Below are 72,089 nucleotides of genomic sequence, written 5' to 3'. Positions count from 1 at the left end.
TGTGGTGTGCCACATGAAAATTGGAGTTGTATGAAAGAAACAGACGATCAACAAAGAGTCGGTAAGCTACATTGATAATAGACCTAGGCCGTCGGGTCCGCCAACGGGCACCTACAACCAAGGATGGCGAAGCTACCCAAACCTTGGTTGGAGAGAGCCCGGCAATAGTAGTAACCAACAAACCCAACGAACAAACTTTCAACAACCAAGAAATGAGTCACAAAATTTCACTCAACAACAAGGTGGACGAGAAAGGCTTGAAGATACTGTATCTTGCCTCATCTCCGACACTGAAAAGAAAAACTCGGAAAGGTTTCTACAATTAGAATCAAATTTTAGAAATCAACAAGCTAGTATTCAAAACATAGAAAAACAATTAAATCAACTAGCTCAAAATTTTTCCGAGAGACCACAAGGTGCATTACCAAGCAATACCGAAACAAACCCAAAAGCGCAAGTTCATCTCATCACGTTACGAAACCGCACCGTGGGGCCTGCGGAGGCTCCACCGCCGACAGAAGAAACTGTACCCCCGCCTCTGCAGGAGAAGAACTCCCCTCCGTCATCAGAACCTACCATGGCTCCTCGAGTTCCGTACCCCGGTAGGTTAATTCGTCAAAAGACCATTGAGCAATTCCCAAAATTCGAAAGTCTATTAAAACAATTGCATGTCAATATTCCTTTTATTGATGTCCTAACCCAAATGCCCAAATACTCTAAGTTCATGAGGGACTTCCTCACTCATAAAAGAAAATTGAAACTTTGCAATTAGTTAACTTAGGTGAAGAATGCTCTGCTCTCGTACTCAACAAACTTCCCCAAAAGAAAATCGATCCCGGAAGTTTCACGATTCCCTGCTCAATCAGGGATTCCCCCGTTCGTAATGCACTAGCCGATCTTGGGGCTAGCATTAACCTCATGCCCTCATCTATGTTTAAAAGAATCAGCCTAGGAACAACGAGTCCTACAAAAATGAGCATACAACTTGCTGATCGATCCGTCAAATTCCCGCAAGGTGTCATCGAAAATGTCCTGGTAAAGGTAAGCAAATTCGTCTATCCGGCCGACTTTGTCATACTCGATATGGAGGAAGACACCGAGGTCCCCCTCATATTAGGGAGACCATTTCTTGCCACCGCACAAGCAGTGGTAGATATGAATGATGGAACGCTCACCTTGAGGTACGGGGATGATGAAGTAAAATTCAGAGTTGGGAAGAGAATAGAAGACGATGACCCGGTCAACTACATGAAGGTTATTGATTCGAGTTTGGATGCATAAAGTCTTACAAACCTTCAACTAAAGACAATCATAACAAGTTTAGCCACTCATGGCTTTAACAAACATCATAACAAAGTCTTGATCTTCCAAATAAGTTAGAAACATAAGAACAATGATTAAAGATGTCTTCAAGCTCCCAAGCACAACCAAAAATCGTCCCAAATTGTTGTGTAACCGAATGGGAATGATTAGAGGTGAAAGGGCATCATAAATCCACATTAAAAGGTGGAAGTTACACATTTACGTAGGTCAGCGCCGTAAGCTACGGTGGCCACCGTAGCTTACGGTGGCTTGGAATGGCTTACGGTGGCTTTAAACTGTCATACGGTGACAAAAAGTGCCAGTCGGCGCCGTAAGCTACGGCCCTTGCCGTAGCTTACGGCAGGCTTCAGCATGAAAACTTGTTTTCAGTATAACTTTTTCGTTTCAACTCCGTTTTCTTCACCGTTTTCACCTACGTTCTTGTAATTCCCTCTATCATGCTATCCTCTTAATTCTTCAATTCCAAAAATTGATTTTTTTCATTGATGCTCCAAATCACTTCCCTTTTAAGCTCTATTTGCACCTGCACGTCCAAACAACTAGTAGTTACCAAGTTCAAACAATTAAACGTGTAAAGCATGGGATTTTAATCTTTTTAAGGCACTTAAGGGTTGTCCTACGGACCACGGCGTCAGTTATTGATTCGAGTTTGGATGCGGCTCTCCGACGGTGTAACATGGGATGCCAAACATCCCACTCAGAAAATATATAACCTCACATTGGGTCTAGCCAAGGACCCTTATAAACGTGGCGCACCACGGAGGCATTCCGCGGAACTATCCTTAGTTTAGTTTAATCTCTTAGTTTTAACTTTGCAGGAATAAAACACACTCATGGTGGTAAAGGATGAAAAGGGGAACGAGAAAAATGCCCCATGCACAAGAACAAGGCAACCCGACACAAATTTCTCCGTTACAGAAGGTTCAACACGGGCCGTGTCCAACCAACACGGCCCCGTGCTGAACCCCCTGCAGAAAAACGCCCAGTTCAGGTAACTGGACACGGGCCGTGTTCACCAGACACGCCCCCGTGTCCAGGCTTCTGTCTCATTTCTTTAATTTTTGTTACTGGCACCTGAACACGGGGCCGCGTCCGGTCCCCATGGGGCCGTGTTCAGACTGCCAGTAACATAAAACTTTGCTTTTTAACACCACATTACACATCCAATCAACCTAAAAATTTATTTTTGGGACACATTGAGGACAATGTGTAATTTAAGTGTGGGGGGGGGGGAAGCTAAAACCTTGAAATTTTGCAAGTCCTAATAACAAGCCTTACACAAAACTCTATTGGAACCGCTAAACGCCCCAAATTTTTTCAAAAATTTTCATTTTTTTACTTGTCTAAAGTTTAAGTTAGGAATCCTAAGATTAATAAGGTTATATTTTTACAATTTTACAACCGAGAGCGTCGTGATAACAAGAACCAACATAAGAAAATTATGAAACGGCATGACAAGCTTAGTTAAAATTTGATTATATATACTTGATCACATAAAAACCCATTCCCACAAAAGTGAGTTTTGAGCCTTTATTGAGCATACAAAATTTACATCTTTAGACTAAATGCTCATTTTTCGTTTCTTGTGTGAATAGCCGCTTGGTTCTTACGACTCTAGATGGAGGCATTAGGACTAACCATTTTTTCTTTCTACACCATTATTTTTCAATTTTTTTTATCACCTACCCAAAATCCTTTGAGCCTAAACCTTTCATTTCTTTACCCTAAAAACTTTTTTTTACCCACCAAAAACCCTTTTTATTTTCACCTTTGAGCCTAAACCTTTCATTTCTTTACCCTAAAAACTTTTTTTTTTACCCACCAAAAACCCTTTTTATTTTCTCCCTTTATTTTAGTAACAAGCTCGGTTTTTCGTGTGACTAAAAAAATGATGAAGTTAGAAATAAACAAACAAAGCTATTAAAACAAAAGCTTGTTTGGAGAAATACTTCGAAATAAAAAGTCACTAAAACAAAGTGTTTTACGAAAACCGACGCTTTTCGCCCTTTTACTAACCACTAACCCAACCACCCACCTTTAGCCCAAGCCTAACCCTTCACCCAAAAAGTCCTCTTGATATTTACAAAGGTATATAGTTAAAAAGGAGGAGGATTGATTGCTTGGCAAGCTTATGGTAGGAATAAGTTCCATGCCGCTCTCGAGTGATTCACTAAAAATACACCTTCGGCCGAGTGATCCCCCGTGAGGTATGTGAACTTGTATATAAATGAAATTTAAAAAAAAAAGGCATGCTATGCCCAAATAAGTAATTTCTCTTATGAAACGTTCTAAATAAATCATAACGAATAGGATTGTAAATAAATAAAAATAAAACCCAAAAAGATCTTGGATTCCCGACACTCTATGACAAGCCGAAAACCTTCTCTTCTACCCATTCCATTTGGGAGTGTAAGCCACATATTAAAGAGTTTTGCTTGAGGACAAGCAAAGTTCAAGTGTGGGGGTATTTGATGTGTGTAAAATGCAACATATAAATTACATCAATTGAGTCATAAAACTAACCCTTTTTAAGTACTAATGTTGGAAAAAGAGTGTTTTTGTCTTCCTTTTGTATTTTCAGGATGAAATGAGCTCAAATTCACAAAAGAAGCAAAAAGACAGCTAAATCTAACATAAATACAAGAAAAGGAACAAAAGTGGATTGCCCGACCCCTCAACGGCATCCTCCCAAGCAGAAAAGAGAAGTCAGAAGACTGAACACGCCCCGTGCTCAGCCAGCACGGGGCCGTGCCCAAGAAGCAGCAGAAAAGACAAACCTATAGAAGCTTCTATTGCCCACCATGGGGCCGTGTCCAGTGAGCATGGGGGCGTGGCGAAAGTACAGCAGGCGCATTAATTGTAATTGCGAATTACAATTAATGAATAGAGAGAGTGTCAGACGGGCACGGGGGCGTGTCCAGCGGACACGGGGCCGTGCCCAGCCTTCTGTTCAACCTATAAATAGGAGTGCTTGGTTTCATTTCAACTCATCCCTTGGCACACCACCTCTCTCACACTTCATCCACCACCCACCACCACCATAACACCATCATCCACCACCATCATCCATTGTCCATCATAGAGTGTGTGAGTCGTCTCGGGATCCAAGATTGATCGTAAGAGTTCTTGACAATCAAGGCCATGTTTGCCTAAGTCTCTTACATCACTTGGTGAAGACAAGTGTTTAGTATAATACTTTTTATTTTTAATCTTTTGCACTTTTTATTTGGTTTTGTATTAATGACTTTAATAACTAGTTGCTTATGTTGAAGGTGATCTTTCCTTATCGTTTGTCCGTGGTGTCTTGGCATTATTTTACTGTCTATATAAAATAAAAGATTTTCACCATTCATATCTCCACGGTCTATATGGAGGTATGTTGGCTACCTGGTCGGGGGTTAAGGGAACGGTTTGGTAAGGGTCTTGCCCTTGTTCAGCGTTTAGAGGTCCTGCAAGGGACCTGGGTCAAATTTAGTAGGATCTCCTTCAATGCCCATAGGTATTGGATGGCGGGGATCCAAACTCTTTGACCCCCTCATAAGTTAACTACTATTAATACTATAACCCGGCTATTTAGGACTGTATCCTTGCTGACTCAGACTACTTAGCCGAGGGTAACGTCACCGCCAAAAGCGGGGCCTACCATAATTTGCATTAATAACTTAATTCATTATCTTCCAATAATCCAACCCTTTAGGATTGTATCCTTGCTGACTCAAACTACTGGGTTGAGGGTAACGTCGCTTTCAAAAGAGGGGCCTACTACAATAACTAAGATAATCTCTTAAACAAGTGCAAAAGTGCGAAAATAATCAAAGGTTATACTAATACACGAGTCGGATCCAAGTGATTCATCTTGTCTATCTGTTTTTATTTTTATTTTATTTTTCAGCATTTAGTTAGTTTTTATTTTCTTAGTTTAAACACCTTTTCTAACTTTTTGATTTGATTAGACGTTGAGGATAAACCGGTACTAAAAGCTCTTGTGTCCTTGGACGACCACGGTATCTTACCAACACTATACTACGTCCGCGATGGGTGCACTTGCCCATATGTGTGTTTAGTGTTAGTAAATATCGTGTTTTATAAATTTAAAACTTGGCTAAAAGTGTAAAAAGGGCTTAAAATATACATCTAAATTATATTACATCTAACGCACATCAACCGTCATGTCCCTAACAATCAAATCACAAAAGCTCAATAATCTGTTTAATCACACATCCAAACACCCTAATTAACATCTCATTTCACATACATTCCTAAACATTTCACAATCAAATCAGAATAATGAATCATAATTGTTTGTACTAACTACTAACCAATATCACATTCAGTTCCAATAGCAAGCACAATAGCCAAATACTTAGTATCAGATCCTCTTTTCTTCAACCTTCACCTGTGCACAGGGCCCAAACTAGTATGGGGCCCAAAAAACGAAAATTCTATATATATATATATATTAAAAAAATTATGTATGTTTTTATAAAAAATCAATTATGTAAGTTGAAATAGGCCCAGACAGTTGCAATCAATTGAAATAAGGCCCAATTACAAAAAATTAGGGCCTACAGTGATCATATATGGCACACACAGGAGGGACGAGGTAAACAAAAAGTCGCTGATGATATCAATTGCACGCACAGAAGTCAGGAGGGAAACAAAAGGTCGGCTCTCAATTCTCATTCAGGATTTCAGTCGTTGATCATTAGAGTTTCAGTTTTTGTTCCTAATATCCCAGTGATTCGGAATCAGAGGTATATCAATCGCAATTATCATCAGACTTTCGAAATCGGAGGTATATCAGTCGCTGATTTCATATGTTTTTGTCTTTTTGATTTTGTTTTTGATTGAATGAATGTCTTTTTGATTTCATATGAATGTTTTTGATTGAATGAATGTCTTTTTTATTGAAAATTTGAAATATTGAATGAATGTTATTTGTTAATATTGAATGAATGTATGTTTTTTTGTTAACTGATGTCTTATTGTCTTGTTATTGAAATATTGAATGAATGTATGATTTTTGTTAACTAATGACTTGTGATTGAAATATTGAATGAATGTTTTTTGTTAATATTTAGAAATTATGCCTCCGTTCCTAAATACAAATACCCATCCGACCATCAAAAACATAAGAAGACGAAGCTAGAGGATGAGAAAAGAAAGGCGGACGAAGTAAAACAAAACCGAATACACAAGTTTTTTTCAAAAGAAACTCAAAATTCTAGTTCTAACTTGGGTGACGATAATGTGGGTGAAGAAGATGTGAACGTAGATGAAGAAGCTAATGTGGGCGAAGACAATGTGACCGTATGTGAAGACAACATGAACGTAGGTGAAGATAATGTTAATGCTACAGTAGATGAAGATGATGTTAATTCGTTTCCGGATATTGATTATTTTATCCGAGAAATTGGGGTGGGCTTAGTAATGACATGATTAAAGAGTTGGTTATGAAAGGTCCAAAAAGAGATATGGATGTTGTTAAGGGCCCCGTGGATAAATTTGGAAGACATTTTTCTAATACCATGTACGCTAGAATTCTATCAAATAGGGAGACGTGTGATAGAGAATGGCTAGTGTATTCGGAAAAACTTGACAAACTCTTTTGTTTTTTTGTTGTAAAGTTTTTAGAACGGGGCATCCGAAAGGTGGGTTGGATGATGAAGGTTATAAGGATTGAAGACATGCTAGTGGTAGACTTAAAGAACATGAAGTTGGTTTAGAACATTTCAAGAATATGAATGAATGGTTTGAATTACGCCAAAGGTTGAAATGCAAAGAAACAATTGACAAAGTGGCATATGAGCAATTTAAAAAAGAAAAAGATTATTGGAAACAAGTCATTATACGGATTGTTGCGCTTGTGAAATTTCTTGCAAAATATGGCTTAGCGTTTCGTGGGACAAATGAGAAGTTGTATCAAAAAGGCAATGGATACTTTTTCGGTTTAGTTGAGAAGTTGGAAGAGTTTGACCCGATTATGAAAGAACATGTGCGCCGTGTTTTGAATGAAGAGTGCCATGTACACTTTCTTGGCCAAAATATTCAAAACGTGATAGAATTATTAGGGGATAAAGTTAGAACCGAAATCATCAAGAAGGTTAAGCAAGCAAAGTATTACTCCATCATCCTCAATTGCACGCCTGATACAAGTCACCAAGAGCAAATGTCCATAATTGTGAGGTACGTGAATTTTAACTCTAGTTCTATGACCGTTGAGGAATCATTTTTAGGTTTTTTGGTTGTTGATGATACCACGGGTTTAGGACTTTTTGAAGTTACATGTAAGGAATTAGAGTCGCTTGGTCTTGATATTGGTGATATGCGTGGTCAAGGCTACGATAATGGGGCAAACATGAGAGGAAAAAACAAAGGAGTTCAAACTAGATTTTTAGAAAAAAAATTTCTAGAGCTTTCAATAGTGCTTGTGGTTGTCATAGTCTAAATCTAGCATTGTGTGACATGGCTAACACAACTACTAAGTCTAAAGAATTTTTTGGAACAATACAACGGTTATATACTATCTTTGCCTATTCTATTAATAGGTGGCAAATTTTGAAAGACAATGTTAAAGGATTAAGGGGTTGTTTGGTAGCCTCTGAATGGTCATTAAGAGGCTACCTCTTAATGGAACCATTAAGAATTTTACCAATGAGAATGTAGAAGAATGTGAGATGTGATGATTTACCATTCAGAGGTTACTTCTTAACCATTCAGACTTGAGGTTACCTCTTATTCATTCAGAGGTTTTAAACCATTAAGAGATAACATCTGAATGGTCATTAAGAGGGTACCAAACAGCCCCTAACTCTTAAATCATTGTCTACAACTCGTTGGGAAAGTCGTATAGATAGTATTAAGGCTATAAAAAATCAACTTGGAGATGTAAGAAAAGCTTTGCGAGAAGTTAGGGAGACGGATAGAGACGCTAAAATCATATGTGAAGCTAAATAATTAGAAGAGTATGAACTTGGTGATTTTGAATGTTTGGCACAAATTGTCATTTGGTTTGAATTATTATCAAAGGTGAATGTGGTGAGCAAACGGTTGCAATCAAAAGATGTTGTTCTTGATGTTGCTATTGATGAAGTGGGCAAATTAATTAAATTCCTTAAAAATTATAGAGAAGTGGGGTTCTCTAAGGCGCTCGATGAAGCTGGAGAAATTGCAAATGAAATAGGTGTTAATGCGGAATTCCGGAAAAAACGTGTGATATATAGGAAAAAACAATGATGAATCATCAAGTGTAGAAGAAGTAACATTTTCACCCGAGGAGGATTTTAGAGTAAATTATTTTTTATGTATTGTTGATCAAGCTATTTTTTCACTTGAAACAAGTTTTGAACAATACTAAAAATTCGAAAAAATAATTGGGTTTTTGTTTCCAAAAAAGTTGAAGACTCTAAATGAAGCCAAGCTTAAGGAGTGTTGTTATCGCCTTCAAGATGCATTGAAGTATGAAGGAGAGTCCGATATTGATGCTAAAGAATTGTATACGGAGTTGAACTTAACTAATACATTTTTACCGAGACACGTTGACAACTCTTTTGATGTTTTAGACTATATCTTCCAACGCAGTACTACTTATCCTAATGTTATAAATGCATATAAAGTGTTGTTGACAATTCCGGTAACCGTGGCATCAGCAGAAAGAAGTTTCTCAAAGTTGAAGTTGTTGAAGGCCTATTTACATTCTAAAATGTCACAAGAAAGGCTAAACGGGTTGGCGACAATTTCTATTAAAAGTGAAATATTAGATACTATGGATTACAAGGAGTTGATCGAAAGCTTTGCTTCAAAAAACGCTAGAAGAACCACACTTTTCGCTTAGCAAGTAGGTTCGATAACTTGATCATTTTTGCTACACTATTTTTGTTAATTTGTTTTATCTATTTGATAACAATTATCGTAGTATTATGGGTTATTTGATTGAATGATTGATGAGTTTATATTATATGAAGATTTGCGAATAGGGCCCAAATTTTTTATCTTGAACACGGCCAAATTTTTTTTTGGGATTTTCGGAGACGGCCCTGGTCAGCCGAGCAATGATAGGAGTCAGCCAAAATATGAGGAGTCCGCCAAGCAGTTGGGAAGAGTCAACCGAGCCAATGGGAGGAGTCTGCCAAGTATATGGGAGGAGTCCGCCGTCGACGCATCACCTTTGTCGGACACGTGTAGCCTCCTCATTCATGGACTCTTCAAGTTGATAGACGAATGCATCCCATATCGCAGGAGTCCGTCCATGGACGCAGGAGGGTGGCATTTTGGTAATTTTGGTTGGTCAAGTGACATTCGGGTAATTTTTCCCTTAAAGAAATTAGAGATATAATTATACAGCTAACATATCAACACAGCCTCGTACTTGACATAAAAGTTATTATGTTAACAGACAGACATAGAGAATTTATTACTACTGTGTGCCCAGGCTGCATGCTTAATATTGTAGAATGAGGATATACTAGTTTCCTTTCCCCTTTCTAGAGAACTATCATTAGGTCGTGTAACTGGTGAGTTGTACACTTGTACTGAATATACATAACAATTGTTATTCTGCTATTGTATAGATAATTTTTTTTTTCGAAAAAAAAAATCTATCAGATGAACACTTCTTACTATAATTCATCAGTGACATAACCTGAATGCAGGTTTCGTATACCAAATTCTTCTTGTATGTAATCTCACTTTCAAATTAAAGTATTTTGTAGGTGCATGAATTCAATAATCAGATAACGCAAAGATATAGACTATAGAAATTCTTTTAGTGAAAAAGAATTGATTAGGTCGTCTTTTAACAAACTAGATGATTCCTTTATATAGTTGGGGTCAATGGACCCAACGAATCATTGCAACTTTTCATGAAATCCTTTACCCAGCCATCCCGTCCATACCGATCTTTACTTAGTCTATCCCTTCCATGCAGGTATGTTATCTTATTTTTATTTCATTTATCTACGAGCAATTTAATGTTATTGTCACACCCCGATTTTCCACGTGTCACCGGTGGGCCCGGTGGGGAGTATCGTGACGTCATGGTTGGCAACATAATAGTCAAACAACACAATATTATTAAGCACAGCGGAAGCAATTAAAATATAATACAACCCAATTTATTATTGTAATATCAACTATCACAATATTCGGGAGCTTATCCACAGAAGGATCGAACATAAAATGGAAACAATAGTTCAACAGACTTCAGGCATCTTAAGCTTGCGAAACTCTTTATTGATGCTAAGGAGACAATCCAGCCAATTACGTTTAGTACCTGCATTTAGTCTTTTTGGGAAAATACGTCAGTTTACACTGGTAAATACAATCAACTGACTCATTTTGGAAAATGATTTAAAAATTGGTTTGGATGCACATGGCATAAATGTTTTTATAATTTGATTAAAGTGCACAGAGGCAAGATTAATCTTTTTATTAACTTGGGAGAATTATTTAATATTATAATCTTGTGAACGAATTACATGTTACTTATGCGTTCAGTAGCCCGGATCTAGTCCGGGTTAAAAATCAATAGACACACCACATAATTGAGTTATACACGGACGGTGTACGCCTACACGCCGTGCTCAGGTCGTGGCCAATCTCGTAAGATGATGCCAAGGATATCCGGGACATGGTCATTAACCCCCCAAAGGCTGTAAAGTAAACAAGACTGTTTAAACGAGCCGATCAAATTATTCAACTACCCACTAAGCGTGGAGATTTGATGCTCGATCAAGCGGTACGCTATGTACCGTAACCCAAGCCCGTATAGGGAAAATAAGTTAAAAGTATTTACCTGATGCAAAGTATAAATCACAATAAGCAAAATGCACGTAGCTTTTACTGGTTCTCCTAATCTGGAACGAAGGTTTAATATAACCTATTAGAATACTAACGGGTCTTTTATTAAGCTTAAGCTTAGACCGACTAGTTTCAAAGACACGGTTCGTACGCACGATTAAGCGAAGACCGGATAGAATGTGATTTAGACCCGACAAGTTCAGAGACTTGTTTAATGTGGGTTTATTATTCACATTCTGGATTTTGAGATGAAACCGATAAGGTTTGACCCGTGTCGGTTAATTTATGTAAACTTGTTACATAAACCGAACCGAACGCGTAAAATGCGTAACGGGTATCCGTAAGAGCCATATACAGGTTTCATAAGTTAATATGCTTCAAATATGTTGTGACATCAGTAGGATGTCTTTCATTATGCCCCGAACTAATTTAAACACAAATTATGCCCCGTAGGGGTAGTTTGGTCGTTTTAAAGTTTGTAAAAGCGCTTAGATGTTTAACTGAGTTACTGGTCTGATGTAAACAGCAAACATACTCAATTTGATGAGTTATAACAGTAGGCTAAAGCATATATGTGAAATTTATCATTTTTAACCAAACTATGCCCCATAGGGGTATTTTGGTAATTTCACATAAGCCGAAAAGCTCAAAAACGAAGTCTGAGTTAATCAACCTTTTCTTACTGTTAGAATATCATAATTTGCCTCATATATCAGTAGGTATCAACCCGAGTATGTTCAATATGATTTTAAAACATACTATGCGTTAAAAACGCTAAATAAGGCGATTAAAGGCCATTTCCGGGTTTGATACTTAAATCTGATATTTTTATATTTCCAGAAGGCTTAAAATAATTTATTTATTATATGTGGTCGGTAGCAAAAGGTTTGGAGTCGTTTCGATAAGTAAAACTCATTTTTATGGCCCGTAAGGGCAAACCGACAATTACCGGCTTAAGCCTACGACTACTAGTTATGCTCAGCCTAAAATTAATTAAAAATCTTTAAAAATGCCAAAATAATATATTACATCAGTGGGTATTAAGTTTGATACTAAAAAGTAGGCTTAACTAGGCTATACGCTAATTACGCCATTTTATTAACATAAAGCATTGATTTAGCGATATTGAGCATAACTCTTAATCTACAAGTCAAACTGATGTCAAACTTTGCATACAAGTTTATATATCGGTAACTAAGGTTTCTACACTTTTACATTTTCATAAATCACGTTTTTAAGATAATAAGGGCATAACGGTCAACATATGAGCAATTAACGGAAATATGCATATTAATTGGATAACTAGTGAACCAAGGTGCATAATCGTAGAGGGTTGTTCTAACATGTATCCTAATCCAATTAAAGCTCTGAGGCATTTCTAAAACATGCCTAAACGGGTCAGAACTGAAAGTCAAAGTGAAAGTCAAACTATGTGACTTTCGGTTCCGAACCGGGTCTAAACAGGAAATAGTCGGGTGGAACATGTTTAGACATGTTCTTACACTTATTACTAAGTTATAACAATGATCAAACAGGTTGTATATGTTCTAGATAGCTAATTATGCATAAATGACATTTTAAGCATCCTATTGACTTTTTAATTATATGTTTGACCCGACTTTTGACCTGGTTAGAGTGGTGATCAGGGGAAACCCTTTTGAGGTTTTATTACCCACATAAATACCAATCTATAACTACTTTTAATTCGAGGTATGACTGAGCCATTATTGACTAATCTCGAAGTCAAACCGTAATTGCGACGGTTTGACTTTTAGCTAATTAAACAAGCTAAACTCAAATAAAGAAGGACTAGTAGACTTACAAGAGTCCTATGCACGACTTTAGATCAGTTGGACCTGCTTGAGAGCTCCAGGAATGATCAAATCATGCAAATGAAGGTGTGAGAATGAATGTGACATTGGAGTGCCTTATATAGTGGTTTCACCCACCATAAGTGATTGACAAACAAGTCTACCATCAACCACAATCATCCAACACTTGTTACTAGTGTGTAGGGGGTGTTTTAGGGGCCAAGTGAGGTGGAAAGATCGATCAAAGGTGGAGTAACTTGGCTGTGGCAGACAAAGGATCATGCAAATCAAAGTTCTGTCCAGATATGGCAGTCGCGTAGCGCGACTGCCTGAGCCTATAAGCTCGCGCTACGCGAGCACCTCAGATCATCCAACAAACTTTGGTTAAATTGCAGTTTAGTCCCTGGCTCTTCAAACTTCGATTAGGCACTTGTTTATTGCATTTTGAGCCCTCGTAATTGATCTATAAGGGCCTCAAGACATATACCCACTTTGTTAAGTCCCCGGGTAACTTTATTGTTACCCGAAAAGGCCTAACTTTCAACGTTGACGCTTTAACCCCTCGCACACGAATTCGATCATAACTTTCTCATACGTTAACGAAACTTTACGAAATTTAAATCGTGCATTCTAGTGAGCATGATTAACATTTACAAAGCTTCGGGTTTGTCAAAAGGTCACTCAGAGGTATATCTTTAAACATGTTGACACATTTAACCCCTGTAGTTTGTAATCTCTCACTTTTAGCTTCGTATGATCCATGATTTATTCGTTTGAAGGTATGAGCATCATGTAGGGTTAATGTACATTATATTTATTCACAGTTGACACTTAGAATACGTATATTCACATACTTTCCATGTTTGTCAACTTTAGTCCTTCTATAATATTTCTTTCACACGTTCAAACTTTATGACACGTGTCAACACATTACAGGACGTGAATTTTCGAGGTGTTACATCCTCACCCCCTTAGAATAAATCTCGACCCGAGATTTACTGAACTAAGTAAGGGTACTTTTCTTTCATCGTGGATTCAACCTCCCACGTGAATTCGGAACCTCTACGGGCATCCCATTTGACCTTAACAATAGGTACATGCTTCCTTCGAAGCTTCTTTACCTGTCGACCTTCAATCGACAAAGGTTTTTCCACAAACTCTAAGCTCTCATATATATGCACATCTGTATGTGGTATAACCAGTGATTCGTCAGCGAAACACTTCTTCAGATTGCAGATGTGGGACACATTGTGAATTCCACTGAGCTCTTCTGGTAAGTTTAACTTATAGGCAACTGACCTAATATGTTCGATAACCTCGAAAGGTCCTATGTATCTCGGGCTTAGCTTGCCTTTCTTACCAAACCGCATCACACCTTTCCAGGGTGACACTTTAAGTAGGACTTTGTCACCTATTTCGAAGTGAAAATCCTTACGCTTAGGATCAGCGTAACTCTTCTGCCTATCCTGGGCAGCTTTGAGACGGTCTCGAATCTGGACAATCTTGTATGAGGTTTCGAACACTATCTCTGGTCCTGATAACTGGACGTCTCCAACTTCCGCCCAACAAACGGGCGATCTACACTTTCTACCGTATAATGCCCCAAAAGGCGCAGCCTTGATGCTGGTGTGGTAGCTATTGTTGTAGGAGAATTCGATTAATGGTAGGTTCTTATCCCAAATACCACCCAAATCGATTGCACATGCACGTAGCATGTCTTCCAACGTTCGAATAGTACGCTCACTCTGACCGTCTGTCTGAGGATGGTAAGCCGTACTAAAATTCAAACATGTGCCCAAAGATTGCTGGAAACTCTTCCAAAAATGCGACGTGTACCTAGTATCTCTATCAGAGATAATAGACACAGGTATGCCATGTAAGGCTACAATCTTATCAACGTAAAACTGGGCTAACATGTCGGAGCTATAAGTCTCCTTGATGGGTAAAAATGTGCTGACTTAGTCAGTCTATCAACTATAACCCATATTGTATCATTTCCTTTCCTGATCTTTGGTAACTTGGTAATAAAATCCATGGTTACCATTTCCCACTTCCACGTAGGAAGTTCAGGCTGTTGTAGCAAACCTGATGGTTTCTGACGCTCGGCTTTGACTTGCGCATGAGCCAAGCATTTAGCTACATAGGTGGCCACAGACTTCTTCAAGCCTATCCACCAATAGTTTGCCCTTAGATCCTGGATAGCTGATGGCAAATTTCTAATCATTGACTAATTAGGGTTGCGGCAATTAATGCATAAGCAAAATGAACCGTCTTTCTTATTTAATAATATCAACTCTCGGAATATCGAGTTAGGCTATATGAACCCTCTATTTAAAAGCTTAATTAATCAGGGTTTCGATTCTTCCAATGATGGTACTAGCCGTCATGGAGATTTCATAATAATGCAGTCTTAAATGGAGTATTAAAACTTAATTCTACCTGCCTTCCAGGAGGTGAGCAGGGAAAACTTATGAGAAGATAATCAAGGTATAAGGAGGCTACAGAGATTTTCCATATCTCAGGCTCCAGTTCATCCACCATTGCTCGTGTCAAATAAGTGACACCTTTATGTTACTAGTTCACGAATTCCTTAATCGGGAACATTTACTTGGAAAATTCCATTCTGGATATCTTCTTTGAATACTACTAGTCGACTTTAGTACAATATGATCATTGGGATATCTTAGGGGTTCCATGTATTAAACCTCCATGCTGATCAGACATGGAAATAATCTATGGGACACACTAGGATACGCCAATCCTCATATGACACTTTTATCAACATAGTTTGGCATTCGCAGGCGATAGAAAACAATGAAAAAAATAATTAAAATAACATATGTTGTCGCACTCTATGCAAAGAAAGAGTGCTTTTAGATTTTCGGAAGGACTCCTTGCCGATCCATAAGAATCGGTTACTATGGTTTCCTTGGTAAGTTATACCTTGTGGATGATAATAAAAATTTTGCTAAGTTTATGGTTCATGAAGATTTATTATTGCCTGTATTAAAAACAGGACACTTAGCAGATGTTATCATTGATAAATGATAAGGAAGTTTATTGTGCAAGTGCTTATATTAAATCAATAATGGAAGTTTCACAAACTAGGCACCTAGCTCAGTTGGCTAGGCGCGCGAAAGGTGCGGCCTAGACCCAGGTTCGACTCCGGGGACGGCCAATTCCACCATTTTTTTTATGTTTAATTTTAATTAATCGTACGGATACGTGTAATTATGAGAGTTGTCTCATAAGGAGTCTTGATAATTAATTGCTTCTTATCACCCACGATATGGGCTTGATTTTTCGAGGCAACCAATCGATTTTTATCACTTTATTGAGTCCTTATATTTAACGGAACTAGGACATCGGAAAAATGATTCTTTATGGATATAAAACATCCATCTAATAATGCTGAAGCAGTCTCAGAGGTGTACATGCTTAATAAAAAGCAAAACGAAAGTTCGGTAAGAAGCCTGTACACGCTCTCTTTCTCAGATTTCTGGGAGTCATCCTCCTTCTTTGGTTCATCCTTCATATTTGAAGTGTGAGCATAGCTCTCCTCATGAGTAATTTAACATGGTTTTGAATGAGATTTAGAGCGAGAAGTATTCAGCTCTTTGTATTGTCTCATGACCTTTTCCATGGTCCTTTGAATTGCTGCGTCAACCACAGCCCGATGATTAACTCCATTAATATTGAGGTTTACGTTTGTAGTTTTATAAACTTTCGTCGCCTTAATAGTGTTGTGACTTTCGTCTACCTCACCCGAGTTTTCCATACTCGAAACTTGGTACCAATCACCAAGATTTACCCATTATTAGTCATCATCCTGATGACCTGACTTACATTAGCCACGGCATTCATAAACCGTATGGGCTATTCTGTTCCGAACATTCATAGCGAATGTTATTTTGAACGAAATTCCATTATATTTAGCCTAGGTCACAACTGGACCATCAATGGCATTCAAAGTTTGGAGCGAGTCCAATACTTGCTTGACCGGGGACCATAATGTCACAACTGTCTTTGTCACAATTACGATTATAAATAGCTCAAGGGCTAGCCTTTCATGACTTCGGTTATATATTTTTATACATATATGGTATAGAAGCCTGTCGCGAGGGACGTAGAAAATATGGCATAAAGCCCAGTCATGAAGGACATAAATGATTATACGGCACGAAGGCCTTGTCACAAAGGACATTTAGATATGGCACAAACGGCCTTGTTATAAGGACATTCTTCAAATCTGGTACAAAGGCATGTCACCAGGAATGTTAACATTTAATAGGTCAACTTGTCACGAATGACCAATTATAGCACATAGGCTTGTCCTGAATGACTTTAAAACATAACTCGATGGTCTATTTTCAAGGACCTTAATTTATTAGCCGCAATCTTATTAGATTAGGGCTTCCAGGTTTGAACGTGGTTCTTCACCTTTGGACAGGGAGTCATGGACCACAACCGTCATCGTCTTGAAGGACGATTCATTTGGCAGAAAAGAAGCCAATCAACATCACTAATGGATGTTTATATATAACCATCGTATCTAATGATATTAGTCATGATCACATCGATCATATTGACTATTAGGTTTGGGTATAATCACACCATTTTGACTAGGGGATCATAAAGATCACTACTATCGTTGTCTTACCGACACCAGAATAGGGTATAGCCCGTAGGCATTTCATCGCGAGGGATGTTAATATTATGATCATCATACTGATGATACCAGTCAGGATCGCAACGAGTATAGATTATGGGGTTTGAGTATAGCTCACCCCTTTGGCAAAGAATCACAAAAGATTAAAATTGCCTCGTCTCGATTGGACAACATAATATAGCCCTTAGGCAAAACATCTCTAAGGATGTTGAAACTGTTTTAATCATCGTATTGATGATTTTTGTCATGCTCGCATTGATCGTATCGACTATTAGGCTTGAGCATAGCTCACTACCTTGGTCATGGAATCGTAACGATCACAATGTCTTTGTCACACATGGACAATATAATATGGCCCATAGGCGAAACATCACTAATGGATGTTTATAATAGGTTCATCCTATTAGAAGATATAAGTCATGATTGCATTAATCATATTGACTATTTTGGCTTGAGCATAGCTCACCACCTCAGACAAGGAATCATAAAGATAACAATGTCAATGTCTCAAATGGGCAATATATTATAGCTCGTAGGCAAAACATCACTAAAGGATGTTAAATAATATTATCATCATATTAAATGATATTAGTCATGATCGCATTGAATCATGTAGACTATTATGTTTGGACATAGTCCAATATTTTAGACAGGAGGTCAAAGACCATCACTGTCGTTGTCTTATCGGACAACAAGTTTAGCCCGTAGGCACATCATCACTAACGGATGTTCCTAATATGATCATCTTATAGGATGGTATAAGCCATGATTCCTAAATTTCTAGGTTTAGATAAGGGGATTGGAAGAATCCAATATAAGGATGACTGTTGTGATTTTCTCGAATCACATTAGTCAAGAGTGCTAACACGTTCCTAAGTGTTAACAAGGATCTGAATTCCTTGAGCAGGTTTCACCATCTTGGCCGCGTAGGCCAGGTTTCACCTTTAAGATTTCCTTTTAAACTGCTTACTGACAGGGAAGGAAGGATATTTATTTTATTCAGGATTTTTATCATAAATCCTAATTCATAAGTTAATAATAATAGCACAGATGGCCTAGTCGCGTAGACAAGTTAAATTTATAAGCCATGATTTCAGAGAATCGCGGCATTAAGGTTTGAATCAAAGTTCATTACCTTTTTCCTGACAGGGAGCTGTAGGCTGCCACTGTCTTCAGTCTCAGAGGACATTAACTATAGCCCATAGGCACTTCCCTTCTAAGGGATGTTTATTACAGAATTGCCCTTAGGGAAATTCATTAACCATGGTAAACAGAGACCATATTTGGTTAATTTATTATTCATATATTTATTTAGGATTTCTATTATAATTTATCCTAATTATAAAACATTAACAGTTTTATCAGTGGCACCCAACGGCCTGGTCACATGGACATTTATAAATTTTAAGCTATGATTTCAGAGAATCAAAGCATGAAAGTATATTGGCACAATAGGCCTAGTCACATGGACAATTATAAATTATATGCTAGGATTTCAGAGAATCAAAGCATTTGAGGTTTGAACCTAGTTCATTAGCTTCATCTGACAGGGAGTCTTTGCTACCACTGTCTTTTGGCTCATATGGAAATGAGCAGGGCCCGTAGGCATTATGTTACCACGTATGGTTAAAATATGATCATCTTAATTAATGATGTAAACCCAGGATTCAGAGATCATTAAACTGGGTTAGGAATCTTTTGAAGAATCCTTTATAAAATGACGTGTGTGATTTTAAATGAAATCACATCTGCCAGGAGTGTTAACATGTTTTAAGATGTTAACAGAGATCTGAATCTTTTACACATGTCTTACCATCTTGACCCGGTCTTATAATTGACATGAAGGCTAGGTTTCACTCTCAAGATTCTTAATTAATGATTTGAATCTTTTTAACAGGTCTTACCATCTTGGCCCGGTCTTATAATTGACCCGTAGGCTAGGTTTCACACTTAAGATTCTTAATTAATGATTTGAATCTTTTTAACAGGTCTTACCATCTTGGCCCGGTCTTATAATTGACCCGTAGGCTAGGTTTCACACTTAAGATTCTTAATTTATAATTAACGCATAACAATTTTAAATTGAGGTGTTAATATGGATCTAAATCTAATTATGGAATTACCATCTTGGCCCGGTCTTAAAATGACACGTGGCTAGGTCTTGTCCTTTTTAGACTTTGCCATTTTATTATAATGGTAGATCTTATAAAAGAAATGTTATTTTACATTTATTTAATATTTCTTGTTTAGAATGAAAGTTTAAACTTAATCATTCCATTATATAAAAATAAAAGTATAAAGTTGCCCTAAGCGGGACTTGAAAGGAATAATGTTGTCCTCGTAGGGACTGAAAGATAATTATGTCCTTATAAGGACTAATAAGGAAACGATCTTCAATAAAAGGAGTTTCTTCTTCATTTTATTTCTGAATGCTTTCTCCTTGGATGCTCGTTTCATTCTAGCCGCGGTACGAAGCTCAGCATCTCAGGGCTCCGGGTGTGGAGAACTCCTATTACGGCTTCTTCGCTTGGCGACGTATCCAACAAAAATTTGAAAGTAAAAATTTCAAGATTAGGATTGAGAATATTCCTAAGTTAAGTCTAGACTCAGAAGGTTTAGATATGTGCAATTTTGTGTAACTGAGATTAAACACTAAGGCTAGTGTTTAATTCACTCAGTGTTGGCTCTGATACCAACCTGTCACACCCCGATTTTCCACGTGTCACCAGTGGGCCCGGTGGGGAGTATCGTGACGTCATGGTTGGCAACATAATAGTCAAACAACACAATATTATTAAGCACAGCGGAAGCAATTAAAATATAATACAACCCAATTTATTATTGTAATATCAACTATCACAATATTCGGGAGCTTATCCACAGAAGGATCGAACATAAAATGGAAACAATAGTTCAACAGACTTCAGGCATCTTAAGCTTGCGAAACTCTTTATTGATGCTAAGGAGACAATCCAGCCAATTACGTTTAGTACCTGCATTTAGTCTTTTTGGGAAAATACGTCAGTTTACACTGGTAAATACAATCAACTGACTCATTTTGGAAAATGATTTAAAAATTGGTTTGGATGCACATGGCATAAATGTTTTTATAATTTGATTAAAGTGCACAGAGGCAAGATTAATCTTTTTATTAACTTGGGAGAATTATTTAATATTATAATCTTGTGAACGAATTACATGTTACTTATGCGTTCAGTAGCCCGGATCTAGTCCGGGTTAAAAATCAATAGACACACCACATAATTGAGTTATACACGGACGGTGTACGCCTACACGCCGTGCTCAGGTCGTGGCCAATCTCGTAAGATGATGCCAAGGATATACGGGACATGGTCATTAACCCCCCAAAGGCTGTAAAGTAAACAAGACTGTTTAAACGAGCCGATCAAATTATTCAACTACCCACTAAGCGTGGAGATTTGATGCTCGATCAAGCGGTACGCTATGTACCGTAACCCAAGCTCGTATAGGGAAAATAAGTTAAAAGTATTTACCTGATGCAAAGTATAAATCACAATAAGCAAAATGCACGTAGCTTTTACTGGTTCTCCTAATCTGGAACGAAGGTTTAATATAACCTATTAGAATACTAACGGGTCTTTTATTAAGCTTAAGCTTAGACCGACTAGTTTCAAAGACACGGTTCGTACGCACGATTAAGCGAAGACCGGATAGAATGTGATTTAGACCCGACAAGTTCAGAGACTTGTTTAATGTGGGTTTATTATTCACATTCTGGATTTTGAGATGAAACCGATAAGGTTTGACCCGTGTCGGTTAATTTATGTAAACTTGTTACATAAACCGAACCGAACGCGTAAAATGCGTAACGGGTATCCGTAAGAGCCATATACAGGTTTCCTAAGTTAATATGCTTCAAATATGTTGTGACATCAGTAGGATGTCTTTCATTATGCCCCGAACTAATTTAAACACAAACTATGCCCCGTAGGGGTAGTTTGGTCGTTTTAAAGTTTGTAAAAGCGCTTAGATGTTTAACTGAGTTACTGGTCTGATGTAAACAGCAAACATACTCAATTTGATGAGTTATAACAGTAGGCTAAAGCATATATGTGAAATTTATCATTTTTAACCAAACTATGCCCCGTAGGGGTATTTTGGTAATTTCACATAAGCCGAAAAGCTCAAAAACGAAGTCTGAGTTAATCAACCTTTTCTTACTGTTAGAATATCATAATTTGCCTCATATATCAGTAGGTATCAACCCGAGTATGTTCAATATGATTTTAAAACATACTATGCGTTAAAAACGCTAAATAAGGCGATTAAAGGCCATTTCCGGGTTTGATACTTAAATCTGATATTTTTATATTTCCAGAAGGCTTAAAATAATTTATTTATTATATGTGGTCGGTAGCAAAAGGTTTGGAGTCGTTTCGATAAGTAAAACTCATTTTTATGGCCCGTAAGGGCAAACCGACAATTACCGGCTTAAGCCTACGACTACTAGTTATGCTCAGCCTAAAATTAATTAAAAATCTTTAAAAATGCCAAAATAATATATTACATCAGTGGGTATTAAGTTTGATACTAAAAAGTAGGCTTAACTAGGCTATACGCTAATTACGCCATTTTATTAACATAAAGCATTGATTTAGCGATATTGAGCATAACTCTTAATCTACAAGTCAAACTGATGTCAAACTTTGCATACAAGTTTATATATCGGTAACTAAGGTTTCTACACTTTTACATTTTCATAAATCACGTTTTTAAGATAATAAGGGCATAACGGTCAACATATGAGCAATTAACGGAAATATGCATATTAATTGGATAACTAGTGAACCAAGGTGCATAATCGTAGAGGGTTGTTCTAACATGTATCCTAATCCAATTAAAGCTCTGAGGCATTTCTAAAACATGCCTAAACGGGTCAGAACTGAAAGTCAAAGTGAAAGTCAAACTATGTGACTTTCGGTTCCGAACCGGGTCTAAACAGGAAATAGTCGGGTGGAACATGTTTAGACATGTTCTTACACTTATTACTAAGTTATAACAATGATCAAACAGGTTGTATATGTTCTAGATAGCTAATTATGCATAAATGACATTTTAAGCATCCTGTTGACTTTTTAATTATATGTTTGACCCGACTTTTGACCTGGTTAGAGTGGTGATCAGGGGAAACCCTTTTGAGGTTTTATTACCCACATAAATACCAATCTATAACTACTTTTAATTCGAGGTATGACTGAGCCATTATTGACTAATCTCGAGGTCAAACCGTAATTGCGACGGTTTGACTTTTAGCTAATTAAACAAGCTAAACTCAAATAAAGAAGGACTAGTAGACTTACAAGAGTCCTATGCACGACTTTAGATCAGTTGGACCTGCTTGAGAGCTCCAGGAATGATCAAATCATGCAAATGAAGGTGTGAGAATGAATGTGACATTGGAGTGCCTTATATAGTGGTTTCACCCACCATAAGTGATTGACAAACAAGTCTACCATCAACCACAATCATCCAACACTTGTTACTAGTGTGTAGGGGGTGTTTTAGGGGCCAAGTGAGGTGGAAAGATCGATCAAAGGTGGAGTAACTTGGCTGTGGCAGACAAAGGATCATGCAAATCAAAGTTCTGTCCAGATATGGCAGTCGCGTAGCGCGACTGCCTGAGCCTATAAGCTCGCGCTACGCGAGCACCTCAGATCATCCAACAAACTTTGGTTAAATTGCAGTTTAGTCCCTGGCTCTTCAAACTTCGATTAGGCACTTGTTTATTGCATTTTGAGCCCTCGTAATTGATCTATAAGGGCCTCAAGACATATACCCACTTTGTTAAGTCCCCGGGTAACTTTATTGTTACCCGAAAAGGCCTAACTTTCAACGTTGACGCTTTAACCCCTCGCACACGAATTCGATCATAACTTTCTCATACGTTAACGAAACTTTACGAAATTTAAATCGTGCATTCTAGTGAGCATGATTAACATTTACAAAGCTTCGGGTTTGTCAAAAGGTCACTCAGAGGTATATCTTTAAACATGTTGACACATTTAACCCCTGTAGTTTGTAATCTCTCACTTTTAGCTTCGTATGATCCATGATTTATTCGTTTGAAGGTATGAGCATCATGTAGGGTTAATGTACATTATATTTATTCACAGTTGACACTTAGAATACGTATATTCACATACTTTCCATGTTTGTCAACTTTAGTCCTTCTATAATATTTCTTTCACACGTTCAAACTTTATGACACGTGTCAACACATTACAGGACGTGAATTTTCGAGGTGTTACAGTTATGTAATGGGTATTCTGTTAAAATTCTTATAGGCTTACGACCCATCCTATACTCAGCCCAACCTTTCCATGCCGCATTTTCCTCAGTCCGGCCAGACCCTGCCGATCTTTCCTCTGTTCGATCTTTCCATGCAGGTATGTTATTTTGTTTTTATTTTATTTTCTACGAACAATTTTAATGTTATGTAATGAGTATTATGTTTAATTTTTATATAGGCTCCAGGCACGTCCTATACGCTGCACAACCCGTCACCCTCTACTAGGCGTGGCCCGAACTTTGCGGAGGAGGAGCTCGCTGAGTCTGACGAGAATTGATGACAATAGTGGTTTATGTTATTTTTATATGATGTAGTACTGTATGAACAATTGAATTTTTATGTTTTGATGTATGAACAATTTACTTTTCAGTATTTGTAATATTTATTTGATTTGGATGTGTTTGTTGTTTGTATAGCTTAATTTCATTGCGTCTTTTATAAACTTTATAACAAAAAAACCAACATCATTTTATAACAAAAAACCAACTTAATTAATTAAAAAAATAAGGGTAAATTGCTTTTTGAGTCCATGTGTTTTATGGGTTTTAACCACTTGAGTCCAAAAGCAAAAATTTTAATGACCTGAGTCCCCATAAGCATTTTCTTTAACCATTTGAGTCCAAATTTCTAACTCCATCCATCAAGTCTGTTAACTATGAGGGTAATTTGGTCATTTACACACAAGGTAAACTCTTATATGCACAAGAGTATAAAGAACAAGTGTTTAATGCATAAACTTTTAATATATAATATATATAAAAGTAATTACATATATATAATAAAACACACACACACCAGCACACACCTACACACATTTTCTCTCTCATCTTTACACACTCTTCTCTCTCTAAACACCACCGCATAGCCACCATCCCCACCACCATCTCCACCACCACAGTCATGTCCCTAACAATCAAATCACAAAAGCTCAATAATCTGTTTAATCACACATCCAAACACCCTAATTAACATCTCATTTCACATACATTCCTAAACATTTCACAATCAAATCAGAATAATGAAGCATAAGAATAATGAAGCATAATTGTTTGTACTAACTACTAACCAATATCACATTCAGTTCCAATAGCAAGCACAGTAGCCAAATACTTAGTATCAGATCCTCTTTTCTTCAACCTTCACCTGCGTATCGACGACACAACCTTCCCTACACTCTCCGTTCCGGCAACGTGATGTTATACTCTTCGTTTTCAAACACCAAAAATGCATCTCTCAAATTCTCCAACACCTCATTCGAATCAACATCCTTCGTGTACAACTCAATAAACTCCTGCCGATCAATGAATCCGTCACCGTCAGCGTCCACAGAGTTGACATGCTCTCCAGTTCGTCTTCCGTTGTAGCTCGATCTCGATCTCGATCTGGATGCGAGAGTTGTTGATGGATGGTGAAACGACTCCGTTGTGGCTGTTGTCGGTGCAGGATTTCTTTTTCCGGTGGAATAAGTTCTTCAGTCCTATAGATGTGACGGTTGAAAGATGAATTTGTGAAAGATGAATTTGAACAATTGAAAGGATTTGGGGATCGGATCTGGGAATATATAAAAGAGAGAGAGAAATCTACAAATAATTTATTTTTTTTATTTTTTTTAACTATAAGGGTATTTTGGTCATTTAACAATATTTAACCAAAAAATCTTAACAGTGCTAGAAATTTGGACTTAAATGCTTAAAGAAAATGCTTATGGGGACTTAGGTCCTTAAACTTTTTGCTTTTGGACTCAAGTGGTTAAAACCCATAACACACAGGGACTCAAAAAGTAATTTACCAAAAAAATAAAGTTAAAAGAGATACTAAGAACTATATGTTGTTCTTGAAAAAAAAAATTCTTGAGGGAACGTATGACCCTATATGATTCCCCTGATCCCCTAATCATTGACTAATCACCGTCTGAAAAGTTTGTACTTCAAGTACACCTATAGGAAGCGTATAGCTCACTACGTTTGGACCCATAAGGCAAATTATTGATATGGGAGTAATCCAAATTATCATAATATATGATAAAAGAGTTGGAATATATTTTGATATATTTTTTTATTTTTTTATAGGGAAATGACCGTGTATGCTGGACGAGGTGGTGCCAACATGAGACTTAAACTCAACTTGGTCAACGCTAGGGTGAGCACTTAATCCCTTATTTAAATTATGATTGTAATGATACTGTAAATATAGAAACCCTTTAGTTTAAACTTAAATCGCAATGGTTTCACATTTCTTGATATTTTTAAGTCTGTAGTGTCCAAGTTTGCTAAGAGGTACTGAATGCGGCTACTATGTGATAAAGTTCATGAAGGAGATAGCTTATGACGGAGTTGAAATACTTGACAATGATAATGTAAGTTTAGGCATATTTTAGTACTTTGTATATTAGAGAAATATGTACTTATATATCCAAACAAATGCTTAAATTCATATATTAGGATTAAATTCTGATTTTTATGATTTATGTTATTTAATTGTTGTCTCAGGTTGGGAAATGAATAGAGGAATACTCGGATGCGGATATGGATGTCATTCGCGAAGATTGGTCGACTTATGCAGTTAACTCTATTTTTAAGTGACAAATCGTATTTTAGATGTTGACGATGTATTGATAAACAATTCTTTTTTTTTTGTTAACGTTAAAATATTTGTAGTATACTTGACAAATGATTATTGAAGGAGTATGGCCCCAAAAAGCTGCGCAATCCTTCATTAAGGGTGCGCAAAGGCCATACTCCTTATTCAACAATACTCTTGCTAGGGCAACCTCGCGCGCGTATTGGCACATCCCACGAAGAGGCGTGAGGTCCAGGCAGAATAGAACTACAATTACGACACTTAGCAATCTGATAAGAACCTTCACTGCCCGCAAACCCGCGCAACTCACACAAAGGTTGCAGCGCGGGCCCAGAGTATGAAGGTACAAAAGGTACAAGTGGCAGAGAAAAGGAGCCAATGAACATCCAGCAGGCTCTGTTCAATCGTGCGCCACGATCGTCTGACGAGAAGTACTTAAGGACGCCTACGTGACACCAATCAGAGGACGGAGACATATGTCCCACGATCTCCACTTGTCTACTGATGGCAGAAGGACGACAGGGCCGACAACAATGACACGTGGCTCCAATCAAGGCACGCCACCGCTGGAGAGCTTCTAGAAGCCACTAACGGTCGACACCAGTGAGACAAAGAGCATATCCATTATGTTGTCAATTACCGGCCCAAGGCCCATCAGCCCATATCCTCTTACACCTCTCCGGCTATAAATAGAGACCACACTCCACAGGTTAAACATTCTATTCCCTCTACTATCACTCTTAATACTTAATTATCCTCCCAAAGCAGTCGCTTATTCTCACGCCGGAGCCCGGTTAAGAGGGAAACCCCCCATATTCCTCTCTTAACGAGTAACGGTGTTCTGTTTTGCAGGATTAGACATCAAAGACGGAGCTCAGATAAACTGTTAGAAGATTAATCTCTATGGTAGAAACATAAACCAAACTGATTAGTCCCTTAATTAGTTCCGTGTTTCTTCAATTATGTAATGGATTGTTTTGGTTTATATATGTGTGTGTGTATTTGTTTTATGAAAAAGATTTATTGTTTTTGTTATTATACATGTATCCATGACAAATTAGTAATTCTATAAAAAAAATTAAACAATTAAAAGCATGACACGCATAAATGAATGTCATACGTATGTGTCATAAGTGCTTGTCATGAACGTGTCATTAAAAAGTGTCATAAAATGAGTGTCATGAATGCGAGTCATTAAATGTGTGTCATAAAAACATGACACACAAATGCATGTCATGTTAATTTTATGACTTCTCAATCAACGACACGCTTTTGCGTGTCATAATTACCGTTTATGACGCACAATATGCGTCGTGAAATGTGTATTTTTTAGTAGTGAAGATTCAGGAATGTACAAATAAATCAGGAGATGTATGATAACCAAAGCCATTGATTCCAATACTCTATTTGATATACAATTGATGAGGTACCCTCATAATTGCTCATAGTTGGACCAAATCCCAACGTTAGTCCAGGTGGGTACGATCTTAATACCTCCAAGTTAAAGCTAACATGTTAGGATCAAGTCCATAAGTGATATTACAGCTACTAAACCCTTTCTTTTTACACATTGTTGCTATTACATGCATAAACATATGATATTATGATTTCATAATGAGCCCTGACTGAATTGAGCGTTGGAGTGCCCTAAGATCTATGGCTCCTTGGCCCTCTAAGGTCAGTTTCCTGTCACAACGGCACAACCTGATGAGAAGAAAGCCCCTAACACTTCTCCGGATTATTCAATCAGTAGGGTTGGACATAATATCCTAACCAGAACCGATCTGAACCGGATCTTCCTTGTCTATAACTCCTAAGGTGTAGATTTTTCTAGCCAACATTTTTTACTTATCTAAACCATAAAGAAAAGTAGAAAACACCAAATAATTTACAATCACAGCAATAGAAAAGTAATTAACCGCCTTGTTGAAACTTTTGCAGATTATTAACAGTCTATACATCAATACATAAAATCCGAAAACTCCTTAAATCTCAAACCACTTACACAAGCTCAACACCTATTCTCTATCCTCATGGTTGATCTTCCTTCTTGAATCAAAGCTTCCCTGGCTGACATTATGCTACTCTTCTCTAAACACGAATCAAAAACCGTGCAATCTATATAATTCTTCAACAGATCCTCTTGTCCCCATATGTCTGGTATCCATACCCGACCCGACATCTCAACCCGGTGTCTCTTTAACCTCTCTCTTCCACTCTCCTCCACCATCATTGATGATGGTGTAGTACCATCTTCTTGTAGATTCTTGAAATCTTGTGGAGATGTTAATGATATAGGGTTTTTGTGGGTATCCATTGAAATGATGAGATCTTGATGCTCAATATGGTAAGAGTTTGTGTTTGATGTTTGAAGGTGCATTTGAGAAGGAGATGAAGATGAAGATTTATGTGGGAATAGAGGGTTGATTATGGGGTCGGGTACGGTGTGTATTAATGCACGTCGACATGGTGTGCGTGAATGTGTGTGGTGTTTCACAAGTGTACGTGTCTTTGTTTACCAATGAAACAAGGGTGCACACAGATTGGCCAAAACTGCCAAAATCAAACGAATCCAACTGGTTTTGAAAGTTTCTTTTTGTTAACCACTATTGATGTATGTAATAGCATCTCTAAAAACACTTTTTACGTATTTTTATAAAAATACTAAAAAATATATTTGATATTTTCTTATTTAATTTAAAAAGAAATGTATAAGAAATAAAAAATATAACAGTTGAAAATTTTAAAATTTATGAATCAGATTTTTTTAAAGTTATAAAATGAAAATTTGAAACAGTTTAAATTGTAAAAAAATTATAAAAAAAAAATTCTTAAACCTAAAAAACAATTTAAAAAAATATATATTAAAACCCGGCTCACCCTCGGTCCCACACTATCATGTTCGATGTCGATTACCCACAAGAACGATGGTGCCAAAGACAGGTATCACCAAAAGCCTCTAATGAGGTCGGACACCAAAAAGGGTCACCCGGCCTTTTAAAACCAACTAAAAATGTCTTGTTGGCATTGGTCTTGTATATATGTTATGATCGATGCGAGTTGACAGTTCCTAACAACTTATTTTTGTGTCTTTATTTTTCAAGTACAGATGGTTATAAGTTTTAACATTTTTATACATATATAATTTTTCATAGTTATGAATTTAATAATTAATACACATTTAAAAGTACGAATAAATTAATAAAATATTATTAGGCTTTGTAAAAGCATATAAGACTTAGTGTTGTCGGTTAACGACGTATCCGTTAACGAAACCATGTAAGCCGTTAATGGGCAGAACACTACGTTGCTCCGTTAACGGCGCACGTTAAGGGGGTGGATTGTGAATGCGCTAACCAGGAGAGGGGAAGAAAAGGGCCGTTGGAGGCGCATCATTCAAGGAGAAAAAGAGCCGTTGGGGTGGGGTAGTCGTTGAGGTTGGATATTTTTTAAAAGATTTTTTTATTTGTTTTGTATAAATAGCCACATAATAACCAAATAAAAAATCAACATCCTTTCTCGAAGAAATCATGAACCCATACTAAAATAAATATCTCATACTTCTTTACACACATTCAACATCCATACTCTCTCAAAGAAATCATGAACTCTTGGGATTCAAAAAAACCCGTATTTTGCAAACATGCGGCTGAGCACGTTTTTTGCAAACATGCAACCAAACCCACCCCATTTGAATAATGCAAACAATCCTTCAAATCTTTTTGATCCAAGGTATTATGACCAAACAAATGTGTATCATCCTACACTAGAAAGCCAGCCAACCGTCTCTAAACTTGGAGTATGATTTCGGACTTAGCTCCATTCCAGAAACACTGACACACAACCGTCACCGCCACTGCCGACTCAAATAACTGAACTCGAGTCAAACACAATTTCTTTCTTACTTATGTGTCATCAATTCGTCTTCCGAAAACGTCAATCGAGTATGAGCAGAAAGATGTTTGTTTGAATCATTAAAGAAAATGGATACATGGGCTATGTATACAAGGTTCTTGATTATCTAAGCAAAGTGAGAAATTGTAGAATCAATTTTTCTTGATTTCTAATTAATGCCTTTTGATTATGTGGTTGCAGCTACTACAACTATTATTATCGTCACCTTATAGTTGTTGATCCTAAAGCCATACCCCACAACTTTGTTTTGAAGAAGAGCTAAAGGATCAGGTGAGTTTACACAATCTTTTATGTTAAACCATCATTTTATCGTATATTTTTAAGAGATATGTTAGTTAAGTTTTATACGCCTTATCCCTCTAATTGATGATATGTGGGTTTTTGAGAAATTACTAGCATACATGCATGTGTGAAGGAGATTGGAGTTGAATATGTCAGGAGAATTGAGATGAATTGAGAAGTAACATTTGAAGTGAGTTTATGAAGATAATGATCTTCAACATGTAATTTATAAATCTTAATGTGAGTACCAAAAGTAAAATCCTTCAAATATAAGTCATTATGTTGTTCAAGATCAAGAAACAGAGGAGCGTTACTGTTCGTTGGATCATGTAATGACGAATCAATGTGAGGAAATGTTTATTGTAAGCAACAGGTTAATGCATTTCTTTATAAACATCTATACATGGTTTCTTACATTTTTTGTTAGATTTTTCTTGATGCTTATATTATGAAATTCGGTTCTCTTTCAGAGTTTGGTGTGTTGGTATATGAGTTAGACTATTCAATGGAAACCTAAGTCACTGGTATTATGGGAAGCTCATTTTGGTGATTTTTCCAATGGGGCCCAGGTTATATTTGATCAACTCTTGAGCAATGGTGAGGCTAAGTGGCTCCGCCAGGCTGGGTTAGTTGTGTTTCTACCTCCGAGTGCAAGACTTGAGTGTTTCCGCAAGGCTCCTTTTATAAATTTTCTCATTGCTGACTCAAGTCTACTTTGTAAAATGTGATAACAGATGAGTGATGATAGTCTGTTGTTATACCTATTGGCGGAGCCACACTTTGAACAACGTTGTCACCCGACACCATTGAATTTTGTGTAGCAAATACAACGTATAATAGGAAAAATTCGAGCGACACCATTGTTTTTTTACGAGCGACATCATTGTCTTTTTACAAACAACACCATTGTTTTGTTTTCTTCTAAAAGAATTAGATAATAAACAAATTTATAGTTCAAAAATTAAGCCCATTTACTTGAATTTAATTAGTATACTTTAAATCATTAGAGGTCCATGCTTAATTTTTTTTCTAATCTAGCATTATAGGCTCATGTCTAATTGGTTTTGTATCAATTGTTTAACCTAACCGGAACTAGATGTTTGATGATCATCTAAATGATTCGACCCGACTAGATCCGAACTGATCCAAAAAGTTCGACTCTGGGTTACTATAAACCGGGGTATCCATGAAAAATGACACCATTAGAAAAAGTTTCTGGCTCCGCCACTGGTTATACCTGAGATGGAACCAGCACTATGCAATCAAATTCAAACATGCAATATGCAGATTGTTAATGTTACAACGCCAGCAAATTATTTCCATGTGTTACGTCGACAGGTGAGTTCATTAAACTGATTTTTTTATGTTATTACATTTTATTGTTGTTTTTCAGTTGGATAAGGAGTTCAGTAAGCCGCTTATCGTAATGTCTCCTAAAAATTTGCTTTATGTAGGATCGTTGTGCGACCTGAATGAGTCGTTCAGAAGAGTTGTTTATCCGAATCAAAGGCGAAATCAATGAAACGGACGCTTGATGTAATTATAATGTCTCTTGTATTAATCTGATAGAATTACAACACCTGGAGACAATTCGGCAGCACTTCGTTACCGAATACAAGACCTAATTCCGCTTCAAATGAAACGGACATGCTCCCTATTTATAATGTTGTGATTTCGCTTGAACTGACCTAGGCACTTTCAAGTGGAATTAACTTGGTTAATTTCGCTTGAACATGTCTTTGGCTGTTTCAAGCGGAATCACCAACAAACACATGAAAATCAGTTTCTAGCAACTCGAGCACTGATTATCCTATCCTATTACATTTCATGACTCGATTCAAGACGAAGTCAATAGACATAGTGCACCAACAGACTCCCCCTTGGATATTGACGAAGTCTTCAGTGTCGAGTCTTTATCACGACACATCTTCAGTCTTGATCAGTCTTCAAATTCTGTCTCTTTCCAAACTGTGTAACACTGTAAGCATCTATCAATCTTTTTCTTTTCTTCACAGGTTCAGAATCTCATCCTGGCTCTATCTTTATCATTCTACCAGAATCTGACTCTGGCTTTTGCTTTATCAGCTTCTTCAGGCTCCCCCTTTCATCAAGCTTCCGTGCTTTAGGGATCGACACCTAGCTTTCCGGTTTACAAGCTCCCCTTGCTTTGAGCTCGTCTTCAGACTCCCCCTTAGACTCTGCTTTCGGGATCGTAGTCTGGAACAATATCTGCAACACTCATACGTTTATAAGTAACAGCATTTTAGACTTTCAGAAATCATAACCTGGCAATTCAATTTCCTCTATCAACAAATTTTATGATTTGGCAAATTAATCCAACTCCCTCACAGTTAATCATCCAAGTCCAAACTAATGACCTTGGAGATATCACAAACTGTTTTTGATTTTTAATTAAAAATCAAGTTTCAAATTAATGAACTTGTTTTATTTTCAGAAACACAATCAGCTTACTTAGATTTTGACACTCGGCCTCTCAGACATCGGTTGTCGAAAATAAAGCAGAAATCAAAATCTTTTTGTATTTTTCTGAAAATATAAAGCAATAAAGAAATATTTACAAACATATTTACAGATAATATTTTTGTTTGAGTATGTGTCAGAGAATCATATCAGTTTATGACAAATCACTAGTACCGTTGAGCTTTAAACACTTTAACTTTTAAACGATTCACTTAGATTGTCAGTATACTAATCCACTTAAATTTTCACACAAAGTTCAACTGTTTCGAGATACAGATTTAATGTCTTAAGAACTTAAACTCATTCATGTGTCCCACCTCTTGAATATACTCCCGTATCCAGATCCCAATATTCAGTCTTACAGGTGAGTATGCCTAGATGATATCTGTAAGGGGTTAAATTGCGAAACCGTGAGAGCTCAGGTCAGAACTTCCGTTCAGCAGAGAGATGACGGTTCGACTTTAGGTGTGTTCCCTTTAGAGAATCTTTTCTTCAACAACACATGATTAGCATTTTTCAATGTTTCATCATTTTTTGTACTGAGGGCGATGCTATATTTCAAACAAGAAGAAAGTATTATACGAGGACTAGGCCATTGCTTCCGCAAAATCAGAAGTCCCGGGATAAAACCCCAGATATCACTGAGTATAAAGACCTAGTATCTCAGAAAGAGGGACCTTTCAAACAAGATTTCGGGGGTTACCCATATATCCGAGAGATGTTCCCCACGATATAAGCAAGTTTGAAATTTAGGTTTATATCTCGAACATAATCTACTAAATGTGCAAAAACCTACTAGCACATCATCAGTGAGACTGTTTATCACATTAAAACATTCCCTTTCTTTAGCATATTGTGATTGTCTAGTGATGTACTATCATTTCCTCTTTTTACACAAAAACTCATTTTTTGAATTTTATCATGTTTTTTACTTTTTCAAATTTTCTAATGTTTTTGGATTTTCTGACAATTTTTCTCCCCCTAAAATGCAAAACCATTAAAAGAAAATTTGACAACCAATACTGATAGCATTGTCTCGCCATCCATCTTCTGCTTAATGTGTACTGAATTGCATAAAATAAAACATAAAGTACCCCCATGATTTACAACCCATTGATTTTCGACAGTTTGAAAACCGTTTTTCAATCTTGTGAAAGTAATCATGTTTGTTCCGCCGTGAGGGTTTCGGCATATTCAATCAACACATATTTTTGTAATTTTCTATTTTTGAGAAAAAAAATTTAAAAACAAACATATTTTTGGTTTTTACTTTTTCAAAATTTTAGGGTTTTTTGAAATATTGTTTATTTATTTACAGAAAACAAACAAACTCCCTGTTTAACCAACAAAGGGTCCAGCAGCCTCCTCCTCTCGTTGTGTCAAGCTGCTCCAACTTCCATTCTCACAATCTTTGGTTTTGTTGAGCACCTGCACATACACAGTATTCAATTACTTGAACAATTTAGCCCAGGTCTGTTTGACCTTAGGCATTTCAACACAATATGCATCATTTAACTTCGGAAAATCTTTGTCATTTTGAACAAAGACTTTTTCAGTTTTCACTTCAATTTTTTCATCATTTGCCGAAGTCATTTGTTTCTTAACACTCCATGTTTGACCTTTTGGAGTCTCTCTTTTGTAAAAATGTGATTCTTTTTGAACATTTTGACTTTGAACAACATTTGGTTTCCAAAACTGTTGAGGTTTTGTCATATCAACTGATGTTTTCCAACTTTTAGTTGTTCTAAATCTGGGTGTGTGAAAATTCCAGGTTTGTCTTGAATCGAACCTATTCGGGTTTGATTTCCAGTTTTGATTCGAAGCAAACTTGTTTGTGTTGTACCTCCAAGTTTGTTTTGAGTCAAATCTGGTTGACCTTTGTTTCACATTCTCAGATTTCTGTTTTTGAACATCATCAGACTTCTTTTTCATCTAAACATCAACAGGTTTCAGATTTGGACACTTTCGTGCAAGATGTCCAATTTGATCACATTTAAAACATGTTCTTTTGGACACATCTTTGACCTGTGGTTGTTGCTTTTTCTTTTGAGCTAAGAACTCGTCATTAGACTGTCGTCTAAATTTTAGTTCTTTCTCTTCTTCTAACATTGTTCCATGAACAAAATTCATCTTTGTTTGAGAACTTGGAACTTCATTTCTTTTCCAACTTTGTTTATTCTTATAACCCAACCCAGCCTTCATGTTTTTCTTCTTGAAACCCGGTTTGTTATAAAAAGTTTTGTGACCTTTTCCAGCAAACTTTTGAATTTCAGATTTTTCAATTTCAACCATTTTGAAAACTTTGTTAATCTTTTCTGAAATCACATTCTGAATTGGGAATACAACATCTAAGAATAATTTGTCTGATCCAATCATGGTATAAACCAATCCTTTTGAATCATCATTCAAATTTTTCTCGGATGTTATGTTTTTCAGATATCCATCATGAAAATTGTCACACCCTGGTTTTGCGGAAGCGTGGTTAATTTGGTGTGACTTCTTAATACCATAGCTTAACCATAACAAGCTATATGAATTTAAAAAAAAACATGCAAGATCATCCATTAAATTAAGTTAGAAAAGTGAAATACCATAACATTGTCTCAACGGAAACACATCCTAACAACATAAACAGTGTTCAACAGACACAAACGTCAACATAAACACAGTTTAAGAACTGAGACTTGTCCAGGAAAAAGTCACATCCCTTAAACTTGGATGACCTCGTAACTAGTGCAGCGGGAAAACGTGCCATACCATGCCAGATCCTTTAATTCCCTGAAATACATGTAAGTTGAAAAATCAACAATAATGTTGAGCGAGTTCATGCGTAAGTGAGTAAATAAACCTTTGTATGTAAAAAAATCCTGGTATGTAGCAAATAAGGAAAAAGAGATCACCAATGGTTTGCAAGGCCATTGATATGTGTGAAGTGCAAGTAGGAAGACTCAAACCTAGCAGATTTTGCGATGGGTACAAAGTCACCACCTGGTCCATTAGGCGGGCTCAGGGGTTGGGCTCGCTACACCCAGATAGATCTACCGCTACTGTCCCTCGGTCCTACCTTGAGGATTAATGGCCTCAAGTTTCCGCCTACCCAATTCACATGATCTAAATAATAACCCTCCTTACGCTAACCATACCATGTATAAAGTATTCGTAATCAAAGTAACATGTATTTCACCCCCGCAGTTTAGAAAACTGAAAACAGCTAAAAGAAAAGGGGGGACATGAACTCACTGTGGTGCGTCTCTACCAAGTATACCTCCAATCAAGCAGCTGTGCGACGACCTACATGTACTAACTCTATTAGACGGAGGGCCGTGCCTTAGCTTTATGGATTAGGTTTTAGGGAATAGTTAGGCAACTATTTCGTGTTTACATGCTGTGCATACTTGGTATTCATTTCCTTCCCAAGGATGGGGGATTTAATACATGTGCGTTCGAAATATATTATTAAGTCCCACTTAAAATATATTTTATTTCTAATTTCAAAATATAGATATTTTTCTCAAAAATATTATATTTTCTATTACATAAGATTTTCCCAAAATAATACTTTAACAAAAATACGCGTTCATAAATATTTCCTTAAAATGCGTAAGTTACGTTTTAACGGTCAAGTGGTAATAATAATTACCGGTGTAACTCATGTATTTATCGTAGAGGCGTTCGTATTATTTTGGATTCGTTAACATTCGATAATATTATTTTTACCCTAAAAATAATATATGTGTACTTCACAAAAATAATCATAAAACTCCACAAGTGTTGTTATGAAAATATATACTAAATATATATTTATCATGTTTAATTTTGTGAAAATCCCACCTCCGATATTTTGTAAATAAAGTCGTGGCGAAACTTATATTTGAAAACATGTCGAAAAGTATTTCTAACACTTATAGTGAAAATAATTCTAAGTGTTAGGTTTTTGGAAAAATTTCGCCAGAGTTTCCTCTGTAACTGGAGGTGGCCACGCTTTCAAGCGTATCATTTTCTTTTATAAATCAAATCAACCATTTTCTTATTTAACCAAAACAATATTCAGAACAACAAACTAGTCAATAAACATGTAAACCGCAAAAATTCCATGAACTTGTAGTTTTTCCAAAACTATGATGTAAATCCCATCACTTTTAGCGGATTTTTATATAAAACAATCCGATCTCGTAAAAACCTCGTTTTTAGAGAAATTCCGTCTTTACAACTTCTCGTCATCTTTTACAAAAATAGTTATTTTGTCGAATCTTTGTGCTACACAAGCGTTTACACACTTGTGTGTTCTAAAAATCATTCTTGTTAGTGTAAGATCCGTCTTTAGAAAACATGATTTCTTTGACACTCGGTCCTTTGAAAATACCCCTTGTAGATCCGTAGATCTACTAGTTTTAAACACTATTTCACAAACAAAATCGCTTTTACACAAGTTCATGGTCCGTGTGTGGTAGAGTTTCATCCTTTAACCCTTGTTACTTCCAAAACAACCTTATGTCATGATCCATGATCATGACCAACCCGGGTTAAATGACGATCCGAGCTACCACAACATAGATTGAGTCCAAATAACCACACAAATCAAATACTACATGATTTACACAACAAATAAGCTTTTAACCATCACTTTTAGTGTTTTTAGTAGACTTTATTGCATCAACTTGTAAGATTACGAGTTTTAACCGTTACAAATAATTTTAACCATCTTAAAATAGTTCGAGAAGGTGATTCACGCAACTTACTACTAGCTCGAGGCTAGGGAAGAATCTAGACGTAAAATGAGAGGATAAAAGCAAGAGAGTGAGGTCCTTCGCCTTCCGATTGCACCAAGCCTCCTTATACGTGATCCTTAACGTTTGAATGGTCTTGAAATGTGTTGAAAGAAATCGAAAAACGGATGGTTGGAGGTGTGGGTACTCGGCCGAGAGCTCTAGAGGGAGAGAGAGGAGAGTGTTGTGGTGATGAGTGTAGTGAATGATCATAATGTGCATATACTTGAACTTATAGACAAACTTTAGGGTTATGATCCAATGGATCTTATGTTACCAAGATATTAAACATAATTGATTAATTTAATCAACATGGTACAAGGTATGTCCCCAAGGGGACCGAATTCGGTTTAGGGGGGGGGGTAGTTTGGTTAATTTTCAACTATTAGTTAGATAATAGTTAGGTTAGTTAGGTGCTTAACCCGGTTAGTAGTGCGTTGTGCTTTATGGCGGGTGTTAGGGTATTCAGGGACCCTAACTGGCTCAGAAAAGGATAAATATTGTTAATGGCAATATTTTCATGTTCCGGGTAAAGTCCGGTTGTTCGGTTGGATAGTAATCCGTTAAAGCGTTAAACAAAGCTTTAAAGTGTCGTTAATATAAATTTTAGTGACACAACTTATTCCCGACACTTTGGAAAGTGTCTAGTAACATTTTTCTCATGTTTTGGCACTTTATTAGTTAGCTAAAAGCTGAATCGTTAATTAAAGTGCTGAGTTTTGTGCTTTAGTGTACGTTTTAGGCACATCCAGTCATTGTAACTTATTCCTAGAGACGCAGTTCTACAACCCTTGTATCCCTACACTCTCTACTAGTGTAGTAACTATCTCTGGCTCATACAGGCCTTAGAGGCAGTATCTGCCTGGTGCTGGCTATGACAGCACGTTCAATAGGTTATCCGTTCATAGTGCTACTGTGCTTTTGTGCATCATGTTTGTCACTAAGGTTCAGCTTGTAAATAATGTAGTGGCAGTAAATAGAGTATGACGCAAGTATGTACATGTATCAGCATTCAAGTAGCAGTCTATCCATAATTTCAAGTAAGCACAGTAATTAAGCAGAATTCAAATATTAATTCAGTCGTACGGAAACCTGGTTTAGTGAGGGTTGTCACATTCTCCCCCCGTTAAAGAAATTCCGTCCTCGAAATTCGTACTACCTTAACTCCTTTTGGTCACGGCACACAAGTATAACATCGAGGTAGATAGTCATCAAACCGCATCAAAGCTTACTCACACTTGGTGGTTCCAATAATATTTAACAATCCGCACCCTAGGGTTAAGAAGGTGGGTTCTCATAGCAGTTGATGTTAGAAGTACAAAATGTGTTTTACGTATAGCCTAATGTATTCCGGCTAGCAGGGGGTCCACAAGAGAGGAGTTTCAACTAGTAAGATCTTCAAATGTCCGATCGTAGTATCCAAGCGTGTTCTCAGGAAAAATAGCATCCTCTATATAAATTTAGAGATTTTCAACTCAAATGAAGTGGTAAAGTGATCTGTCAACTCCCCAGTAGACGAGTGGCAAGGTTCAGTGCGTTGAATATTTTGAATGGCGAGAATACACCGAATGAATACCAACGAACCTGGTGTATTCTTGCTTTGAATTGTAGTTGCATCAGGAATATTTAAACGACAAGTCAACAAAAGTTTATGTATTTTGCGTGAAATAGTTGACCATGATTAGCACAAGCTTGCAAGTTTGTAATGACACCACAAGGTATCGCAATGACAAGATTCGGAATAGCGGTGACTGGACAAAATCACCGATTTTGAAACCAGATGAAGGTGTACCGAAACAATATGAAGATTTGACTTATGCCATGTTACAGAGTTTCCCAATTAAATATGTAACATTAAAGAACCATTGTTTCCAATCGAAGATGAAAAGTAATAAGTATTGCAAGGCATTTGATTGACAACGAAAGAATCGTTAGGAGGTACCTGGTGCTTATGAAATGAATCTATGCACCATTGTTTTGACACCCAGTTGTGTTGAGACCGATTTAATCGTGATAAGCAAACGGATTTAGAGCGAGTCAATAAACAATTAAATCCGGGTATGAGGTGCGTAACCAAATTAGCGCAAGCTTCAGTTCTGTGAAAGTATCACCGCAAGGTATCAAAGTCAAGCAACGATTTGGGGGAGTCATAGACCAAACAAGTCTACCATGACTCGAAGCAAAAGGATCTATGCCAAAGTATTAGAATATGATGCCCTCAATACATCATATGGTGTCTTAAATCAAACATGGGAACTAGATAAGTTTAAGCAATCGAACTTAGTTTCAATGTAACCCAACAATAATCGTACATATCAACAAGGGAATCTTGGCACGATAGCAGACCTGTAACTTGAAAGAAAGCAGTTGCAAGAAAATGTATTGACTTGATAACAAAAGAGTCAACAATGACAAGAATGTAGATCATTCGAATCACAAACCAGTGTTTAGATTTAGCAACGTAATATCGGAGCTTTAATGAAACGTTTATTCGAAATGGAACCGCATGCGTAGCAAAGGTGCATGTGTGGCAAATAAGTTTCCAGGAAAATGGAGCAATGTGTGTTTGCTATATTGAAGAAACGACCAAGTATTCGAAACAAACATGTGTTCGCTCTCAGCGAAGGAAATCACGTGATGCAACTACCTTGAGGGGAGTAGAAACGCAATATCTACTCGTTAGGAGTAAGAGTGAAGACTTCAACGGAAGCAAATTTAAGTACGAAATGACAAGTTTGTCAAGTTGGTAACGTTTGATTGAGTTGACAGATATGGTTCCTAGATTGTAAGGCCTCTAGTTCCTCCGGATTCCGCACCATGTGTGGATCCGACTTATACATTGTGTAGGATGCAGCATTTTGTTTATGTCTAAGCACAATCATTGTCCCACAATTTCATCCTGGTATATTCCCTGAATTTCTCTGCTGACAATGTTTGATCGTCGATCAGTCGTATAGTAGTAGTTGGATCATCATAGTCAGTTGTGTAAGAAGTTCATTAGTCTTCAGCAAAAGCCACCGACTCTGGTATGTTAGCCCGTTCGGCTCCTGATCATTTGGAAGTTACTCGTCCTTTCTTTTGGCGAGCAGAACTGCGGTTATCCAAAACAAAAGTTTTGGTCTGTTATCTTCCTTCTCTATCAACCACTGAGGTTGCACTGTCAATCCTTGCATCTCCGAAGGTGTAAGTCGCTCGAGGTGCCTTGGGCTACAGGCACGTGGCCTGGAAATCAGATTGATGCAAAAATTCGACTTGTCGGGGAGATTACTCTGGCAAGTCTTCGAGGAAGACTTCAGGGTATACTCCGATCACGGGGGTATCGTTAAGTTTTAGTTCTTCGGCTCCCTTGTCCCCGACATGAGCCAGGAAGCAACACATCCTTCCCACAACAACTTTCGTGCCATATGTAATTCGTGATCGGTGGTGGCGTATCCTGCTTCGTGTGTCACAATCATTCCTTCATCCGTCCTCGAGGTGCGGATATCAACCTCCGCTCGATCGTTTGCCAACTAATACCTCCATTTACCACGTTGAAGCTTCCCAACTCAACTGGCATTAGATCTAGCGTAAACTTACGCCTTCCGGGTTCTATTGTGCCGATTCCAGTTGCTGCATTGGCTTCCACTAGCTTCCCCTAAGCTAGCTCTAATGGGTACTGGAATAACTACTCACTTGCTACTTAAACCAATTATACTCTCAAACTCTAGAAGTGTGAATCGTACAATTTGTTACAGTATCAAGTAGTACAGACGCATAACGTTGGGTACTATGGAACATACCGATTTCCATGCTTGAATCCCTGGCGTGTCTCCCTAGCTTCGGTGGGGAGTTTTCATCCGTGTGCCTGATTGTTTTTAGGGCAATATTTTCTAAAATGCTTTTTGCTTCCACAGTTAAAACAACTTTGAGTACGTTTCTGTTTATCGCTCATTCTACTTTGATAATTGCTATTGTCGTTGTCCTCTTCGTGATCCTCACTACCGTCTTGGTCCCCATTACTATGTTCAGCATTTTGCCAACAAGTCTCCTTGACATGTCCCACCTTGCCACAGTTACCACAATTTCCATATTTGCATCGCCCGACATGATAACGTAAACAATTGTCGCACTTAGGTAGGATACCCTTGTAATCCTTTCCCTTTTTGGCCTTCTTCTTGTTACTCACCTGAGTAACCATCTTAAAATTTACGAGCTTCCTCTTGTTATCCCCAGATGCCTTTATAGCAGTCTCCTTTTTCTCCTTCGCAGTGGAAAACTCTCCTTGTCTAACTGCTTCTTCTGTGAGTGCTATGCTTATGTTGATAGCCTCAGTGATCGTTGACAGTTTTAATGCTGTTACCAGGCTTAGAATCTGAGGCGCCAATCCCCTTATGAACTGTTCAATTCTCTTAAACTCTGGTGTCCCCAGGAGTAAGGCAACTTGTGATAATTCGTTAAATCTCTGCACATACTCCGCTATCTTTGGTCCTTCCATTTTCAAGTTCCACAGTTCTGTCTCCAATCTCTGGACTTCTGCCCTCGAGCAATATCTTTCACGCATCAGGTTCTTCAGTTCGTCCCACGTCATAGCATACGCAGCGGTCTCATCCAACAACAGTCCAACAACATAAGATTTTCCCAAAATAATACTTTATCAAAAATACGCGTTCATAAATATTTCCTTAAAATGCGTAAGTTACGTTTTAACGGTCAAGTGGTAATAATAATTATCGGTGTAACTCATGTATTTATCGTAGAGGCGTTCGTATTATTTTGGATTCGTTAACATTCGATAATATTATTTTTACCCTAAAAATAATATATGTGTACTTCACAAAAATAATCATAAAACTCCACAAGTGTTGTTATGAAAATATATACTAAATATATATTTATCATGTTTAATTTTGTGAAAATCCCACCTCCGATATTTTGTAAATAAAGTCGTGGCGAAACTTATATTTGAAAACATGTCGAAAAGTATTTCTAACACTTATAGTGAAAATAATTCTAAGTGTTAGGTTTTTGGAAAAATTTCGCCAGAGTTTCCTCTGTAACTGGAGTTGGCCACGCTTTCAAGCGTATCATTTTCTTTTATAAATCAAATCAACCATTTTCTTATTTAACCAAAACAATATTCAGAACAACAAACTAGTCAATAAACATGTAAACCGCAAAAATTCCATGAACTTGTAGTTTTTCCAAAACTATGATGTAAATCCATCACTTTTAGCGGATTTTTATATAAAACAATCCGATCTCGTAAAAACCTCGTTTTTAGAGAAATTCCGTCTTTACAACTTCTCGTCATCTTTTACAAAAATAGTTATTTTGTCGAATCTTTGTGCTACACAAGCGTTTACACACTTGTGTGTTCTAAAAATCATTCTTGTTAGTGTAAGATCCGTCTTTAGAAAACATGATTTCTTTGACACTTAGTCCTTTGAAAATACCCCTTGTAGATCCGTAGATCTACTAGTTTTAAACACTATTTCACAAACAAAATCGCTTTTACACAAGTTCATGGTCCGTGTGTGGTAGAGTTTCATCCTTTAACCCTTGTTACTTCCAAAACAACCTTATGTCATGATCCATGATCATGACCAACCCGGGTTAAATGACGATCCGAGCTACCACAACATAGATCGAGTCCAAATAACCACACAAATCAAATACTACATGATTTACACAACATATAAGCTTTTAACCATAACTTTTAGTGTTTTTAGTAGACTTTATTGCATCAACTTGTAAGATTACGAGTTTTAACCGTTACAAATCATTTTAACCATCTTAAAATAGTTCGAGAAGGTGATTCAAGCAACTTACTACTAGCTCGAGGCTAGGGAAGAATCTAGACGTAAAATGAGAGGATAAAAGCAAGAGAGTGAGGTCCTTCGCCTTCCGATTGCACCAAGCCTCCTTATACGTGATCCTTAACGTTTGAATGGTCTTGAAATGTGTTGAAAGAAATCGAAAGACGGATGGTTGGAGGTGTGGGTGCTCGGCCGAGAGCTCTAGAGGGAGAGTGAGGAGAGTGTTGTGGTGATGAGTGTAGTGAATGATCATAATGTGCATATACTTGAACTTATAGACAAACTTTAGGGTTATGATCCAATGGATCTTGTGTTACCAAGATATTAAACATAATTGATTAATTTAATCAACATGGTACAAGGTATGTCCCCAAGGGGACCGAATTCGGTTTGGGGGGCGGGGTAGTTTGGTTAATTTTCAACTATTAGTTAGATAATAGTTAGGTTAGTTAGGTTAGTTAAGTGCTTAACCCGGTTAGTAGTGCGTTGTGCTTTATGGCGGGTGTTAGGGTATTCAGGGACCCTAACTGGCTCAGAAAAGGATAAATATTGTTAATGGCAATATTTTCATGTTCCGGGTAAAGTCCGGTTGTTCGGTTGGATAGTAATCCGTTAAAGCGTTAAACAAAGCTTTAAAGTGTCGTTAATATAAATTTTAGTGACACAACTTATTCCCGACACTTTGGAAAGTGTCTAGTAACATTTTTCTCATGTTTTGGCACTTTATTAGTTAGCTAAAAGCTGAATTGTTAATTAAAGTGCTGAGTTTTGTGCTTTAGTGTACGTTTTAGGCACATCCAGTCATTGTAACTTATTCCTAGAGACGCAGTTCTACAACCCTTGTATCCCTACACTCTCTACTAGTGTAGTAACTATCTCTGGCTCATACAGGCCTTAGAGGCAGTATCTGCCTGGTGCTGGCTATGACAGCACGTTCAATAGGTTATCCGTTCATAGTGCTACTGTGCTTTTGTGCATCATGTTTATCACTAAGGTTCAGCTTGTAAATAATGTAGTGGCAGTAAATAGAGTATGACGCAAGTATGTACATGTATCAGCATTCAAGTAGCAGTCTATCCATAATTTCAAGTAAGCACAGTAATTAAGCAGAATTCAAATATTAATTCAGTCGTACGGAAACCTGGTTTAGTGAGGGTTGTCACAAAAATTACCTTCATTTTCATCCTGTGATTCAGATTTACCTGTATCTACTGACTCTTCTTTCAACACACTTTCAACGACTTTACCTACCACCGCTGAATCACTAGAATCATCAGATTTGGAATAGGTTATGTCAATGTTATCTGGCAATTGATCTACCATGTTGAAAGCTTTTTCGACCTTTTCAACATCATAAAATGCAAACTTTTCCGGTGGTGGAACTTGATGAAACTCTGAGCCAATGCCTTTCTTGTTTTGCTCAGACTCACCATCTCCCGGTTTTATATTGAAAATTCTTTCAAGCACATATGATGACACGTGATAACTTTTTAACTTGTTGTTGTCCTGTTCTAAATCAGTAATTTGTCGCTTTAGCTTAGCAACATCCTCAATATAGGAATTAACAACATCTTGTTTTATTTCATACATTCGCTTAAGCTCTTTAGTTGTTTCAGATAAATAATTCATCTTGATTGAGCAAATTTCATTTCATCCTTCACTTTTTCATATGATTCTTTTGTAATGTGATATGCCAGTTTTATTGAATCATATTCTTTCTTCATTCTTGACAAACAATTTCCTTTTGGTCACATTCTTCTGTCTTTTTCAAAACATTTTCTTTCAAAAGTTCATTTTCTTTTTCTAACTTTTTACATTTTTCCAGAAGTTTTTCATCATTATCTGTTAAAACTTTTTCGTTTTCTAACATTTCTTTGCATTTATTTTTGTAAACTTCTTCAATTTTATTGAATTCAAGATTTCTTATTTTGAATTGTTTGTCTTTTTCAGTACAAGCACTGCACGTTTCCATGCATTTCTTGCACTGTTCAACGATTTTGATTTGAGTTTCAGAATTAGAATTTACCTCAGTGATTGGCACCTCGGTGTTTGTTGCAGTCTCTGTCTGCTTCTGATCAGCATCATTCTGCTTTTCTTCAACACTAACTTCATCACCAGCATCACCAGATTCCAAATTCTCATTCTTTACTTCAGCCAAACTTTCAATTTTCTTCTCATCTTCTACAATCTGCTGTTCTTCAGTAACAGCTTTCTCAACTTCTACATTCACAACAACCTTTTCAGCAACTTTTTCTTCTACCTTCACATTCTCTACTTTCAAATCTTCCTATTTTACAACTTCAACTTTCTTCTCATCCTCAACTTGAACAGCTTCAGCTTTTACTTCGTCAGCAGCTTTCTTCAAGTTGATCAACATTTATTCAACACTCTTCTTCATTCTCTCTTTATCTCTCTTTCTCAAACACGATGTCATGGCATATTTGATTTCCTTTTCATGCCTTTTTGCATACGTGTCATCTTTTAGAACATTTCTATAATATTCAGCCGATGGAGGAATTATGAGAAGAACATCTTCAAAGATTATGTCTTTCTTCGGAACAACTGGTTCACCTTCCCTGTTGAAGTAGCACTCTCTCTTTTTATCCCATCTCTTATTCATAACAGCACTCTCATATTCTTCCTGCATCTCATTCATTCTGTTCAAAGCAATGTTTCTTTCTCTGTAAGTTTTCTCACTTAGAATTTCTTCTCTGGTTTTCTCTTTAATTTCAGTTGTGCCTTTTTCTTCAGACATGATGTGAATTTCTTGAATTATAACCTGGAGCAAACAGTCAAACAAACACAATCAGTTTAAACAATATCAAACAACTTGAAATAAACTGACACTCGGTTGACTTAAAATGATCTTGACACGAAAAAGTCCACTTTCAAACGAAATAAGAATCTCAAGCGGAATCACTCTTGAAGCGAAATCACTTGTTCAAGCGGAATAGCAACTTTCAAACGAAATCCCTAGATGACACTTCAAGCGAAATTAGACTTTCAAACTGAATCTTCAAGCGAAATAATACTTTGAAGCGGAATAGCTGAACTTTTCAAGCGAAATTACTGATTCAAGCGAGATCAGGTGCTAATTTCAAGCGGAATTACGATTTGAAGCGAAATCAGCTAGACTTTTCAAGCGAAATAGTTGTTTCAAGCGGAATAACTTGCTAATTTCAAACGAAATCAGAAGGTTCGTTCAAGCGGAATTACAATTTTTGTCCATTTTTGTCACTTTTAAGCCGAATTTAGGTCTGATATTCTCAAGGCTTTGTTAAAACACTGTTTCGCATGTACTGTGAAAAATTTAGTCCATTTTGTCCGTGAAATCTTGTCCAATTTGAAAAAGAAGGTGTAGAAGTCAGAAAACTGATGATATCAAGCTAAACTCTTCCTCCTGAGCTCTGATACCACTTGTAGGATCGTTGTGCGACCTGAATGAGTCGTTCAGAAGAGTTGTTTATCCGAATCAAAGGCGGAATCAATGAAACAGACGCTAGATGTAATTATAATGTCTCTTGTATTAATCTGATAGAATTACAACACCTGGAGACAATTCGGCAGCACTTCGTTACCGAATACAAGACCTAATTCCGCTTCAAATGAAACGGACATGCTCCCTATTTATAATGTTGTGATTTCGCTTGAACTAACCTAGGCACTTTCAAGCGGAATTAACCTGGTTAATTTCGCTTGAACATGTCTTTGGCTGTTTCAAGCGGAATCACCAACAAACACATGAAAATTAGTTTCTAGCAACTCGAGCACTGATTATCCTATCCTATTACATTTCATGACTCGATTCAAGACGAAGTCAATAGACATAGTGCACCAACACTTTGTCACAAAGATTGCAAGTCGAATTTATCTGAGTTCGATGATGTTCAAGGTCACCCTAGTTTTGTTAAACAAGGGACCAAATTTAGACGACTTAATAACAACCAAAATGACAACTCCGGTCTTGAAGAAGGGATTAGGCATCTGGTGCTTTGCTCCGGAAAGATTTGTAGTTATTTAGTGTTAGTACATTTATGTCTATAGCCTTTGTCAATCCGAGCCGTAGCGAGATATAGAAGAATACGAGTCGCTATATTGTAATATCTAGACAAATAGGCAAGGTGACAATATTGTAATTAATGAGAAATCTCATTAAAAGCCAAGGCCTATAAATAGGGAGGTTATGTTTAGTTTAGGGACTTTTGCAACTTTGGTCACTTTAGAGCTTTGGAGAAGATAGGAGCTAGAGAGAGAAACTAGAGAGAGAAAGTGACATCGTGATTCAGGTTCTTGTACATTTTCAGATTTGATCAATAGAATCACAGATTATATTACGTCTCGTGTGTTCGGTCGCGTTCGTGCACGGATTCCGCACGTTACACGTATGTTTCGCAATCGTTTCGGAGTCAAAACCGGTCCTACAAGTGGTATCAGAGCAGGAGCTCGATTGCACTGATCTATCACACATTTCCGAGCAGAAAATTATCAGATTCAGATCCGAATTTCATCTACTTCTTCATCTTTTTCATATTTTTCACATTTTTTACTGAAAATCGTCAAATTGAACAGGTTTTTACGGTCCAAATCGTCTGATTTTTTGATATGTTGTGCGAAAACACCTGATCTACAACCCTACCAAATTTCAGATTCAAACTCCTAGCCGATTAGGAGAAATTCGAGTTTTTTTGGTCCGATTCCGTTTGAATCAGCGACTGCCCGTTTGAAATTTGGGTTCCCGTTTGAACTGACCGTTTGAAGCTGTCCTATCGTTTGAAAACATGTATTCCGTTTGAAGTGTATCGTTTGAACATGACTTCCGTTTGAAAAATGGTGACCGTTTGAACGAAATTGACCTGACAGTTTAAACATGACTACCGTTTGAAAATTGCATGACCGTTTGAGGTTGTGACAGTTTGAAGGTGTGACCGTTTGAAAGATTCCAACCGTTTGAAACACGATTCCTGTTTGAAAGTGGCTCAGTTGTTCACGTGATTAAAGCTGAGCGGCCCAATGAGAATTGAAGAGTAATTAAAGTTGTCGGCCAAATGAGTTGAACAGTTAACATTGTTTAAACCGATACACTTTTATGGCGGCCCAATAGATCAGTTTGTCGGCTGTTAGTGGAAATTGGCGGCCCAAAAGATTTCAAGTTGTTGTTAGCTACCAAATCACTCATTCAGTTTGTCGGTTGTTAGTGATAATTCACAACCAAATAAGATTTTGATAAAAAAACAGTTAATGGCCAAATAATACTTGTTGGTCAAAGTCATCGGTCCAATGAGGTACTAATATACCATAGTGTGTGAACTCTTAACAAGCGGCCCATTTATTAATAAATAAACCGTTTTTGGCCCAAGTTCAAAGCATATCAGTTCAAAAGAGGTGGTCCAGTTCATTTGAACCTTGTCAGGTCATTGGAAAAGATCATTTGAATATTGATCCGGGTCATAGCACTTCGTACGGTTTGACAAATTAAATCTCGGTTCGCATCAAGTTCAGTCTGCACAGTCTGTTAACCTTCAGTCTCGCACAGAATATTCACCAGTTCGAGTATTATTTTGAGTTAGTTGTTTGATAAGTGTTTAAACTGATAAGTGTTTGTGTGTTTGTGATTCAGGTAATTCGAGACATTCAAGGTGATTAGAGATGTCAAACAACGGTGAAGAGTTCTACAACACATTTTACAACGCGTTCACTTCCGAATCGACAGATAGAAGATCTAAATTGAAAGAATATTCAAGAGAGATTTCAGAGAATTTGAAGTTTGAGAACATGTACGGAAGCCAACAGAAGCCACCAAAGTTAATGAAAGTTGAAGATTATAACTGGTGGAAAAACAGATTTGAGGGTTGGGTAAAAGCTTTCGTTCCTGAAAGCTGGTTAAAATTGACAAATGGATACATTGAACCAGTGAAAGAGGGAGGAGAGTTGATAGATCCAAAAGATTTCACTGACATTGACATAAAAAATGTTGTAGCTGAATATAAAATGATCACATTAATCAAACAGTCAGTGAGAGAGGATATTATCTCGTTACTTGAACAAGAGAAAACTTCAAAGAGTTTGTGGGAAGCGTTAGGGAAAAAGTGTATAGGGAGTAATGAAATTGTCAAAAACAAAAAGAAATTGTTGCGTAAAGAGTTTGATTTATTCAGTTGTATGAAAAATGAATCTGTTTGCAAAATGATTGAGAGATTTGGACATCTGAAAATGGAGCTGGCCAGACATGAAATCAAATATTTTGAAGAAGAGATGGTGGATAAATTGTTTGATTCATTGCCAAATGATCAAGATTGGCAATACTTTGCTCTAATGCTGAAAAATACAATCAAGCCTGATGATTTAAAAGTGGATTTGCTGATTGAAAGGCTTGAAAGCCATGAGTTAGAGATAAAAAGATCCAAAGTTAACAGTCCAGCTTATCAGCAGAATGTGGAACTTTACTACAGAGGAAATGCACCACAGGCTGGATCTCCAAGAACAGCGTTTTCTGCTGAAAGTTCAAGCTCAGTGAACAATGAAAGTCTTCACAGTGGTTTTCACAGTGGATCTTCTTCAAACACTTCAGACCAATCTGCTTCGAAGAATCTATTCCAGTGTAATATCGCAGTTGATTTGAAGAATGGGCAGAATTTCAGCGAAGAGTCGGCGAAACAACAGATGGTTTTCTTGGCATCTGTACTTGAATCGTGTGAAAGCCTCGTTGCAGGGAAGATTGGTAATACCAATTTGACGAAAGAAGATTATGATCAATTAGACCCCGAGGAGATGGAACTAATGGACATAAGATGGTGCATGGCCAGTGCGGTTCGTCGAGCACAGAGGTTCATGGAAATCATGGGGAGAAAGTCAATTGGTGGACCAACTACCAAACTGGGATTTGATAAATCCAAAGTGACATGCTTCAAATGCAAACAAAAAGGTCACTTCAAGCGCGAGTGTAGAAATGCGTATGCTGCTGATAATTCTGAGAACCCATTCAACGAAGATTACTACAAGAAAGCGATTTACCATCAGAACAAGTCTGAGCCACCAAGATTAAAACAGTCAGAAGAAAAATCAAGGGCTCTTGCAGTTATCTACGACGATGAAGGATACGATTAGAGCAAAGAAGTTTTACCTGAAGAAGATGCTGTTGGGTATGCTTTTGTTGCTGATGCTGATCCTGATAGATGGTGGAAAGTCGACTATGCAAGATGGGAAATTGGAAAATTAAATGAACCTTTCAAAGAAGCCCAGAGAGCCAAACGATGGAATGAAGAATTGGAATGTTACATGGATCCACGGGGTAATCCAGTTGTTGACCCATCAAAAGTGGATTTTGAAGCTGTAACAAATTTGCTTCCAAGGAAGGCTACTTTCAACACACGATGGTTATCTGATAAAGCTTATCTGCCTGATTTGGAAAAGAAAATAAGAGAGGTTTGTGAAGCAAGTCTACCGAAGGTGGTAGAAATGAAGAAGAGAAAAGAAGAAGAATTGAAGAAGATGATTGAAGAAGTAAAGACTGTTGTGAAGATTGCTGTTGAAAAGGATCAGAAAGCTGAAGAAGAATAGAAAGAAGGAAAAGAAGAGAACAGAGAGGAAAAGAAAGCTGAAACAGAAGAATTGGTGCTGAAAGAGATTGAGGTAAGAAAATCTTCTGATCTATCGAATGTTGAAATTGTTGATAAACATGAAAACAAGTGCAGGAATTGCATAGAAATATGCAAAGCCTGTATTGAAAAAGAAAAGATAATAAAAAAAAGAAATTGAAGCAACCAAATTTGAAAATGTTTTCAAAACGAAATGTAAAGAAATGGTTAAAACAGAAGAAATTTTGAAATTAAAAGTCGAAAAGCTAACACTAAAATGTCATGGTCTTGAAGAAGAAAATAAGGTGTTGAAAGAAAAGTGTATAGCAAAATGTGTTGCTTGTGTTGAAAAAGAATCTAAATTTCAAGATTTACAAAAACAGTATGATTCTTTAAAATGGTCGAGTCAGAGAGTACAAGAGGCTTATGATACTTTGAAAAGCCAAGTCAAAAGTTTTGATCAAAGATTGTCTGAAACTTTAGTCACTAAAGAAATGTATGAAAGAAAGTTTAAAGAAAAGCAAATTGAATTGAACAAGTGTGTTGATGAAATTGCTAACCTTAAACAAGTCTTGGCTGAAAAAGAAAAGATTGTTACAAAACTTCAAAGTTATCATAACTCTTCGTACATTCTCGAACGCATTTTCAACATCACACCAGATGACAAAGATACTAATAATTGCAAAAAGGGTATTGGTTAAGAATTTCATCAGGTACCACCACCATTGAGAAACAATTATACTTTTTATGATGAGGAAAAGGTGGCAAAGGGTTTGAACATAGCTGACCAATTACCTGAAAGTATCGATGTGACTTACACCAAATCTGATGATGCTGATGATTCAGAGGTGGTAAGTAAGGTGGTTGATAGTGTTTTGAAAGATGAGTCTGCAAAAGGTAAGTCTGAATCACAGGATGAAGATGAAGGAAATCTTTATGATGGTTATCTGAAAAACACAAAATCTGAGAAAAATTTGAATGATGATTCAAAGGGATTGGTTTATACCATGATTGGATCGGACAAATTATTCTTAGATGCTGTATTCCCGATTCAGAATGTGATTTCACAAAAGGTTGATAAAGTTTTCAAAATGGTTGAGATTGAAAAGTCTGAGATTCCGAAGTTTGCTGGTAAAGGTTATAAATCTTTTTATAACAAACCTGGTTTTAAGAAGAAAAACATGAAGGCTGGTTTGGGTTATAAAAGGAAACAGAACTGGAAACAAAATGAAAAATCAAATTTGCAACAAAAGATGAATTTTGTTCAAGGGAAAAGTTTGAAAGAAGAGGAAAAACTCAAAATTGGACAACAGTCTAATGAGGAGTTTGATGCTTTGAAAAAGAAACAACAACAGGCCAAGGATGTTTCAAAGAAAGTGTGTTTTAAGTGTGATCAAATTGGACATGTTGCACGAAAGTGTCCAAAATCAAAGCCTGTTGATGTTGAAAAACAGAAATCTGAGAGTGTGAAACCCAGGTCAACCAGATTTGATTCGAGACAAACTTGGAGGTATAATACAAACAAGTTTGCTTCAAATCAAAACTGGAAATCAAATCTGAAAAGGTTCGATTCAAGACAGACTTGGAATCCTCACACACCTAGATTCAGAACAACATAGAGTTGGAGAACATCTGTTGATATGACAAAACCTCAAGAGTTTTGGAAAGCTAAAAATGTTGTTCAAAACCAAAAGTTTCAAAAAGAGACGAACTTTTACAAAAGAGGTACTCCGAAAGATCAAGTATGGAGTGCTAAGAAACAAGTGTTGTTGGTAAAAGATGTGAAATTTGAAATCAAAGCTGAAAAAGTTTTAAATGACAAAGAATTTCCAAAATTGAATGAAAATTATTGTGTTGAAATGCCTAAGGTCCAACAGACCTGGGCTAAATTGTTCAAATAATCAAATTGTATAAATGTGCAGGTGCTCATCGGAACCAACGACTGTGAGAATCAAAACAGGAGCAGCCTGGTACTTGGAGAGGAGGAAGAGGCTGCTGGACCCTGTGTTGGTTGAAACAGGGAGTTTATGTGTTTCCTGTACATAAATAAACAATATTTCAAAACCCTAAAAATTTGAAAAATTAAAAACCAAAATATGTTTTTAGTTTGTTAAAATAGAAAATTTCAAAAATATGTGTTGATTGAATACGCCGAAACCCTCACGGCTGAACAAACATGATTACATTCATCAGATTGAAAAACGGTTTTCAAACTGTAAAAATCAATGTGTTTTAAATCATGGGGGTAATTACTGTTTTTAGTGTAATTCAGTGCATGATTAGCAGAACATGGATGGCGAGACAAAGCTATCAGTATCGTGTTGTCAAATTTCTTTTAATGATTTTGCATTTTAGGGGGAGAAAAATTGTCAGAAAATACAAAAACATTAGAAAATTTGAAAAAGCCAAAAACATGATAAAATTCAAAAATTTGAGTTGTTGCGTAAAAAAAAGAGGAAATGATAATACATCAGTAGACAGTTATAGTATGCTAAAGAATTGTAAAGAACTAAAAAGTGTTTAAACAGTATCACTGATGATATGTTGATAGGTTTTTATACACTTAGTAAGCTTTTTCGGGATATAAACCTAAATTCAAACACTTGCTTATTTCGTGGGGAACGCTACTTGGATATATAGGTAACCCCTGAAATCTCGTTTGAAAGGTCTCGTATTCTGATATACTAGGTTTTTATACTCAATGATGTCTGGGGTATTATTCCGGGACTTCTGCTGAACGGAAGTTCTGACCTAGTCCTTGGATAATACTTTCACCAAATGGTTGAAACATAGCATAAACCCTCAGCATGCAGATGAAACAATAAAATAGATAGTCGCTGCTGTTGTAACTAAAAGATCCTCTAAAGGGGACATATTGAAAAGTCGAAGCTGATATCTCTCTGCGCATACGGAAGTATCGATCTGAGATCCCTCGGCCCTCGCATACCTAATTTATGTACAGATATCATTGTAGTATAATCACCTGTAAGACTGAATATTGAGATTCTGGATACGGGAGTATATTCAAGAGGTGGGACACATGAATGAGTTTAAGTTCTTAAAACACCTAAATCGTATCCTGAATTAGTTGAAATTTGTATGAAAATTTAAGTGGATCAGTATATCGACAATCTAAGTGAATTGTTTAGTTCTTAATGTGTAATTAAGCTCAACGGTACTTGTAATTTGTCAAAAACTGATATGATCCTCTGACGCATACTCAAACAAAAATATTATTTGTAAATATGTTTGTACATATTTCTTATTGCTTTATATTTTTCAGAAAATACAAAAAGATTTTGATTTCTGCGTTATTTTGACAACCGATGTCTGACATGCTGAGTTTTAAAATCTGAGTAAGCTGATTGTGTTTCTGAAAATAAAACAAGTTCATTAATTTGAAATTTGATATTAAAAAAAAACAAAAATTTCAAAAACAGTTTGTGATATCTCCAAGGTCATTAATTTGGACTTGGATGATTAACTGTGAGGGAGTTGGATTCTTTAACACTGCCAAATCTGTAAAGATTGTTGATAGGGGGAGTGATTTAGAGAGTTGAAAAGTGCCAGATTACGATTTCTGGAAAACTGAATGTTCAAAACGTTGTTACTTATAAATGTCTGAGTGTTGCAGATGTTATACCAGACTACGATCCCGAAAGCCGAGTCTAAGGGGGAGTCTGAAGACGAGCTCAACGCAAAAGGAAGCGTGGATTCGAGAAGCCAGGAAACTATCCTGAAAGAGCTTGTATACGGAAAGCAAGGTGTGGATCCCAAAGCACGGAAGCTTGACGAAAGGGGGAGCCTTATGAAGAAAAGAGTTTACAGAAAGGAGAAGCTGAAGCTGAAGACAGATCCACGGGGATTCTGTTCAAACAAGAGAGAGTCTACGTTGATGAAAAAGTGTTAAAGCTTCAAGAAGACTCAAAGAGAGAAAGACAAGACGCTACGAGATTGACTGCGGCAATATCCAAGGGGGAGTCTGTTAGTACATTTATGTCTATAGCCTTTGTCAATCCGAGCCGTAGCGAGAGATAGAAGAATACGAGTCGTTATATTGTAATATCTAGACAAATAGGCAAGGTGGCAATATTGTAATTAATGAGAAATCTCATTAAAAGCCAAGGCCTATAAATAGGGAGGTTATGTTTAGTTTAGGGACTTTTGCAACTTTGGTCACTTTAGAGCTTTGGAGAAGATAGGAGCTAGAGAGAGAAACTAGAGAGAGAAAGTGACATCGTGATTCAGGTTCTTGTACATTTTCAGATTTGATCAATAGAATCACAGATTATATTACGTCTCGTGTGTTCGGTCGCGTTCGTGTACGGATTCCGCACGTTACACGTACGTTTCGCAATCGTTTTGGAGTCAAAACCGGTCCTACATTTAAAAGCTGATGTGACAATTACAACTTGTTTATTTCTTAATGGGTTGATTTGGGTTACATTTTTATCTCAAAAGGGGTCAAGAATTCTAAGAACGATACGGGTCAAATAGGTAGAAAGTCATCCGAATGTGTCATACATGCAAAAAATGTCTATTGAAACTGAGATATCCTTAAGCTACAGGTTTTAAAATTTATTTAAATAGAGTTATCCAAATATGAAAATATAGTATATGTGCCATTTTTGTCATGTATTCTTATAAATGAGTCAGTTTGAGTTATGTTTATGTGTAACAGATCAAAAGAGTCATATAGAAAAACTAAAAAAAGTGTGTTTTTTATGCTATATTAAAAAAAGCATTCATTAATCAAATATTTTAGTTATTATAGTCAAATGTTAGAAAACTGGCGAAAAATGTCATGCTATAACACAGCCCGGCCTGGGCTGCACTCCTATTTTGACCATAACCGTTTTGACCGGTTAATTATCCAACCAGCCAGGGTAGTCGTCCTACCACGTTAAACACTATGCTTACGACCTTACACCATCTTTCACTTGTGTGTGTATCTTTTGATATATTCATAAACAAACTTTATGGCAATAGGAAAGTCGCTTACAAAGGTTCAAGTAGCCTGAGCCTGTAGTCTGTATTGGTGGCTTTTTGCAAATTGAATTGTTAGGTCGGGTTTAGGTACAAGCAGCAGATGACAAATACTATATATGGTCAGTATATTATTCCTAATATTTTTAACTAATAATTTAAAGGCTATGTTCTTCGAATAGCCGATTAAAATTACTCTTTTTTTTCAATTTGGCTCACGTTCAAGCGATAGGGCGCCAATTATCACTTGCATTTAGTGTCGAGTTTTCTGAACCATCCAATGGTGTATCTCTAAAATATGATGCTGAGGAATTTGGACTATGAGAAATGTTTCGAGTGGATGCGATACTTTGCTTAACACACAAGTTTAGTACCAATACAACCTCCTAAACAACTAGCTTTGGGGAACTTACAAGACTTTTTGCACATGATGGTATTTTCCGTAATAAAGGTGTATGTTTATTTTCTATTAGCAAGTTGGTGTTTTTTTATTTTGATTTAAATGCCTTTTTTAATCCAGTCTTTAATAAACCATAATTTACAAAATGGTAAAATGTTTTAGTTTTACTTATAGGCATAATTTTGTAAAGAGAAAAAATGGACAAAATGGTAAATGTCACACCTCGATTCCTGGTGGGCCCGGATAGGTCGTGACGGCTGGATAACAGTACCACAATTTAATAATATGCAACGGAAGTATTAGAGTAAAAATATTCATTTAATGAGAGTCTGAATATATAATAAAAGTTGTACAAGCGTTTCAGTATAAGCCCACAGGCGGGATCTAATAAACAGAGCTTTAGACATCGTAGGCCTTAAGCTTGAGGAGTGGCAAATTCCTTAGCCTTCATCCTAGCCGACCCGGATTTCCAGCCTATTGAAAATAAGGTTCGTCACCTACGGTTCAATCTTTTAAAAATACGTCAGTTTTTGCTGGTAAATACAATTAACTGACTTGTTTTGAAAACAGTTTTTCAAAAAGAGTTTTATACATATAGAAAACCCGTAGGTAATCAATTAATATTTTTTGGGATTTATTCTTGTCACCAGATTTACACACTTGTCATACAAACGGGAACCAGAGATCAGAGCCGGTCATTTTCAGTGCTATAATGATTAAGGGTACACACCAAAGTTGAATAAAACATGTCTTACAGTCGATATGCCTACCCCAGCATGTTATTCCATATGACCATAACAGTTCATGAGTCGGGACGTCCGGACACGGTACCAATAACCCCCAATCGTTTCAGTTTTTAAGTAAAACGCATTAAACCGAGTTCTTACATTTATAAGCAATCATAGGCGGCTCATTTATCTAATACCCGCTCCAAGTTCTTATTCGCCATCCCAAGTTTAAAAACTAAAATCAGTTAAGAGTATTTACCTTTTTGCTAGCTTCCAATCAATATGATTATAATTTAGCAAAAAACCCCAAGTCTAAGTATTATTGACCCAAGTCTGATTATTTGGGGGTAGGGCTGCAACTGAACCAAACGTTCGGCGAACAGTTCGTGAACCGTTCAGCAGGAAGTTTGTTTGTGTTCGTTCATTTATTAAACAAACGAACACGAACAAGAAATTTCGTTCGTTTAGTTAAATGAACAAACATGAACAGAGGTCGTGTTCGTTCGTTTATGTTCGTGAACGTTCAGTAACGTATTCGTTTGTGTTCGATAGTTCATTAGTGTTTTTAGTTTTTATATTTATTTAAATACTTCAAAATTCTGACAAATTAAATATCTAATAAGTGTCGGTGTATTATATATTTTGTTCATGAACGATTGTTTGTGTTCGTTTGTGTAACACCCCAGTGTTCCAGAAGTCAAAGTCAAAGTCAAGATTGAAGTCAAAGGAAGAAAAGATGGTTAATTGCAATCTGTCTCTCCTTGCTCAATTCCTGTTTTGACTTCTTTGACTCGTAGTTAGTCCATTTTATGTATTACGTTAGTTGTATTATGTGGAGTAATCAATTAAAGTCGCAGTAATCGAAGTATATTTATCATTACGAATCGCTTTACGACTGTGAATAATAGGAAGTGACAATGCGATAAAGTTAACTAAACGCTAAACGAACTAATCAAATCGTCATCGTGCTCGCAAACTCGAATAATGCAACTGTGGTGTTTATTATACGTGTGTGTGTGCCTTATGTGTTACTTGTGCGTGTTTACTTATATTATGCGTGGTAATCAATCGAAAATGCAATCGAACTCAATCGAAATCGAATTATGATAATTAGTGGAGAAGAGATAGTGCGAGATATGAGTAGTTGGGATTAAAAGTAATTTGAATAGGAAACTCTATCGCATTCGCATCGATCTCAATTGAAATCGAAACAGCAAAAAATCGTCACGCCAAACATCCGAACCAAGTGCCATCCGACCGGGCTGTCACTTGATCTGGTGCCATATGTCATCCGACCAAGATGACATCCGACCGGACTGTCATCCGGGCGAGATGCCATCCGACCGGCCGACCCTTTCCTCTTTAGGTAACCCTATAAATACCCCATGTCACTCTCAAACTTTCTACTTTTGGCATCTGACGTCCGAACAGCTCGTGCTCCCCACCTCTTCTTCGATTTCTCTCGATTCCGGTAAGATCTCGTCCTAAATCTTGTACTTTCTTGATCTACACGCACTTCTACACCTTTCTATCTTTTGAATCTTAACTTTTAACCATAAAATCACTAAATTTGAGGTGTCCTAGGATGATGTCATCATGGTGTTCTTGAGAACTTCATGTTTTGGCTTCAATCCATCAAGAACAACTTAGATCCAATCGATTTCCACAGAAATACACAAAGATCTTGCATAGATCTAGACATAATCATGGTGAAAAAGGATTGAAAGATGGTTTTTAACTTTCTTTCAACTCTTTTACACTAAATGCACTCAAAACCGATAGAATCGGATCTTGTTCTAGTCTCCTGCTCATTCTTAGTGTTGTGCTAGTTCAAAATCTGGATTCTACTCACGAGACCACCGACTTCGCGTTAAACAAGAACAACCTTCTTGAACCGGTTAATTGGTCGAACTAGGGTGATTCCTGTTTGATCGGGCCACTCGGGTCAAGATGAGTTTCGGTTGGTTAACACATTGTCAAAACGTCTCGATAAAACGGCAAACAAACAAAACAGCTAAGTGAAAGACGAACGGAACGACCGAGACGGAGTGCTATCCGACCGGACTACTGTCCGAACGGATAAGCCATCCGAGCGGCCGGCTGTCCGAGCAACTTGTACCTTGGGTCCCACACTTAACCAATTGTATCAGAAGTCTGAGTGTTGAACGAATTACTATCCGATCGGACTACCATCCGACCGGATTACTCTTCGTATCATGAGATACTTGGACTTAAACAATTTTCAGCATGTTCAATGCACTAAGCATGTCACCCGACCAGACTGCTGTCCAACCGAGTGACAACCTGCTGCGGATTTGTTCTCACTAAGTAACCTCACCACTCGAGTCGCCGTCCGACCGGATAAATCATCTGAGCGGATTGTCGCCCGCACGACTGACCGTCCGATCGACCGACTTGAAAGGTAGAGATACTTCAATGTTTTCAAAATGTTACGACGAAAACCTCAAAAAGTCAATTCATCATACACAAACACATCCTTCTCAAAGGAAGAAACAATCCACTCGAACAGCCATCCGATCGGACTACCGTCCGACCGGACAACTGTCCGACCGGATTGTCACTACACGATCAGCTGTCCGACTGGATTTCCATCTGACCGAACAGCTATCCGACCTGCAGAACACTTGTATCGTTTTTACGTGACACTTATCGTTACGCTATCATTCTATTTAGGCTAACCCTACTCTCAACGCTCCCTTCAATCCATCAACCGCTGTGAGTATACTCGATCCCTTTTTGCCTTACGCATTTTTGGGTATTACATACGTACGAATATTCAAATCACAACGAACACACTACTCAATACTATTTGAACGCTAACCATTAATGCATGTTATACGCGGCTTATGAATGCTTGTTTGTTATGTTTACACATGGAATGATGTCTACCTGCCTTAGCAACGATAGTACTATAGTTTGGACTCAGCACCCGTTCACACGGGGGTTGTTAAGGACAATTATTTGCATGGATTACGAACTGCCTTGGGCAGTCAACCCGCAGTCATTGGTATCGATAGATCCATGTCGATAATTAACATGCTTCATTTTCCTCTGTGTACGTGCTGGTTATGCGTAAACTATTTCGAACTCTATATGCTATTATCAAACTTGTATGCTCCCCTTTACACTATGTGTATTGACTTTTATTTTAACGTATGTGACAGGTGTTTAGGACGCTTATCTGCTAGGAAAGAGAGGCTAGAATAAGTTTCTAGAGGCCAACAAATAGTTGTCTGTACTAATGAAATCAAGAGTCTCTAGAAGCAGATAAACAATTGGGCAATTTGTAAAATCTGAGTTGTCGGAATAGAAATATTTGCCTAGATTTTGTCTGTAATAATTTGTTTATCTTTTGAGACATGGTATGGGACATGTTACTTTAAATTAATTGGTAATGATAATTGTTATCGAAACTTCTGGACAATCTGTTTCGCTCAGTGTCATGCCCCGATGATTCCGCCATCAGTTGGGGTGTGACAGATTGGTATCAGATCCATAACTATAGGGAATTAGGCAAGACTCGACCTAGTCCAGGCCGATGTCTTAGAGACCTAGTCTATAGTTAGGACCCAACAGATCGACTCGTGCATGTCCAGTAGGGACTATGTATGGGCTTACTGCTATTCTTCGCCATTCTCGCCTACGTTACACTATCACTGCACTCGAATTTTCAATAATGAAGAAGCGATTTAGTCGAGATTAGGTGTGAAAACCGCAAACTCTCGACTAAAATCTACTTGATCAACCCGCATTTTAATTACCAACAGGGAGAATTATACCAAATCAGGAGTGAAATCCATATTTTGATGAATAATCTCCTCTACTTTATTAAAAACAGGAGTGAAGTTGTTAAGCCAGGGGTGAAACCCTAACCTTGACGACTCGTTCCGACCTTTATTTGGTTTTTACAAAACTCTCACCAAGGTCTCGACGGACTCCAATGACCTGAAGTCACGATATGACTAACGGGACGCGTGCTCAACGCCCAAGAATCGAGGCAAAGGTACTACCCTGTAGGTCAAGTGTGCACAACAAGTCCTTAAGAATAGTCGAACCACTTTGGTTAGTCAAATTCTAATAGCCGCAGACAACCTACTTCTCGATTTTTATGTGTTTCGATTCTGAGCCCGCAACTGCCGACTCTGATGATTCGTCGATTTTATGTGCCTATATGTTTTGGGGATTTACTCGATTTTTGCTTTCACTTCGATCGGCACGTACGACACGCACTGCATTCCTAACTCAAAACGTTAACAAATCACTGAATTGTGGACGACTATATGTTACGTTATACGCCTATACTCGATATACTAAAACACGATCGCTATATTCGAACACTCGCAAACTGTGAATGATAGGTTTCTGTATTCTGACTGCCTCTTGCAATTAAATGATTTTGTGCTTTGGTGGATTATGTGCTCTACGTGCTTATGTGCTTATATGCTTCTGTGCTTATGTGAATCTGTGATTATGTGCCAATGAATCTATGTGATACCTGTTACATTGCGTGTTCCTAAGCTTTAGTAAGTAGCAAATGTGTGAGGTGAGACTCGAATACATTGTGAAGAGTCCTGTGATGATGTCTATTGCAGACAATGTCGTCTGGATCCCGCCACCCATCACTTTCTCGTCAAGAAAAGAGAGACAAACGTCTTGCTGCTATCATCGCTAAACAAGTAGCAAAAGCCGTGAGTGATGTCTACGAGAACGTCAGCAAATCATCTGAGGAGTCGAGAACCGAAGCTCCTAAAGCTACTACCAAAGCTCCCTTCAGTTTCAAGCAATTCAAGTCTTGTGGGCCAAAGGAATTCACTGGCAAGGAAGGGCCTACAGCGCTGTTCCAATGGTTTGATTCCATTGAGGTCACTCTACGACAGAGTGGTTGCCCAGACGAGCTCCGCACTCTAAATGCTACCAGCGTCTTCCAGTCCCGCGCACTAGATTGGTGGACGGCTGAGAGAAACAAACGAGGGAACGATGCAGCCTACAGTCTGTCGTGGGACGAACTCAAGGAGGTCATGCTGGAAGAATTCTGCCCTCCTCTTGAGCGCTAAAAGTTAGAAGATGAATTCTGGCACATAAAGCAGAAGGAAGGTGAAAATGCTGCTCTCACTACTCGCTTCAAACAGCTCAACATTATTTGTCCCGATCAAGTCAAGACTCCAGACATGGCAATCAAGAAGTATATCCGAGCCCTGCCTGACTGTGTTGCAGATTTCGTGCAAGCGGCTAAGACTAAGACGATCGAAGAGACCTACTTGCTGGCCGCTGAAATCAACGACAAGCGGGTCAAGGCTGGTGTCTGGGATAAAACTTTGAAGCACCTGCATCAAGCTACCACCGCCGCTCCAACTGCCGAACCTGCTGCCGCTCAACCATCAAAGTCCTCACGCCGAAGAAAGAACAACAACAACAGCAGCTCCAACAACAAGAACTGTGTTGTCACCACCACTGCTGCTCCTCTCCAGGCCGTACCGGTCCAGCAGCAGCACCATCACCGTCCAGCACCAACTACTTATGCACCACCGGCAAAACGTGCATACACAGGCCCCCACCCGGTTTGCCCAACCTGCTCTTATCACCATCCGGTGGGTCTCGCCTATCGTTTCTGCGCTCACTGCAACATGTACGACCACTTTACTGCCAACTGCCGTACTGGTCCCCGCAACACCACAGCTCCTGCCACTGCTCATCAAGCTCTGCTCCCAGCCCCGCAAGGCCAACAAGCAGCTCAGGCACCCGCGGTCAACGCCCGAGTTTGCTTCACATGTGGTGATCCTAACCACTTTGCGAACATGTGCCCGAACAGGGTGGTGAAACAAGAGCCCCAGCAGCAGCAGCCTCAGCAGCAACAACAAGCCGCACACGTCAGAACTTTCAACATCAACGTGCGCCAAGCCCAGACTGATAACAACGTGGTTGTAACATTTGTGCTTGAAATCATCATGAACAGTTTAGTTATCAATAAAACAAAGTTATTTGATCCCGATGTTTGTTTGTTTATGCTTTACATTTTTCATGTTTTGACTTTTGTTCAATTTCAAACTCTACATCGCTTTCTGGAGAATTATACGCAAACTGGTGCGTAAACGTACTCAGTTTAATGCGACAAATACTCCGAAACATCAACATATAGTCAACATACCTTAAATAACATTTACATAACTTAGAAATAAGTTTTGAAGGTTAATTCGCTTACAGGGACTAAACTTGACAAACTGCGAAAGTATGCCAATTTGAGCTGTAACAGACATTCCGGAACATGACCATAAGTTAAACATACCATAAATATCCTTTACAAAGCTTAGAAATAGGCTTTGAGGTGTTCGGTGTGCTAAAATAAACTTTTGGATCATTCAGGGACTAAAAGTGTCAAAAAGTGCATAAGTTTGCACTTTCGCGCATAACTTACGTTCTGAATACATCCGGACATCCAAAAATTTATGTAAGCATCACAATATTATGCTTTAGTGTTTGGCATAAGAAAAATCCATTTGTCGCGTCATTTGGATCGTTTTTCGCGCTTATGCGCATTCCGTCGTAATTAACCGAACATCGCGTTCGTACAACCAAACGAACCGACATCCGGCATATTTTTGAGCATGTTTCATGTCCACAATGTTTAAGCATCATTTTAGGGCCTTAAAGATGGCTTAACAGGCCTTAAACATGTCGGAAATGGCCCCAAACCACAACAGGGACCTAAACTGTAATTTCTGAAAGTTGGTTGCAGATCAGAACTCCCAGGCGGCCCGCGTAAGCCCAGGGTGAACTCTTACACGGCTCGCATCAGCCTCCCAGACCAGATTCAATGTTTTTAATCAACTTGCAACACCCTTTCGATCACCTAAAGGGCAACGCCACTTGACAACTCCCTATGGTGGGGGCAAAATAAGCCACCACAACATTGCGACAAGTGTACGGGTGAGATCGAGGCACGATATTCAAGAAACGATCCTAACGGTCTTGCATATTCTATAAATACCCCCCCCCATTTTGGTGTAAAACCCACAAATCTGATCTAAAAGCTCTAAGTTGATGCCATTGCTTCATACCTGAGCTCCTGGATCAAGATTAGCTTTCGGGGACCCTTCGTAAGTGTTCTTTCGTTCTTTTATTCGCTTTTCGAGTCCGAAAGTCAAGCTTTGTTTGACTTTCTGCGTTGACCAGTTTATGGTCAACACGAAGTTCGTTTGAACTTCATAACGTGAGCGTGATCATGATGGTTATAGTCCATAGTGACTGCACCTACTGATTACCACGTTATCTAGGCTCAGTGACGAGTCGTAGTTTCGGCCAAAATGCGCATTCTTGCGTATTTTGTAACCAAACTACTCATAGGTATCAAAACGGTTTGTTTTGATACCAAACTTGTTTTCTAAACTTAGTTAAGCATGTTCTAACATGCTTAGCTCGTCATTTTTAGTATAATGCTTATATAGGGTCGTAAGGTAAGCGATCTAAACAACCGCTTATACTTTCGAACCCGACCCATTTGGTCGATCGTTAGGATCCAACCAAACACATTAGGTGACCATAGTTGTATAGGGAATAACCTTCCGAGGTTATACCTTATGTTCACGACGTTAGGCATTCCAAACGCGTTTTACGTGAACGACGCATTAAGGTAGCATAAGCTACCTAAACGGGTCGTAATGGGTCGTAAGCACTTAGGTTAAGTTTCATTTTAGTATGTGGGCTTTGTTAAACCATATTACACGAGTCTCCATACTCGTTTGGTTTACGAACCCTCATCCTATCCAATCCTCTGATTTAGGTCCGGTATATTAACATAGTTACCTTATATTAGGTGCCGTTTGATATCCGTGATCTCTAGCATTGTTTGGTTGTTATACAAGGACTTCAAAGCAACCTCAAGTGAGTACATTGAACCCCATCTTTTAAATGCTTTCAAGGTGTATATATGAGTACATATACCCCTCTTTTACCATTTTCCAAACTGTTTTGGGGTGAAACACATGTGCCTACTTGCTACTTTCATGCTTTTCATGCTTTCATATCATATGCTTGTTATGTTCATTAGTACATTATAGTACATGATTTCATTACATTCTATGCTACCTATGTCCATTGTGAGCATACTTAGTACATTGTTTTACTTTACATTTCTGCTATGTATGTTGACTGATAGCATGCTAGCACATTGATTTACATGACTTTTCTGCTTTGTATGTTAACTTAGCATACATAGTACATTGTTCACATAACATGTTTACAATTGCGATGACATTTGGTTTGCACATGCGGGACTTATATACGTTCATTAACATTAGCTACGCCGCTCGGTAGTAAGTAGTGGTACCATAGGACTTGACAAATCCCATTCCTGACATCCCGGATTTGTTTGGATGTAAGGAATGACTGAATCCGAAAACATTTCTTTTGATAACCTTGACTTAGGGTTATCCGACTGTCTCAAGGCTTGAATGTATGTGTTAACTTACCACATAAATGTTTGTATCAATGTAACATGCATTTACTTTGCAAAACATAACTTTTTGATTTATTCAAAATACTTTGTTTTATACATTTCTACATTTGTATTATGTGATAATACTTTACATAACATTTGTTACACATTACTTGACTACATTTGGACTTCTTAACATTTGACTTGGTTTATACGAGGACTTTTTGACAATTGGTTTAAACATGGATTTTATACATTGGCGGTTTGTTTAAATGATTTAAGTAACGAGACATGTAATATGATACAAGCATGGTGGATACGCCGCTGGTACTTCCTATATATAAGTGTTTGTATGGTATTACATATCGTAGCGTTATTCGAATCATTTCAATTTAGACAAATAACATTTTATACAAATAACATGTCTTCCACAAGACATTTCTTTACAAACAATTTCTTTTACCCAACTCATTTTACTTGGTTATTTATTTAACCATGAATTACTCTTTTACGTATACATATCATCTGATCTTATCGCTTTTCATATGATTTACAAAACAAAACAAAACAATTTACAAGGTTCATGACTGACTGTTATTAAACGTTTTCTTTAAACTTAAGTCATGAATCCTATTTTCGCTAAACCTATGTATCTCACAGGCATTTTTATGCTGACGTGCCTATTTTCACATGTGTTTTCATGAGCTATCGCTTAGGGTGATGATCATGACACTAGGGCGGACCTGTGCCTTAGAGACTTAAAATGAAGATAGAACTAGTTTAATTATGTTCTAAACTCTTTATTTCTTGTTTTGAGACAATGTAACACTCTTGTTGATAAATAAAACATAACTTTGTATGCCATGGTTGTGAAACAATTAATTCTGTTACAACACTCCCCGACGTTTCCGCCACGCTTGGTTGTCCCACGTGGTCGGGGTGTGACAGAAGAGTTGGTATCAGAGCCAATGGTTATAGGGAATTAGGTTATTAGTAATGCTTTGACCTAGACTATAACTTTCTAGGACCCTAACACAAGTTATCTTGTGTTTAGATTTTAAAACATGCACTTCACCTATCCTTAGGTGATAACCACAACGAGAACATCGATTCCGAATCCGCTTTGAAAATTAATCATCTGTTCTAGGATGATTGATTACTAGGTTTTGAACCCTTTTGAAATTTTCAAAAATCTCGTCAAATTTTTTGGGTCTTAATAGTGTGAACACGTGCAAACTGGAAGAGTGAATGCCTATACCCTGAGTTTTCTGTCTAAGGCTAGAGTGTTCGTACAAATCCACATAATCGGACCAGTCACTCTTACCTGGGAACTCTTGGGGTGAGTGTTCACTTATAGGCGAACATGTCTTCGCGATACATTATTTTTGACCCATTTACTTTGATTAGACACTGTGTGTCGCTTGTTTGCTTTGCGATGCGTAACCACCATCTTTGCTTTTGTTGAAATTGTTTCATCTCATTCTCTTCATCCAATCATCTCACTCGTTTCCTTTCATGTTTTCCTCTTTTAGAATGCCTCCACGACGGGAAAACCAGATAGCGACTGCCGAACTGGCAGAAATTATTGCGCAGCAAATGGCTGCTCAATTCCCAAATCTCTTTGCTCAATGGAACCAAGCCAACAACAACAACAATGCTCCATGCAATTTCAAGAACTTTAACTCGGCTAAACCACTCAAGTTTAGTGGTTCTGAGGGAGCAACTGGGCTTCTTCAATGGTTCGAGAGCATTGAGAGTACTTTCCGTCACATGCAGTGTCCTGACAATCGCAAGGTCGAGTTTTCTTCATGTGTGTTTCAGAAGAGGGCTCTTACGTGGTGGAACGGGGGAATGAGAGACCGTGGTGCAGAAGTTGCTCTAGCACAGACATGGGCTGAACTTAGGGCCCTTATGATGAGGGAGTTCTGTCCTCGTCATGAACAGCGAGCTTTGGAGAAAGAGTTTGATGACTTAAAACAATACAGTGGCGAGCACCGGGCTTATACTGATAGGTTTGAGGAGTTGAGTCTGCTTTGCCCAACAATGGTTGCCCCACTCGACAAGGCTATCGAAAGGTACACCGACGGCCTACCTGACTCGGTACAAGACATCATTACTGGTAGTAACCCTACCACACTCCGTCAGGCGATCGAGTTAGCAGCGACACTGACTGAGTCGCAGATTAGAAAGGGTAAGCTGCACAAAAAGGGTGACGAGGGTAAGAAGCAGGCGTCTGACAAAGAAGATAACAAGAAAGGTCAAAACAAGAAGGGAAAGGATTCTGGTTCTACAAGGGGGTCTAGGAAGCGAAAGGCTTCCCAAAACTATGTCGTTACTGCACAGGCTCAAGCTGCACCAAATCAGCCTGCGCAACCACAAGCCAAGAAGCCTTATCTTGGCAATGCACCTTTGTGCAACAGGTGTAATGGCCATCACCCACCTCATCTTCAGTGTCGTCAATGCACCAACTGTGGAAGAAATGGTCATCTTGCTGCCACCTGCCGCATTCCTGCTAACCAGAATCAGGCGGTTCAGAACCAAGCCCAACAAATTGCTCAGCCTCTTGCTCAGCAACAAGGTCAAGTTGCACGACCTCATTTTCCTCCTAGTTCGTGCTACAATTGTGGGGATCTGACCCACTACAAAAACCGGTGCCCAAGACTAGCCAACCAGAGTCAGAATCAGGCTCAGGCTCGAGGTCGAGTCTTCAACATGAATGCACAAGAGGCACAAGCAGATGATAATGTGGTGAACGGTACGTTCTTTATTAATAATCAGCCAGCATCTGTTCTTTTCAATTCGGGTGCCGATAAGAGTTTTGTGTCTTTATCTTTTGAGCCATTTCTTCGCGTGTCTAGAACGAAACTAGGTAAACCATTGACAGTAGAAGTGGCTAGTGGTGAACCCATTATTCTTGATTTTGTTCTCCGCAACTGCCAGTTGAACCTTAACAACCATCTTTTTCCTATTGACCTCACGCCTATGCAACTTGGAAGCTTCGACGTTATTGTGGGTATGGATTGGTTAGCCAAGCATTGCGCAGAGGTAGCTTGTTTTGAGAAGATCGTTCGTATACCGCTTTCGTCAGGTGAGATCCTACAGGTTCGTGGTGAGAAACCTGCTGGTGGTCTCAAACTCATGTCTTGTTTTAAAGCTCGGAAGTATCTGCGAAAGAACTATGTGGCATTTTTGGCACATGTTGTAGCAGATAAGGGCAAAGGTAAGTCTATTCAAGATATTCCTGTTGTGCGGGATTATTCTGAAGTTTTTCCTGAAGAGTTGCCTGGTCTACCCCCAGCACGCCAAGTCGAGTTCCGTATTGATCTCGTACCTGGTGCAAATCCCATTGCCAGAGCTCCATATCGTCTTGCACCGTCCGAGATGCAAGAATTGTCTAAGCAGCTTCAGGAGCTCTCTGACAAAGGTTTTATCCGTCCTAGCTTTTCACCTTGGGGTGCTCCCGTTCTTTTTGTCAAGAAGAAGGATGGATCTTTTAGGATGTGTATCGATTATCGTGAGCTTAACAAGCTTACCATCAAGAATCGATATCCCCTACCTCGCATTGATGATCTCTTTGATCAATTGCAAGGCGCTTCTTATTTCTCAAAGATTGATCTGCGATCTGGATATCATCAACTCCGTGTGCATGAAGAAAATATTCCCAAGACAGCGTTCCGCACTCGCTATGGGCATTATGAGTTCACAGTCATGCCATTCAGTTTGACTAATGCTCCTGCTGTTTTCATGGACTTGATGAATAGGGTCTGCAAGCCTTATTTGGATAAGTTCATCATCGTTTTCATCGATGACATCTTGATCTATTCTAAGACGCGAGCTGATCATGAGCAACATCTTCGTCTTACTTTGGAACTCCTAAAGAAAGAGCAACTTTTCGCCAAATTCTCCAAGTGTGAATTCTGGCTTAAAGAGGTTCAATTTTTAGGACATGTTGTCAACGAACAAGGTATTCATGTAGATCCCTCCAAGATCAGTGCGATTAGGGATTGGGATACGCCTACTACTCCTACTGAAGTTTGTTCTTTTCTTGGTCTTGCGGGTTATTATCGCCGCTTCATTGAAAATTTCTCAAATATTGCAGTTCCTCTAACTGCTCTGACTCATAAGAACAAGCCATTTGATTGGGGATTCAAGCAAGAAGAAGCGTTTCTGACTTTAAAACAAAAACTTTACGACGCGCCTGTTCTAACCTTGCCCGAGGGCAATGATGATTTCGTCGTTTATTGAGATGCATCTAAATTGGGTCTTGGCTGCGTCCTGATGCAAAGAAACAAAGTCATAGCATACGCATCGAGGCAGTTAAAGGTAAATGAGAAGAACTACACCACTCATGATCTTGAGTTGGGTGCAGTTGTCTTCGCTCTTAAGATTTGGAGACACTATTTGTACGGTACAAAATGTGTGGTTTTCACTGACCATAAAAGTCTTCAGCATATCTTCAATCAGAAAGAGCTCAACATGAGGCAACGACACTGGGTGGAGCTTCTAAACGACTATGACTGCGAAATTCGCTACCATCCTGGTAAGGCGAACGTAGTAGCCGATGCTTTGAGTCGCAAAGAACGTACTAAGCTTCATTGTGTTCGTGTTCAATCTGATATTCAAGCTCAATCCGATATCCAAGCACGTATTTCTCAGGTTTGATGGATAAGGAATTTCCTTATCACATAACACCTGATCTAGAACTGAAGGACGATGGATCGTATTACTTCATGGGCCGTTTGTGGGTCTCAAGCCAAGATAATCTTCGTACCTTGCTTATGGATGAAGCCCATAAGTCTCGTTATTCTACTCATCCTGGCTCAGATAAGATGTATAAGGATCTTCGTATTCAGTATTGGTGGCCTGGTATGAAGAAAGACATTGCCTTATATGTATCAAAATGCCTTACTTGTCTTAAGGTTAAGGCTGAACATCAGCGTCCTTCTGGTTTATTGGAGAAACCAGAGATCCCAGTTTGGAAATGGGAAAACATTACTATGGATCTCATTACCAAACTTCCGTGCACAAAGAAAGGTCATGATGCCATCTGGGTAGTCGTTGATCGTCTTACTAAGTCAGCGCATTTCTTGCCAATCGGTGAGGATTTTTCTGCTGACAAACTTGCTAAAATCTATGTGGATGAAATTGTAGCTCGACATGGTGTTCCTTTGAACATCATTTCTGACAGAGATGCTCGTTTCACTTCTCATTTTTGGAGAACCATGCAATCTGCTATGGGGACCCAACTTAATCTGAGCACAGCTTATCATCCGCAAACGGATGGTCAGTCTGAAAGAACAATCCAGACTCTGGAGGATATGCTTAGAGCTTGTGTGATCGATTTTGGTGCTAGTTGGGATTCACATCTTCCGTTGATTGAATTCTCCTATAACAATAGTTATCACTCCAGCATCAACATGGCTCCTTTCGTGGCTCTCTATGGTCGAAAATGTCGTTCACCAGTCTGCTGGAATGAGATCGATGAGGCTCAGCTTACTGGACCTGCCCTCATTTTAGAGACAACTGATAAGGTTAAGAAAGTTCGTGATAACCTCCAGACAGCTAGAAGCCGTCAAAAGAGTTACGCGGACCTAAAACGCAAGCCCTTGGATTTTCAAGTCGGTGATCGTGTATTACTTAAGGTCTCACCTTGGAAAGGTGTGATCAGATTTGGAAAGAAAGGAAAACTTGCACCTAGATATGTTGGACCATTCAAGATCGTCGAAAGAATCGGTAAGGTAGCCTACAGACTTGAGTTACCTCCTGAACTTGGAAATGTTCATCCAACCTTTCACGTGTCCAATCTCAAGAGGTGTTTAGCTGATGAAAACCTCCACATACCACTTGACGAAATTCGTGTTGATAAAACACTGAAATTTGTTGAGAAACCAGTGGAAATCATGGAACGCGAAGTCAAGTGGCTTAAACGCAAGCGCATTCCTTTGGTCAAGGTTCGCTGGGAATCTAAACGTGGACCCGAGTTTACTTGGGAACGCGAAGATCAAATGAAGGCGAAATATCCGCATCTTTTTCCACGAGTTTCCTCTAAATAAATTTCGGGATGAAATTTCCACAAGTAGGGGAGACTGTAACATTTGTGCTTGAAATCATCATGAACAGTTCAGTTATCAATAAAACAAAGTTATTTGATCCCGATGTTTGTTTGTTTATGCTTTACATTTTTCATGTTTTGACTTT

At 37.9% G+C, this 72,089-nt stretch overlaps 2 protein-coding genes across 2 annotated transcripts; both read left to right on the top strand.

The window, feature by feature from the left end:
- The first annotated feature begins 7,063 nt into the window (after window positions 1-7,063).
- Window positions 7,064-9,157, top strand: LOC110944624. Its single transcript, XM_022186278.1, has 3 exons — window positions 7,064-7,675; window positions 8,353-8,535; window positions 8,720-9,157. The coding sequence occupies exons 1-3, from the start codon at window positions 7,064-7,066 to the stop codon at window positions 9,155-9,157; spliced, it is 1,233 nt and encodes a 410-aa protein (XP_022041970.1).
- A 21,884-nt stretch (window positions 9,158-31,041) lies between these two features.
- Window positions 31,042-53,340, top strand: LOC118479548 (2-oxoglutarate dehydrogenase E1 component-like). Its single transcript, XM_035974115.1, has 7 exons — window positions 31,042-31,071; window positions 31,207-31,383; window positions 31,444-31,458; window positions 31,934-32,047; window positions 32,103-32,167; window positions 47,582-47,777; window positions 53,248-53,340. Exons 1-7 carry the CDS (start codon window positions 31,042-31,044, stop codon window positions 53,338-53,340), a joined length of 690 nt encoding a protein of 229 aa, XP_035830008.1.
- The last annotated feature ends 18,749 nt before the right edge of the window (window positions 53,341-72,089 follow it).

The sequence above is a fragment of the Helianthus annuus genome, chromosome 6 (genome assembly GCF_002127325.2).
Source record: "Helianthus annuus cultivar XRQ/B chromosome 6, HanXRQr2.0-SUNRISE, whole genome shotgun sequence".
Taxonomy (NCBI): domain Eukaryota; kingdom Viridiplantae; phylum Streptophyta; class Magnoliopsida; order Asterales; family Asteraceae; genus Helianthus; species Helianthus annuus.
This window is presented reverse-complemented; position numbering and strand designations above follow the sequence as displayed.

What these genes read in the sequence shown, in the direction of transcription:
- LOC110944624 (XM_022186278.1), top strand. Translation starts at nt 7,064, where the DNA reads ATGAATGAATGGTTTGAATTACGCCAAAGGTTGAAATGCAAAGAAACA. An exon ending in GTCAAGGCTACGATAATGGG is followed by an intron (nt 7,676 to 8,352) that starts GCAAACATGAGA and finishes TTATTATCAAAG; the next exon opens with GTGAATGTGGTGAGCAAACG. An exon ending in CGGAATTCCGGAAAAAACGT is followed by an intron (nt 8,536 to 8,719) that starts GTGATATATAGG and finishes TTTCCAAAAAAG; the next exon opens with TTGAAGACTCTAAATGAAGC.
- LOC118479548 (XM_035974115.1), top strand. Translation starts at nt 31,042, where the DNA reads ATGACGAATCAATGTGAGGAAATGTTTATT. An exon ending in AATGTGAGGAAATGTTTATT is followed by an intron (nt 31,072 to 31,206) that starts GTAAGCAACAGG and finishes TATATGAGTTAG; the next exon opens with ACTATTCAATGGAAACCTAA. An exon ending in TTTGTAGTTATTTAGTGTTA is followed by an intron (nt 47,778 to 53,247) that starts GTACATTTATGT and finishes ATAAATGTGCAG; the next exon opens with GTGCTCATCGGAACCAACGA.